The following is a 72,089-nucleotide window of genomic DNA, read 5'->3' as shown; positions in this document are numbered from 1 at the left end:
ATGAGGAGGATATAGGATATAGAGGCTCCGCTGGCTGATGAAGGATGTTCGCGTGTCTTTGACAAGCATCACATTTTCTTGAATATTGCACTGCATCCTTCTTCATTGTTGGCCAAAAGTATCCAGTTCCGAGTGTCCTGGAAAATAGTGCTCTTCCACCTGTGTGGTTGCCGCAATCTCCTTCGTGAAAGTCTTTAAGTACTTCCTGAATTTCAGGATCCTCGATGCACCTCAAGTATGGACCTGCAAGAGATTTTCTGTATAGCATATCATCTAATAAAATATATTGTGGTACCTTGAGTCTGAAGGATTTTGGATTCTCCGTAGCTGGGATCTCTCCAGTCTGAATGTACTTTTTGATCGGGAGGATCCAGGATCCTTGATTGTCCGAGGATAATGGATCCCAAAGTACAATCTGCTTATCACTTGTTATTTCCCCAACTTCTTGCTCTCCTATTGCTGGCGAGAGTATGTGAATAATTGAGATCTTCGTATTTTTTGGTATTTTTAGGGATGAGGCTAAATTTGCTAAGGCGTCTGCCCCAGCATTTTCCTCTCTTGGTACCTGTACTATACTAAACACTTCGAAGGATTTTGCTAATTCCTTTACAATTTCTAAATATTTGATCATATTTTCACCTTTTACGGTATAAGAACCGTTAAAGTGGTTAGTAATGAGTAAAGAATCCATATAAACTTGAAGATACCTGATCCTCATACTTTTGGCTAAAAGTAAACCTGCTATGAGTGCTTCGTATTCTACTTTATTGTTGGTAGCTTGGAATGCACATGCAATGGACTGGGGTATTTTGTCCCCCCTGTGACGATTTCAGTAGTATGCCCAATCTCGTTCCTCTTACGTTGGATGCTCCATCTGTGAAGAGGATCCAAGGATCCTTGGTCTTTTCCAGTTGTTGGACCTCCAAGTCAGCTTCTTTTTGTAGATCACTAGTGAAATCAGCCACAAAGTCCGCCAGTGCTTGAGACTTGATTGCTGTTCTCCGCCTCGTACTGGATATCATATGCACTTAACTTCACTGCCCATTTGGCCATTCTACCTGATAACTCTGGTTTTCTAAGAACATTCTTCACAGGATAATTAGTTCTCAAAATAATAGGATGAGTTTCAAAATAGTGTCTCAATTTAGTAGAAGCCATAATAAAAGCAAGAATTAATTTTTCAAGATGAGAGTACCTGGCTTCTGCATCTAACAGACTCTTACTTACATAATATACGAGATGCTGTTCACCTTCATGATCCTTTACCAAGACGGCACCTACTGCATTTCCTGATACAGCTAAATACAGGTATAAGGATTCTCCATCCACAGGCTTCATTAGAGCTGGAGCTGAGGATAAGTAATCCTTCAAGGCTGTAAGCGCGACCTCATGCTTTTCCGTCCATTCAAACTTTTTATTCTTCCTAAGGATGTCATAGAAGTCCTTGCACTTCTCGGAGGATCTTGAGATGAACCTATTGAGGGCAGCTATTCTTCCTGTGAGCCTTTGGACATCCTTTGTATTTGCAGGGGATTTCAAATTGAGGATGGCTTCAATCTGCTCGGGGCTTGCTTCAATTCCTCTCTTAGTCACCATATATCCCAGAAAGTTTCCAGCCTTAACACCAAAGTGGCATTTTGACGGATTCAATTTCATGTTATATTGGTCGAGGATGTTGAATGCTTCCTCGAGGTTTCTAAGGTGATCCTCAGCTTTCTTTGATTTCACCACCATATCATCTATGTAGACCTTCATAGTCTTACCCAACTGATCCTTGAACATCATGTTGACTAATCTTTGGTATGTTGCCCCTGCATTTCTTAGTCCAAACGACATAGCAGTATAACAGTATATGCCGGTAGGAGTCATGAATGTTGTATCCTCTTGATCAGATGGTTCCATCTGAATTTGTTGAAATCCAGAGGAAGCATCCATAAAGGTAAGCATTTCATGTCCTGCCGTTGCATCCACCATAGAGTCTATATGTGGTAACGGGAAAGAATCCTTGGGGCACGCCTTGTTTAAATCAGTAAAACCGACACACACCCTCCACTTTCTATTCTTTTTTGAAACAACGACCACATTAGCTAGCCATCAAGGATACTGAACCTCTCTGATCATACCGGCCTTAAGAAGTTTTTCAACTTCTTCTTGTATGATCTTGTTCTTCTCAGGAGCGAATTTCCTTCGCTTCTGATGGATGGGTTTAATAGATAAATCAAGGCCGAGTTTATGAGTGATTACCTCTTTTGAAATACCTATCATGTCCGAGTGCTTGAAGGCAAAAGTAGATCTTCTTTACCCTAAGAAGGATATTATATTCTCTTCAATATTACTAGGGATACTGGATCCTAAGAACACCTTTATTTCTGGATCTTCGGGGTCCAATGATACTTCTTTAAGGTCTTTCTCCCGAGCTTCCAGCACGTCCCTAGGATGTTGCTGTAATTGCTATGCTATGGTTGGCTTGGCTGTGGCTTCATTGATGATGAATAATAGTTCTTGGCCTCCGCTTGGTCACCTACTATCTTTACAACTCCCCAAGGAGTAGGCAGCTTGATGCACTGGTGATAAGTTGAGGCTACAGCCTTCATTCCATGGAGCCACGACCTACCTAAAATAACATTGCAGCAGGAAAGGTTAATCTATAACACAAAATTTTTGGTATGAATTTAACCCTTCGATATAAATTGGCAGGTTGATGTCCCCCAGTGTCTTCTTGGTTTCGCCACTGAAACCGACTAGCACCGAAGTTCTAGGAATGATTTCTGAATCCGGGATGTTCATCTTCTTAAGAACATCATGTTGGATAATGTTGACCGAGCTGCCACCGTCTACTACGATCCTGCGTACATAATGGTTAGAGATAAATAAATTAATAATCAAACCGTCGTGATGAGGATCCTGAATGTTCATTTTGTCTTCCTCATCGAAGAAGATTCTCTTGTCTGTTGTTAAGGTGGTTGACACTATTGGTTGATCTAACGAAAATCCTTGAGCCTGTTGGCTCATGGACCTCTGTTGAAAGATAGATGATCCTGGCTGGAATAGCGAGGATCCTTGAGTCTGTTGTCTCATGGACCCCTATTGAAGTATAGATGATCCTTATGAGAACTGTGCCATGGATTCCGGACTGGTGAAATCCAGCATCCTTGGCATCAGGGGGGTGAGATCCTCTAATGGCCTCTTGTTCTTCTTGAGATCCTCTATCTCACGGAGGATCCTCTGATTAGTCTTGTTCTGCTGCTCCATGTATGCCTTAACCTGCGAAAACATAGATGAAACATCACTGTTAGTATTAACCACCGGGGCAGCAGCATCGGTTTTTGAGCTCTGGAAGACTGGTAGTTGCGTCTTGCTCCCAGCAGCAGCAGGCCGTTGTGTTCCCGTGATTGGCGGAGGCATCGGTAGCAAAGTCCTTGATGAGGGAGGAACCGTAGCCGGCATAGTTGAGGAAGCAGAGGTTGATTGAGAGGCCATTGATAGTGATATGGGTATGAAAAAGTTGAGAATGATAAGAATAATATGGATTATAGCACCAATTGCCCCACGGTGGGCGCCAACTGTGGACAAAAATCTGCTACGGATCAAGTATCCAAATCTGTTATGTGAGGTAAGGTGCTAACTCGTTAATGACAAGTGCGTAATTGTAATATTGGTGAACACAAAGGTTTGATCACGAGGGAAAAAACCCTTAACCAAGATAGTCTTACTTCGGTCAAAACTTATCAAGGCAAACTTTGGTAAAATAACTTCGGTCAAGGATTAATAAGATAATCTTTGGTCGAATTACTTTAGTCAATGCTCGACAAGGTAACCTTTGGTCGACGAGTATATGATTATCGTGATCTCCGGCACAAAAAGCCCCCCGACGGTGAAAACTATCACCGTCGATTATATTGGCAAATAAAAGGTGGTTACAAATGTTGTGGAGTCAATGACCGAGATTACAAAGTATGCTAGTGTGTAGAGAGAATGCTAGTTTCTGCTCTTAATGTGTGTGATAGTACATGTGTTTTCCTACTCGATCATGGCTCGTTTTAAATACGAAAATATCACTAACTATATCTCCTATCTATCCGGAAATCTTCCACCTAGCCGCTCCACGACCTTTGACCACGTGCCAACAGCCATCCAGTAGCGAGATAAGCGGAAGAATGAGTCTCATAGCCGTTGTTGATATTTGCACGTTCATCTTCACATGAGTTCGTCCATTAACAGCTACATTGAAGTAGGATCCTGGATTTATGCTCCAGCTGGAGAATGCTTTGTGAGGATAATTGATGCAAGTACGTCTTAAAGTGTCACACCTGTCTAACACATCAACATACTAAACGCAATCATTAGTAAACAAGTAATACCGAGGATCATCGATCCTTTATATCCTGATATATATTTCAAGGATAAACTATCTATAAGACAGTCAAGGATAAAGGATCCTCAGTATAAAATTCATTGCCTAACAGTTACCATTCTATGAAGTAATCCCTTTATATTTTGGGTTTATAAAAGTTAGAAAATTATTACATTTTTTGTATCAAATTATATAGTAGAAGAAAAATAACATAGTTTAATCGAGATTAAAGTTACCCATCTCACTACCACCATGCTATTAAGTGAAGTGAATAAGTCATGGACAAATTTTAGCCTACTCACACATCATACATACATAATATATAGATATTTTTATTTGAAATGTCTCATCGAAAGCAAATATTTCAACAAGATAGAAAGAAAATAGTTGCATAGAACTCCTTGTTTATCACGCATCTTTCGACATCAAGATAGAAAGAATATTTCAATAATCCTTGTGGTTTATTTCTTTTAGCATGGTGACGATCAATGAGCTGCTGGGACGTGTGGGTTGGGTTTTCATTATTTATGTAAATTACATGAATAATCCTTATGGTTTATTGATCAAAAGTGTAAAAATGTTATCGGTGTAGTCGAGGTAAATGCACAAACATCATGATATAATTAACAATGTTAAAACTGTTTAGTGTTACATAAAGGTTTTCAGATTATGGAGCTTATATAGTATATTAGTGTGTAGGGTCAAGGGTGGTGAAAAACGAAAGAAACCACACTCACTCCATTGATGCTTGAGCTTGCTGTCTTGGTATCAAGAGACAGGTCAATGGCTGGTTCAGTTTCACACACGTGACACATGACACTATGACACACATTTTCATATATACATGTCAAAACATATGAATATATAATATAGCAGCATCCTCAGTCCAAAGCACCAACTCAAACTACTACATGTAACATGAGATCTGCAACTCTACTCTCTCTTCTTCTCTTCATCCTCATCTTATCTCGTCAGAATCTTGATGCCAAACAAGACGTTGGTTCGTTTAATTCAGTCCATGTGGTTAGATCATCATCATGATCATCATACATACATCATCCATATATATACATACATAGATGTGTAATACATTAACATGCTTTCTATATATTGTTTTTTTCTTTCCAGGGTCGGGGAAAGAAGACCAACGGTAAGCAAGACAATGAGAATGGGTTGGAAGAGAGCGGTTTTGAGGACCAGGATTACATCTATACTCAATCCATTCCTTAAGATTTAATTAAACGTGTGTATGTATAGTGACGAATTCAGTAAATTTTTGCTAGGGGGGCGAAAAATAAGTTGGGTTCTAAATGTTTTAATTACTCATGGTTATGCTCCTCCTTTTCAATATGTTTATTCTACGTGTTTTGACTCATGTTATAATTCATTTGGGATACTATATAGTTTTATGTGTTTGTATAGTTCATTTGTAATGTTTATCATTTTCTTATTTCAAGCTTTGTGATGCTTTGGCCGGATTTAGTTCTCTTGTACGTTCTACGGAAAAATTAGTGGAAGTGTCTTTACTGGTAGATTGAATCTGTAACTCAAGAACAAACAAATTGGATAACTACCAAATATGATCGGAACGTAGACCAATATTTATAGCAACTCTGACTACCCCTATTGTATCTTAAAAGTCACATATCACCAAATCAAAATTTGGACCCAACAAGAGAATCAGTTGGGCAGTAAATGAGGGCTGCAGAGTAAGGTGAGTACAATATGCACATTAAGTATTTTTAGGCTAAAATACATCGTTAGTGTGTGTGAGGGTGTGTGTGTGAGAGAGAGATTAATGTTAAATGTGCAATGAATAAGTTTTATGTGTGTAGTTAAAAGTTTAGTTAACGTGTGCATGGGCTATGATTCGGTAAGCTTTAAAGTTGGAAGGTAACATGGAGAATTTGTGTGATTTGTTACATAAGTTATAATGAGAGAAACCAATTATAAATGTGTATGGGTAATGTGACCAGGGCTTATGATATGCGATTTGGAGTTGAATCGCAAAGTTAATACCAAAACCCGTCCCAAGCCTAACTTATAATCATCCTACCCTCTCCTCTTTTCCTTCAAACATGTATTCATGTTTAATAGCATTCACAAACCAAACAAAACCTAAAAGTATGTTAATACTCCCCTCCTGTGACAGTATTAACAAGAAGTGCTGTATGCCAACTTCTTGTATTATCGTGATAGAATCTTTATATACGGTTTCTAATTAGGACTCAAATGTTACAACTGCTAGAAAACTTGTTTGTTCCACATAACCAAATGCAACAAGCATTATGGTGGGCATGGTGAAAACACATAGGTTGCCATATGGAACATATAATTATGTCAATCCTTCAACTTATGCATAGGTTTGCAAAATGCAAAGATACTCTGATTCAAGAATTATAACTTGACCAGCGATGTTTCTTAATGCAAAGACGATTGGCAGCCAATACAATACCGAATTACGAACAAAACAAAAACAAAGGTAAAAAAGGATAATTTGTCTGTCAGACAACCGTGTAACCATGCTAGGACCCAATACTTGAGCTAGCAACGATCCTCAACTGAGCCATGGCCTAAACCATAAGCTTTGTTAATCACGCTCTAGCTACACGGTCTAGGTTCATCAACCAGACATGGGTTTCTGTCTTCTTAGGAATCAAGAATACAAAGGTACGAACCTATAGAACAGATCCTGTTCAAGTAAGATCGTGCTTTAAAGCTTCCTTGTTCATCTTATAAACGTGCGTTCATTTACACTTTCTAGCGATGTGGGATGGAACAAAAGGAATTTGCACTTTGCACCTTAGAAGGAAAAAGGATTTTATAAATCATGTGCCAACATAAAGTATTAAAAAACTCATTTGTTCCATCATTTAATATAATCCATGTAGTCTCTTTGAATGCATATTTAGTGACGTTGAGGTGATTTATTTATATTTAGTGACGTTGAGGTGATTTATTTATACAAAGACTATTTAGGTTGTTTGCTGTTTATTCAATGATATATAAATTTGACTTTTAGGTCAACATAAAGAATACGTTCACCCATCTTTGAATGCATATTTTTTTTAAAATTATATTAATTATATTTATACTATATAAACAAACCAAACTTATTTTTTTAACACATTCCTTCCACTTCTATACCAATTTATATCTTTTACACAAATATTTATACCATCATGTTTCCGAATAACAACCAAAATATTCTCGGTTTCGGTCAATATGCCCATCAAGGCAACCAAAATCCACAACCGAACCAATCTACAGCCCCGACGCCAACCGTACCCGTCCCGCATATGTATGACCCGTAAATGGCCGCGTACATTGCATATCTACAAAACGCTATGCCAAATGTGTTGCCCGTTTTCCAAAAACCGACGGCAAACATTTTTGCCGTTTCGGGTTCCCAACCCGAGGTCGAGTTTGTGTCGTAGACACAACCTGTCCCGGAGAACGTAGGCGGTTCGAGCCAACGCAGACGTCCGAGAAAACACAGAAAGAAGTCCGCCGGCGAACCTCGGGTTAAAAAGACGGTGATACCGTGGAGTATCGACGAGTGCGTACTATGTGCTCGTGCTTGGTGCGCGATATTGGAAGATGCCAAATGCGGTAGGTTCTTAAAATACATATATATATTTTTAAATTTCTTATAACAAACATTAAACTTGTAATGTTTTTATTTTTTTAGCGAACTATCAAAAAATGGGGGTATTTTGGCACAAAATTATAGAGATGTTCCACGAGCTTGGCGGGGACTCACGTCGAGAAAAAGATTCGTTACTGTCGAAATGGGGCGACATAAACACCAAATGCTTGGCTTTCCATACGGTTTACTCTCGGCTGAATCGACATAGGAGTAGCGGTGTCTCGGACGCGAAAGTCATGAAAAACGCGTTGACAGAGTATCAACATAAGGTCGGGGGGCCTTCAACTACTTTGGCATTTGGAAAGAACAGTTGAGGTTTCACCCAAAATGGGGCATGGTGTTGGATGCCGAAGCCGAAGGTGGTCCGCGTAAAAAAAAGTCTAAAACATCGTCTTCGGTTGATTCAGACACGCCCCGTTCCGACGCTCGAAACTTCAACCTAAGCGATAATGACGCCGTGAATACTACCGAGATGGCTCGGCCGGGGGGTAAAAGAAGCAAGGCCAAGGGAAGGGGGAAACGGGGTCGCTTCGTCGTCGGCAACGGGTTCAAATCCCGAATGGGAAAGTCAATTCAAATAAATGAACTCTCGACTCCAAGCTTTACACGACCTTGGAACCCAACGACTTCAAGTAAATTTGGACGCCGTCGACCTACTTAGAAGGAATGAAATGGACAAAGACATCGAGGTTTTATCAAATGAGCTATCCGAAGACGACCCGATAGTCAAATCTCTAAAAGCCACTCGACGAGCAAAAATTTTAAAAAAATATAAATAAGTTTTAGTTTTATTAGTTATTATGTATTTTTTTTTAATTTGATGTATTTTTTTTAATTTAGTTTTTATTTAGAAGTTTAATGTATTTTTTAATTTTATGTTAATTTATTTAAATGATTTAGTATTAAAAAAACAAATAAAATTAATAATGACTGGGCGCCACGTAGCGCATAATGCCTGGGGGTGGAGAGTTATGACTACAGCCTGTTTTTGTAAAAAACAATAACTCTGACTGGGCGCCACGTGGCGCATAATGCCTGGTAGTGGAGCTTTATGACTACACATGATCTTACAAGCTTTGGCCTGATTTAGTTACCTTGTTTTGTGGACAAATTAGTGGAAGTGTCTTTAGTGACAGGTTGGATTTGTAACTCAAAAACAAACAAAATGGATAACTACCAATTACAAATACTATTAATCTAAAATTGGACCAACAATTTAGGGGTGGCAGTCTTGATTCAAACCCTTTCAAGTGAGTCAATTTAAGTTGTTTTAAAAGTTAAATGAGTTGGTTTGGGTAAAAGGTTTTAACTAAATGGGTCAAAATGAGTCATTTGAAATTCAATCCTTTTATTTTCGGGTCAAAGTGGGTCGATAAGTTCAAAGAAATGGGTCGATGTGGGTTAGTGTCCTAAGGAAATGTGGCAGGTTTCGGATCGAGACGGGTTTTCGTACAAGACAGGTTTCGGCACGAAACGGTTTCAGATTGGAACGGGTTCAGTTCAGGTTTCAAGCCAACACGAGTTTTCACCCGTGACGTGTTGGGTTTTGGTTTCTTTTGTTTCTTTCTGGTCGATTCCGGTCTCGTTTTTGTTCGTTTTTTCAGTTTTGTTTTTGTTCATTTTGAATTCTTTTAGTTTCGTTTTGATTGATTTTTTCGATTTCGATTGATGTGGTCCGGTTTTGGCTTTTCGTTTCTTTGTTTCATTTTCGCTGATTCTTTCGGTTTCGGTTCGACTCTATGTGGGTTTTTTTTATGGAACGACAACAACGCAGGAAACATTTTAGGTGTTTGTTTTTGAAGTCAAAAACTGTCTGCAATCTGATTTCATGTCTGCAACTGAAGATGTGGTCTGAAGGTCTACAATATGAAAATATAAGACTGTTTGTTTTATAAACTGAATATCGTTTGCATAAGCTGAAAATTATTTACCAATCATACTTAACACAATAGATAGAAGTCATTAACATTCAAGTTATACAAAAATACCATAGTAGCACCAAGTATTAATAACAAAAAAAAGTAAAATAAACTCAAAGTACGTTATTTTGCATTAATTCTTGTGCTATTTGATCTTGAAGTTGACTCATGAATTGACGGTCCGCTGAACTTCCATGTCGTGGTACTTCTTCTTCTTTAATTTCACCACCATGTTGTACATATTCATCTCCATCCTGAAGACCTACATTTGGGTGATCATATTCATCAAAAAGTTCATCGCTTAAACCCTCTTTCCGTATAAAATTGTGAAGCGCAAAACATACAATGGTAATATTTCGTTGTGTAACCAACGAAAAGGGAGCCATTTTCTTTAATATTGGAAAGTGTGCATTCAATACACCATAAGAACGTTCAATAACATTTCTGTAACACCACGTCTCAAACCCTATAAATTTAAGCCTAAAAATATTAACTTAGAAAGTATAGGGACCAAAATGCAAATTCCGAAAATCTTCTTCCACCGCGGTACGCGACGGGGTAACAATCAACCCAGCGCGTAGCGCGATGGGCTTGCTGAGTCAGTGGACACGTGTCCAACAACGTGTCAACACGTGGCACGATATGACAGGCCACGTGTCACCACCGCATAAGGCGGCGTAAAATTGCGGCGCCGCGGTACGCGACAGGTTCCAAAGAACCCATCGCGTACCGCGATGGGGTCCTGAATTCTCCTATTAAAGGGGGTGACAGGCATGAGCTCCATTCATCCCAAACACACCTCCATTTTCACACACTTAACCTCGAAAGGCGTGCCCCGTTGCCGTAACAAGCCGACATGCTGTTTTCTCGTATTTCGAGCAAGAAACGAAGTTATAATCAAGTAGCAATCACTTAAGCGAGTAGATCAAGATCCTGCCTTTTTCTTATTATCAATCTAAGTATCCGCGTTAAGGTAGAGATTACGTTTAAGTTATTTTAATTATAGCTTAGACTATCAATTAAGGCTATGACCTTTAACCTTGATCGTATTTTACAAACATTCATTCACAATCATGTTTTCATAAACGTTACTTCATGATGAAGTAATGTTAAACAAAAGAGATATTTTGACGGGCATGTAGTAACTGGAAGGGGGATATCACTAGTAGTAAGTTTCTTGCCTAAGGAAAAGTAATTCGCATAAATCCCAATCAACCGAGGGACCCGTTTACTTACCTGGAGAAACTTACCAACGTGTTGAACCTATTAGGCCAAAGCATGCTATATCAAACGTCACATAAAATAAGTATTTTCATTTACAATCAAAGATAAACGATTTCAAGGTTAAGCTTACAATCATAGCTTAACATCAGTCAAAACATTCATACGAACCTATTTATGTGTAGGTTAAAGTATCATTCACGATCAATCAATCAGGCAGTCAAGGTTTACAACACCGACGGTACAGGTGAATACGTTCAAACCTTTTATAACGTGAATACAACCTTTTCAATCAGTCAAACATATTTATACTCAATGAGACGAACGGGTGTTTGTCTTAACGAGTCAATCAATGTCTATATGAGATCATGCAATCTCTAAAACGTTATAATACAAAGTAGAGAATAAAATCAACTCAGACCGAATAGGCATGTGTCTGGATCCAAACATAACTGTTAAAGCCCAATCAATCAATCAAAGGCAATGAAGCCGCAGGCTGCAACGGTCATGACTAGTTCTCAGTTCAGGGCTGTTCGGCTCGGGGAATACCGTTATGTGTGTAGGGCAGTGGTACATATACCGGAAGTAGAAATGCTTCCGCTGAGGTTGTCAAGAAAACTATGTTTGTATTATAATCGTCATTCAAAATGTTTTATTGAGTCATACGTGTTCACCAGCATATAGCTGACGTATTTTTCCAACCCAATGCAGGTAAGTAAGCATAAGTAGCATTAACAAGGATTGTAGTCTTAATAAAGATAGAATCGCGTACAAGATGGCTCCGTTTTTGATAAAGAATCCTTGTAATATAAAAACAATCTTTTGTAAACCAATACTTGGGTATTTAATTCCCGAGTAAATTTTCAATGTAAATTAATATTATATTCAACCTAAAGTCTTGCGCTAAAATTAACCCATAAACTCTGATATATTTACAAAACAAGTACTAACTTGTGGTCACACGCCTAGGCCCTAAGTTGGGGTGTGACAGGTTGGTATCAGAGCCATCGGTTTCAGCGAATTAAGTATTAAACATTAGTACCTAGGCTTTAACCATTATTATCATTATCATTCGTAGGGATAAGATAGGATTGGTAAACCTCCTATTCCTAATCTAACTAAAGTGCAGATGTCTTATACTAACTACTTTGGTCGTAGACACCTAGTAGCCATTCGATCAAAACCAACAATCATTTACGAACCATCCAATATGGAAAGTAGCAATAGTTACTACACTAGCCTTTTCAATCGCGATCAACCAATCAATCCGGTGTTACCGTATGGGAGCCAACCTGTGTATCTCCCAGGCAGTCAACAATGTCCAATCGAAATCTCTGACAATACCGAGGACAACGTTCCCCAGTATTACCCCTCCGACCTCCCAACATACCATCCTTTCGAGGAACAGGAGGTGCAGAGTAAAATCAAGCAAGAAACTGAATCGGAATCATCAAGTTGGATGAATTGTCACTCTGTTCAAAGGAGATGGCAATTTGGATCACCACCACTGGGTTATCAATACTAGATTCCACCGACCATTGCTGAACCAAGTCGTAAGCCAAAGATGAGGATCATCTTACCATACAAAAAGAGATCAGTTCAATCACCAATCAAGAATCCTTATGAATCAGAGGAAGAACCTGAGGAAGAGGAAGATTCAGAGGAAGAGGAGAATGAGAATCTTTGTTTTCCTCCTTATAATGGACCGAGACCTTCAATCTCCCAACAAGCAAAAGAGATTCGAGAGGAAGCAAATCTCATCGAGGAGTTTTACACCAATAATATCCCCGATGAAGAAATGCATGCATACGTTGCTAACCCGCATCTCTATTCACAAGAGAACGCTTATCTCTTTCCAGCCGCATCCGCACCAACGGGATATCTGAACCCGCCAAATTCGGTGATGGACGAGCTGAGAAACGAGAAAGTGGATAAAAAGAGAATAGGGAGAAAGATTTTCAAGAAATGTGACAAGATGAAAAGTCTTGTTACAAAATGGATTAAGTATTAGAAATCGTAGCTATGTACTGATTATGATCTTTTTCTTGTAAGATAAATAATGTAATATAAAGTATGTCTTTTCTAAAATTTTGTTTTATTCATGTAACATGTCTAAAGCAAAAAGTAATCAAGAAACTCAACTAAATAATAAAGAAAAGACTATCGAGGAAATCATGCAAGAAAAAGCAACTGCGGAAAATATACAAGCCATACCACAAAATTATGTGCTTGGTATCCGCGATCTAATAAAAGAGGCTGTGAATCCAATCTATGAAATATTGAAAAATGATCAAAGTCATACCGCCTCGCATTCTAACAAAAGAACAAGTCGAAATAAAAGTGAATCTGCTACTTCGAAAAGAGAATCAAAGAAAGAATCTAAAAAGGAATCAGAGAAGAAAGAAAGTAAGAAAGAGAAAGAACCGAAAAAGAAAGAAACTAGTGACGAAAGCTCCACTGCTGAAAACAACCTCCATGAGAAAACGAAGAAATTAAAAATATACGAGGGTTGTGATTTCAAGGTGTTCAAAGTTTATAACCCCAAAGAATTTCACGGGGATAAAGGTGTGATAAATACCCTCCGATGGCTGGAGGAAATGGAATCAATTGTATTGATAAGAAAGTGTACGGAGAGCGAGAAGGTGCAATATACCTCCTAGATGTTCAAGGGGGAGGCATTAGAGTGGTGGAATACCCTGATTGGAATTAAGGGTAGAGAAAGTTTATATAATCTGGACTGGGCAACATTTAAAGCCTTGATAGTAAAGAAGTTTTGCCCAATTAACGAAATAGATCAGATTCAGAATAAACTTTGGAACCACAAAGTTGTGGGAACCAATATCAAGGAATATAACACCAAGTTTCTTGAGTATTGTAGAATCGTGCCTCATCTGGTCACTCCTGAAATTAACAAAGTGACGCGCTATATTTACGGGTTGCCAATAGAAATCCGTGACTTAGTTCACTCACATATGCCATCCACGACGGAATCTGCTATGGAGTTGGCCGGATATCTGATAGATGGGATGCTTAGGAACCATGATGAGAAAAATAAGGATGATGGAAGAACGAGTGTGGGTGGAAAGATGAAGAAACCGGAAAAGAAAAGAGAGGGGGGATTTGTGTATAGTTTCCCCATTTGCAAGTCATGTGGTAGGAGACATTTCGGTAGATGTCTTCGACCAACGAACACCATTGTATGTGGATTTTGCAAGAAACCGGGACATTCGGAAGCAGATTGTAGGAAAAAGATAGGAGTATGTTTTGAGTGTGGTGAGAAGGGACACTATAGTACTGAGTGCCCAAAGAAGAAGCCGATGACAGTGACGGCTAGTGCAAGTGGCAGCGGTGCCAAGACCGATGCCAAGAAAGGAAATGCTCGTGTCTTTATGTTGGACACCCAGAAGCAGCTGATATACTGGACGTGATCACTGGTACGTTTCCTATAAATAATGTTTATGCTAGAGTATTATTTGACTCGGGTGCAAACCAAAGTTTTATAGATTACAAATTTTGTAGTCTATTAAATGAGCCCTTAGTTAAATTAGATGAACATTATGATGTCGAGACAGCTGATGGCAATGTAAGAAGAATAATTGAGGCTTTAGATAATGCCACAATTTATTTAGCCAATCACGTCATACATGTACAACTCTTACCTATGACATTAACAGGTTTTGATGTAGTTTTAGGTATGGACTGGTTATCATTTAATCAAGCCCATATCCGATGTAACGATAGAGCCATCAATATTTGAACACCCAATAACAAAACCATTCGTATAACCGGAGATAAAGGAGGAAAAATGGGAATCATTTCCAAGATCAAAGCAAGTCATTTCATAGGTAAAGGATGCCTTGCATTCATGGCCTATGTAACTAAAGAACCTGAACCCAAGAAGATGGAGGAAGTACCAATCGTGTCCGAATTTCAAGATGTATTTCTTGATGAGTTACCAGGAGCCCCGCCTGATCGAGAAGTGGAATTCAAAATCGACCTCATGCCAGGAATTTCACCAATAGCAAAATAACCTTATCGTCTAGCACCAATGGAAATGAAGGAGCTGAAGAAACAGTTAGATGAACTTTTGGAGAAGGGATTTATACGACCGAGTTCCTCACCATGGGGAGCCCCAATTTTGTTCGTAAAGAAGAAGGACGGATCGATGAGGATGTGCATAGATTATAGAGAACTTAATAAGGTCACGGTCAAGAACAAGTATCCATTACCAAGAATCGACGACTTGTTCGATCAGCTTCAAGGAGCTTGTTGTTTTTCCAAGATTGACCTAAGATCGGGTTATCATAAATTGAAGGTGCAAGAAGAAGATATCCCTAAAAAGGCATTTAGAACCCGATATGGACATTATGAGTTCACCGTTATGCCTTTCGGACTCACTAATGCTCCAGCAGCATTCATGGATATAATGAATCGAATTTGCAAACCACATTTGGACAAGTTTGTTATTGTTTTCATCGATGACATTCTTGTTTATTCAAAATCCAAAGATGATCATCAAGTTCATCTCAAAATCATACTTGAAACTTTAAGAAACGAGAAATTGTACGCCAAATTCTCTAAGTGCGAATTTTTTTTATCCGAAGTTCAATTTCTTGGTCATGTTATAAATGAGAAAGGTATTCAAGTAGACCCAGCAAAAATTGAGGCTATAACCAAATTGGAGAAACCTAAGACACCGACTCAAGTCCGAAGTTTTCTTGGTTTAGCCGGATATTACCGAAGATTCATTCAAGATTTCTCTCAAATAGTTGTTCCATTAACTACACTTACAAGGAAAGCAATTAAGTTTGAATGGGGACCAAAGCAAGAGGAAGCATTTGAAACACTAAAACAAAAGTTGACCAATGCACCGATTCTGCCTTTGCCGGATGGGTTAGATAACTTTATCATTTACTGTGATGCTTCGCACACGGGAATGAGAAGTGTTTTGATGCAAGGAAAGAAAGTGATTGCTTATGCTTCGAGACAATTGAAAGTGCATGAAAAGAATTACACCACGCATGACCTTGAATTAGGTGCTATAATTTTCGCGTTGAAATTATGGCGACATTACTTGTATGGTGTAAGATTCATAGTATATACTGATCACCAAAGGTCTGAAGCATATATTCGATCAAAAGGAATTGAATATGAGACAAAGGCGTTGGATGGAAACGCTTAATGATTATGACTGTGAGATCATATATCATGAAGGAAAGGCGAATATTGTGGCAGACGCCTTAAGTAGAAAAGAACATGAGAAACCAAAGAGAGTTTGAGCTCTTAGATTGGAACTCAAAGTTGATTTAGCTAGTCAGATCAAAGAAGCTCAGAAGTTGGCACTGGAAGAAGGAAACATTAAAGCTGAAAAATAGAATGGTACAATCGACCAGTTAGTCAAAGGAAGTGATGAAATACTTAGACTCGGTACTAGAATTTGGGTACCAATAGTCGGAAGTCTAAGAGATAAGATTTTAGAAGAAGCACACAAGTCAAAGTATATGATGCATCCGGGAAGTGACAAGATGTATCACAATCTAAAAGATGATTGGATCGGGATGAAGAAAGATATTGCTTTGTATGTAGCTAAATGCCTGACGTGTTCTAAAGTGAAAGCTGAACATCAAAAGCCGTTAGGATTACTACAACAACCGGAAATCCCGATATGGAAATGGGATATGATAACTATGGATTTCATCATGAAGTTACCGAAAACTTCACGCCAAAATGATGCAATCTAGGTTATTGTAGATAGACTTACTAAGTCTGCTCATTTTATTCCAATACAAGAAACGTTTAGTATGGATAAGTTAGCACACTTATATGTCGAAAACATAGTATCCTTACATGGTGTGCCGCTATCCATCATTTCTTATAGAGATAGTCGTTTCACTTCGAATTTTTGGTCAAGTTTTCAAAAGGCTATGGGGACTCGATTAAACTTAAGTACCGCATACCATCCCCAAACTGATGGCCAAAGTGAACGTACAATTCAAACCTTAGAAGACATGCTTCATGCATGTGTTATCGATCTAGGAGGAAGTTGGGATACCCATCTTGCTTTAATGAAATTCTCGTACAACAACAGCTATCATACGAGTATCCAAGTAGCACCGTTTGAAGCATTGTATGGTCGTAAGTGTAGAACACCTATATGTTGGTCAGAAACAGGTGATAGTCAGTTGTCAGGACCTGAAATTGTTCAAAGGACTACTGACCAAGTAATACAAATTCGTGAACGATTGAAGGCAGCAAGAGATCGACAAAAGAGCTATGTGGACGTTCGTCGCAAGCCATTGGAGTTTAAAGAAGGCGATAGAGTTTTATTGAAAGTGTCGCCTTGGAAAGGTGTAGTAAGATTTGGAAAGAAAGGAAAATTGAGTCCACGATTCGTAGGACCATTCAAGATACTCGAAAGAATTGGACCAGTTGCTTATCGTCTAGAATTACCCGATGAAATGAAAGGTATTCACGATGTGTTTCACGTATCTAACCTTCGCAAGTGTTTAGCCGACGAAACTCTTGCTATGCCATTAAAAGATGTAAAGATCAACGAGAAGCTTAAGTTTGTGGAACAACCTATTCAAATAGAAGTTGGTATGATCAAGTTTCTCAAACACAAACGACTCAAGCTCGTGAAAGTCAAATAGGATTCAAGACGAGGACCCAAGTATGCGTGGGAACTCGAGTCAGAAATGAAGAAAAAGTATCCATATCTATTCCGATAAATCTCGAGAACGAGATTATTCAAAAGGTGGGGAGGATGTAACACCACGTCTCAAACCCTATAAATTTAAGCCTAAAAATACTAACTTAGAAAGTATAGGGACCAATATGCAAATTCTGAAAATCTTCTTCCACCGCGGTACGGGACGGGGTAACAATCAACCCATCGCGTAGCGCGATGGGCTTGCTGAGTCAGTGGACACGTGTCCAACAACGTGTCAACACGTGGAACGATATGACAGGCCACGTGTCACCACCGCATAAGGCGGCGTAAAATTGCGGCGCCGCGGTACGCGACAGGTTCCAAAGAACCCATCGCATACCGCGGTGGGGTCCTGAATTCGCCTATAAAAGGGGGTGACTGGCATGAGCTCCATTCATCCCAAACACACCTCCATTTTCACACACTTAACCTCGAAAGGCGTGCCCCGTTGCCGTAACAAGCCGACGTGCTGTTTTCTCGTATTTCGAGCAAGAAACGAAGTTATAATCAAGTAGCAATCACTTAAGCGAGTAGATCAAGATCCTGCCTTTTTCTTATTATCAATCTAAGTATCCGCGTTAAGGAAGGGATTACGTTTAAGTTATTTGAATTATAGCTTAGACTATCAATTAAGGCTATGACCTTTAACCTGGATCGTATTTTACAAACATTCATTCACAATCATGTTATCATAAACGTTACTTCATGATGAAGTAATGTTAAACAAAAGAGATATTTTGACGGGCATGTAGTAACTGGAAGGGGGATATCACTAGTAGTAAGTTTCTTGCCTAAGGAAAAGTAATTCGCATAAATCCCAATCAACCGAGGGACCCGTTTACTTACCCGGAAAAACTTACCAACGTGTTGAACCTATTAGGCCAAAGCATGCTATATCAAACGTCACATAAAATAAGTATTTTCATTCACAATCAAAGATAAACGATTTCAAGGTTAAGCTTACAATCATAGCTTAACATCAGTCAAAACATTCATACGAACCTATTTATGTGTAGGTTAAAGTATCATTCACGATCAATCAATCAGCCAGTCAAGGTTTACAACACCGACGGTACAGGTGAATACGTTCAAACCTTTTATAACGTGAATACAACCTTTTCAATCAGTCAAACATATTTATACTCAATGAGACGAACGGGTGTTTGTCTTAACGAGTCAATCAATGTCTATATGAGATCATGCAATCTCTAAAACGTTATAATACAAAGTAGAGAATAAAATCAACTCAGATCGAATAGGCATGTGTCTGGATCCAAACATAACTGTTAAAGCCCAATCAATCAATCAAAGGCAATGAAGCCGCAGGCTGCAACGGTCATGACTAGTTCTCAGTTCAGGGCCGTTCGGCTCGGGGAATACCGTTATGTGTGTAGGGCAGTGGTACATATACCGGAAGTAGAAATGTTTCCGCTGAGGTTGTCAAGAAAACTATGTTTGTATTATAATCGTCATTCAAAATGTTTTATTGAGTCATACGTGTTCACCAGCATATAGCTGACGTATTTTTCCAACCCAATGCAGGTAAGTAAGCATAAGTAGCATTAACAAGGATTGTAGTCTTAATAAAGATAGAAACGCGTACAAGATGGCTCCGTTTTTTATATAGAATCCTTGTAATATGAAAACAATCTTTTGTAAACCAATACTTGGGTATTTAATTCCCGAGTAAATTTTCAATGTAAATTAATATTATATTCAACCTAAAGTCTTGCGCTAAAATTAACCCATAAACTCTGATATATTTACAAAACAGGTATCAACTTGTGGTCACATGCCTAGGCCCTAAGTTGGGGTGTGACAATTTCTAAGCTTTGCATGTGCAAGGGAGCCATTATTTTCCATCTAGAATTAAATCACAAATAATTAGGGGTGTTTAAAGTCGGATATCCGTTTGGGCCTAGACAATTAAATCACAAATTAAATTGTAACGGGCCTAAACAATTTAATTTAATTGAATTTATTACACACGTAAACGAACTTCCGCCGAACGATTTACTGAAAATTTGGTTCGTTTACAAGCCTGTCCAAAACTTTTGGGCTTACCATTTCTTAGTTTTTTTATAAGTTACTTACAATTTAAGAAGAAATAGATTTACAATTCATAAATCAATAACAAAAGTCAGTTTTTTCTTCTGTACATGCTGAACTATTACAATTTAAGTACTGATAAGCCAGAACAAGACTTTCATATGCTGGCAAAACACTACAAAGATGCTATTACGTTTTCTTCTCAAAAATGAGTACAATATTAAAATATTAATATTAGTGGGGAGAAGGTGCTGCAAGTTGCTTATACATGATGACTTAAAGTCAAACCCAAAGTCAAACCCTTCTGCCACCGGTCTCCACACCAAATCCTCTAACCGGGCTTCCTTCAACCCCTAAACTAATTGCTTAACTTTAGGGTTATCATCGGGAATATGAGGTCCAATGATACATAAATGCATTAATCATCATCATCATCATCGTACTCGGTATATCCAACCAATAGCAAAGCTATGGTAGGGTCTGAGGAGGGTAAGATGTAGGCAGCCTTACCTCTACCCCATAGGGATAGAGAGGCTGTTTCCGGTGAGACCCCCGGCTCGAACATAAATGCATTAATATTAATATTAATATTTTTGTAGTTAAAATGAATTGGGAATTTAGCAGAGTACTTATGCGTGAATCAATATTAGTAATGAAGGCAGGCAGGTAGATCCACATAAGAAACAATGAAACCCTACCTAATGAAAGTTTATTATAAGCAAACTTAAAAGATAACACGGATAATCATATTTTACAGCCAGAAAAGTATGGTTTACCTTGAAGCTACAGGTGGTGATGCGCGGTGACGAATAGAGATCTGATGGACGGAAAGGTGGTGTCCGGTGACGCGGCGGCGCTGTCCGGTGACGTGACGGCGGCGTCCGGTGATGCAACGACGACGTACGGTGATGCGGCGGCTGTTGTAGTTTAGGGTTTGAACTCCATATCCAGAGAGAATGAGATGATACGATCTTTTTATGGTGTGAAGATGTGTGAAGCAATTTGATATTATATTATAACTTAAGACAATAAAAGCAATTTTAAGATCTTAAAAAAATAAAAAAAAATCGTCTGCAAGAGCTTATATCTACGCGCCCACAGACATATGCTTCTTGCAGATCTTATAAGCAAAAACAAATACCACCTTAGTGTTTTTACTTTTTTTGTTTATGATTTATATTTTGAGTTATAATATTTTATTATTATTTTTGAATATTTTTTGAGGGTTTTTGATCTTAATAGAAAACCCTTCAGAAAAATTCAAAAAAAAGATCAAAAAAATCATAACTTAAAATATAAATAAAAAACGAAAAATCTAAAAAAACTAAAATGTTTCCATCGTTATTCTCGCTCACAAAAAAGAAAAAAAAAAACTCAAAACCCGGTTCGACCCTAACCTATTTCGACCCAAACCAAGACAACTCTTTTTTTAATTGACCCGTTTTGACCGAAACTCATTCTGACTCATACTCGTTTTGACCCATGACTCATTTCAACTCATGACTCATTCGACCCAACCCAACCCAACCCATTTGCCACCTCTAACCAACAGCGAACCGGTTGCAAGTAAATGAGGGCTACCGTGTAAGGTGAGTACTACTATATATATGCCCATGAAGTATTTTAGGCTAAAATACATAGTTATTGTGTGTGTGTGCGTGTGTGGTTAATGTTAAACGTGCAATGAATAAGTTTTATGTCATTATGTCATCATCATCATCATCATCATCGTACTCAGTATATCCCACCAATAGCAAAGCTATAGTAGGGTCTGAGGAGGGTAAGATGTAGACAGCCTTACCTCTACCCCATAAGGATAGAGAGGCCGCTTCCGGTGAGACCCCCGGCTCGATAGTAGTTTTGCATCAAGCCTTGGACATAAGGCACATAACACTCAATCATCGGGACACCGGCTGATCGGTGCATGTACCCTTGTCTTTCGGCTATCAACGCCACTACATGATGCCTGATTAACCGTCCGTCACTTTTAACGTTATTTTCACGAGATTAGTAAAATAACGTCAAAATTAGTGCAATTTCACTTTTGCCCACCCGAGGGTTCACACATATATACATCATATGTGCGCACCGCAAGCAGGGCTATTTCACTTTTATGTCATGTGCGTAGTTAAAATGTAGTTAACTTGTGCATGGGGTATGATTCGGTAAGCTTGAAAGTTGAAAAGGTTAATATGGAGGGGAGAATATGTGTGATTTGTTACAAAAGTTATTATGGGGATGATTTATAATGAGATAAACCAATATTTATAAATGTGTATGGGTAATGTGACCAGGGCTTACGATGCTCAGATTCAATAATTATAACCTGACCAGAGGCATTGCTTCATCACAATTCGAATTCAGAACGCGATACAATACCGAATCACGAACAAAAAACAAAGGCACAAAAATGAGAATTGGTCACCGAATCACGAACAAAAATCAAAGGTACAAAAATGAGAATTTGTCTGTCAGACAACAGTGTAACCATGGTAGGACTCAATAGTTGAGCTAGCAACGATCTCCTAATGACCCATGGTCAGAACCATAAGCTCTGTTAATCACGGTCTCGGTTTCGGTTCATCAACCAAACATGGGTATAAAGAGATATGAGCATATAGAACAGATCCTGCTCAAGTAAAGTCATGCTTTCAAAGCTCCTTGTTCTTCTTATAAAAGTACGTTCATTTCCACTTTCCAGCGATGTGGGATGGAACAAACAGAAATTGCACTTTGCACCTTAAAAGGAAAAAGGATTTTATAAATCATTTGTGCCAACATAAAGTATTAAAAAACTCATTTGTTCCATCATTTTACAAAATAAAAACTTTAGTCAAATTTCTTTCGTTTAAACACTGTGAACAGTGAGTAAGTTCCATCATTTGTTCACGGTGTAGATTTTTTTGACCTTGCTTGAATTAGTTAAAAAGTATTTTTAGGTTCTTTAATGATTATTCATCGATATCTCAAGTAATTTACTTACTCAGTAAGCGAATGTATCTATGATCAAGTAGCAACACTTCTCCACACGAAAGTTAGGATGCTACGATTACGGGTTGAAAAATGACAATTTAAACGAAAGTCTATCCAAAGCTGTGATTTTGGTGATTTCAAATATAAAGGTTTGATTTAGAGGCATACATAACTAATTATATATCCCTTTTCTTACACATATACCCGTACTCGTACTTATACACGTACCAGTATATATACCATACATGTACCCAAACCTGATACATGTACCGATCGACTTAACAAAATCCTTTCCGCTAACAACTAGACCGGTTTTTCATTCATTACACCATATGTGATTCCATTTAATAAGTTGCACTATGATAATGTTGTGGCCATAAAAATTAGATGGACCTTAGACTACATCCATTTGCAAAGGAATTCATTGGATCCAAGGAATATAGGGTACCCCCACCGCCACAACTTTTACATCCACAGTCCTGAAAGTCAATATTCTATCAACGATGACAGATTTCATGAGATGTTAGTAACCATTTTGATATAAAAGTTGTCATAAAATTTAATATAATTCCTACATAACTTACAACCAATTACCAAGGGTATGCAAAGTCAGTTCGGTTTGCTTATCGAGATTAACCATAATCATAAACGAGCTTCGGTTATTGAAGATTGATTAACCATAACTACAACTGCATGGTCAATTAATTGTAGGTCGGTTGAATGTCGGTTTTGATTAATTTCGGTTAATTGTTCGATTTTTCTTTTTTCAGTATAATGCATTAGATACGAGTTATGATAATAACGCCATCTATAAAGTTAGTAATAATCAAATAATATGATATACGAATTTAAATACTATAATACCAAGGTATGCCATTTCCTTTTGAGACAACACATTTGCTAGCAATTTAATAGATCCATTGGATAAAACACAATTTATATTTAGTATATGATACAGTGGAACATGAGGACACAACAAATAATTAAATATGTACAAGTTTTAATGAATAAAGTACATTCATAGCAATATTTGTGGAGTAAACTTACAAGCACGACCAAGACATTACATGATACTGAAACAAAGCAAGAGACAAAATGAAACACACAGATACTTGCAAGGATCAAGTGCCTGACAGGTCATGACCCCCCATGTAGGGAATACTCATGTTTATTTGTAAAGTTTTATAATAATGTAAATCGCTTTATCTGTAAAAGGTGTAGCAAAAATTACCCATGTAATGCTTGAATTTTGAGGGAATAAAAACTAAAGCCAAAACCGTTTTATGTACAACAATGATAAATCTTTTTAATACCATATGATTGAAAAAACAATGGAAATAAATACTAACTAACTAACAAAATTATAATGCGTATTTTTTTCATCTAACATTGATTTTATTTTTTCATATATAAAACAATTATGTGTCTCACTTAGGAACAAGTGGATAACTTGGCCACGACAAATATAACTAATCGAGTGAATATGATAACTCTTGGTCGAAATTACGCATAATGTAGATGCAATGTGTAATTCTCGTTCAATGAGTCATCATAATATTCGTTTAAAAAGTTCATGTGCCGTGATCTAGCTCTAATAGACTTACATTTCATTTATTATGTCCTAATACGTGATCACGGACTAAACTCTTTAGCCAAGTTGACGAAAGAGGTTAAAGCCTTGGGGCCGGGGCACTAGTGTGGGTAAGAGTTATGGGTAGTTTACCACATGGCAAACCCACCTCTAACTATATGGATAGTTTGTCAAATTACAATTTGTGGCAAAGGTTTACCGTGTGTTTTTATATGATTGTTTGAAGACTTTTGAAGAAATTAAAATAATCATTAATAATCAATTTACATATGTTACAAAAAAAAGTTTTAAGGTGCTTATGGATAAGTGTTTCAAGTTATTTTCTGGTTTGTGGGTACTTGAGGGTAGAAATGATATAACGATGTATGATTGGCCGGTGAATGGGTAGTACCCATGAATGCTCATTCCCCTCTAAGACCATGTGTAGTCATAAAGCTTCACTACCAGGCATTATGCGCCACGTGGCGCCCAGTCAGAGTTATTGTTTTTTACAAAATCAGGCTGTAGTCATAACTCTCCACCCTCATGCATTATGCATCACGTGGCGCCCAATCATTATTAATTTTATTTGTTTTTTTAAATACTAAATCATTTAAATAAATTAACATAATACATTAAACTTCTAAATAAAAACTAAATTAAAAAAATACATCAAATTAAAAAAAAATACATAAATAACTAATAAAACTAAAACTTATATTTTTCTAAAATTTTCGCTAGTCGAGTGGCTTTTAGAGATTGGACTGTCGGGTCGTCTTTGGATAGCTCATTTGATAAAACCTCGATGTCTTTGTCCATATCATTCCTTCTAAGTAGGTCGACGGCGTCCAAATTTACTTTAAGTCGTTGGGTTCCAAGGTCGTGTAAAGCTTGGAGTCGAGAGTTCATTTCTTTGAATTGACTTTCCAATTCGGGATTTGAACTCGTTGCCGACGACGAAGCGACCCCTTTCCCCCTTCCCTTGGCCTTGCTTCTTCTACCCCCCGGCCGAGCCATCTCGGTAGTTTTCACGGCGTCGTTATTGTAACACCCCGACCAAAGGCGGATTATACATCGGGGCGCCACATTTTGTTTCATTACTCGTGACACTATTGGGTGTCAATATTTAATAAATACATTCATTCGCGCACGCGCAACGTAAACACAAGATATAAATAAACCAACATAAATTAATATATTATAAATCATAATATTCGAACAGCAATAACTTGTCTTGATACATTTTAATCTAGGTCCAAAAGTAAAAACGTCATACGTGTCCACAAGCTCCAAAAGTAGCTACAGCAAACCTGAACATGTGTTAAAATAAACGTCAAACACTTGCGTGTTGGTGAGAAATCAAGTTTAATACAATACATAGATAACAATAAATCTGCGCGCAACATGTGTATGTCTGGTTTTCAACAAGGGTGCAATCCGATCGGGACCAACTCTAAGATTCATAGACTGCCAGTGCTCACAATTGAGCTCACAAACAAGACAAACTGTGCATGTGTAAACAAAAGAGAAAATCATAAACGATAGTTCTCCCGTGTTCATCTAATGGTACCATGAGAACTGCGGAATAGACCGACAAGACGGTTAATGATCCACACATACAAATAAACAGCCAAGTCTACGTCCTCAACACATGGGATACTGCGCGACTAAAGTTCATAAACAAGTTTAAGACTCTAAGTTTGTATGAACACATGAACATCCCAAAACATTAAAAGCAAAAAGGGATTAGGTACGAGATTACTCACATGATAAACGATGCGGTGTAAGATAAAGCAAGAACCAACTTTAAACAAGCACAAGTTAACCTATAAATAAGATTATTGTTTTAATGATTTGTCTTGATTATAAGTTAGCATAAGTAAATTATTATATATAATATATATATTACCGGAAAAGCAGGACAGAATAGGGAGGAAGACGGAGGCAGAGAGGGAGGCGGCAGAGAGAGCAAGGAGAACAGGAGAGATTAAGTGCTTTGTGTGTGTAGTGTTAGGAAAAATAATACTATTATTTAAAGAGAAAACCTAAGGAACACAATCCCTAGAAAAAGGGGAAAAAGATCTCAAAAAGCAAAAGATTCCAAAAGCAAAAGATATCAAAAGATACGGCAGCAGGGAAAAAGAGAAAAAGTTGACAGGTTAACAGTAAAAAGGCATGGGCGGTTCAGAAAAAGGTACTGGTCAAGCATGGAAAAAGCAGATCTCAAAAGATAATGTCAGTCACTTTTTCTGCCAACCAATGGGGTTGGTGCGCATGCTGTGCCGAAAGTAACTTTTCAGACATAAAGCAGATTAGGTCAACAGCACAAAAGATAAGACAACACAAAAGCAAACGGCTAGATTAAACAGAAGAAAACTCAAAGGGTTCAGCGCGAGAAAGCTCGAGCGCGAAGGCAGACACAGAAGGTCAAGAGAGCGCGAGCGCGAAGGCAGACGGAACCAACCTTAACGCGTCGCGGAAAGAACTACATTTCTAAGCGCGCCGCGGGAAGAATCACATTTCTTAGCGCGCCGCGGGAGGAACTAAAATTCCTAGCGCGCCGCGGGAAGAACTATAATTCTTCGCGCGTCGAGGGATGAACTACGATTCTTAGCGTGCTGCGAGAAGAACTACAAATCCTTAGCGCGTCGTGGGAAGAACTACCGTTCTTAGCGCGCTGCGAGAAGAATTACAATTCTTAGCGCGCTGCGAGAAGAGTTCGTCTCGCGTATCGCTGAAACAGGTGGTCTTCACGCAGGATTCCTTGTAAGGGGTCTGGCGCGTGGAGCTGCGCAGACAACCTTAGGCGGGAAGGAACAAAGGACAAGCAAAGAGTTAGAAGAAAAAGAAGGAAACAAGGCGTAAGGGCGGGACGGCGACAAGAGGGAAAAGAAGGCGGAAAGAGAGGAGGAGAGGGACGGGACGGCGGAAAGAAAGAGAGAGAAAGAGGCGGGAAGGAAAATATATATTATTATTAAAAGTAAAATATAAGTATAAATAAATATTAAATCATAAAAGGAAGAGATCGGATCGGAGAAACGGGTACCTGGGTCGGGTCGGATCGGGTCAGATGTCACAGTCTCCCCTACTTTAGGAAATTTCGTCCCGAAATTTATCTCGAAGTAGGTTGCGCAGAGAACAGGTGCGGGTACTTGATCTTCATTTGATCTTCCCTTTCCCATGTAAACTCGGCTCCGCGCTTGGATTCCCAGCGAACTTTCACGATAGGGATACGACTGCGCTTGGTTTGCTTTACCTCGCGATCCATAATCTCAACAGGCTTCTCCACGAAATGCATAGATTCATCAACTTGAACTTCATCAAGTGGAATGTGAAGGTTCTCGTCAGCTAAACACTTCTTGAGATTGGATACATGGAACGTTGGATGCACGTTACTGAGCGCGGGCGGCAGGTCAAGTCTGTAGGCAACTTTTCCTACACGCGCGAGAATCTTGAATGGACCAACATAACGAGGAGCAAGCTTACCTTTCTTCCCAAAGCGGACAACACCCTTCCAGGGCGACACTTTGAGGAGAACAAGATCACCAACTTGAAATTCGAGAGGCTTCCGCCTACGATCTGCGTAACTCTTCTGTCGGCTTCTGGCAGTCAGCAGATGATCACGGATCTTGGAGATTTTATCGGTTGTCTCTTGAACAAGTTCGGGTCCTGTGATTTGAGCTTCTCCCACTTCGTCCCAACAAATCGGGGAGCGGCACTTACGACCGTAAAGTGCTTCAAATGGGGCCATACCGATACTGGAATGATAGCTGTTATTATAAGAGAACTCAATCAAAGGCAGGTGTGAATCCCAATTACCTCCAAAATCAAGAACACAAGATCGGAGCATATCCTCAAGAGTTTGAATAGTTCGCTCAGACTGACCGTCAGTCTGGGGATGATATGCCGTACTCATGTCCAAGCGAGTTCCTAGCGCAGATTGGAGAGATTTCCAAAAGCGAGATATAAAACGGCCATCGCGATCGGATATGATGCTCAAAGGAGTACCATGGCGGCAGACAATTTCCTTGACATAAAGCTGCGCGAGCTGCTCAACACGGTAGTTTTCACGAATGGGCAGAAAGTGAGCAGACTTAGTCAAACGATCCACTATTACCCAAATGCTATCATGTTTGCTTGCTGTCAAAGGTAACTTGGTAATGAAGTCCATCGCTACACATTCCCATTTCCACGTAGGAATTTCTGGTTGTTCGAGCAAACCAGATGGGCGTTGGTGTTCAGCTTTTACCTTAGAACAAGTCAGGCATTTAGCTACGAACACAGCAATATCCTTTTTCATACCGGGCCACCAATAAGTAATGCACAAATCCTTGTACATTTTATCGGCGCCAGGATGAACGGAATATCGAGATTTGTGCGCTTCACTCAGGATATCAGCGCGAAGATTCTCATCAAAGGGAATCCAGATGCGATTAAGATAGCAGAGAATTCCACTCAGATTAGGGACAAAGTGCGCTTCCGCGCCACACGCTAACTCGGCGCGAAGGTTACCATTACTGATGGATGCGCGCTGCGCGTCACGAATACGCGATTCAAGGTTGCTTTGAAATGGCGCAAAGTGAAGCTGGGTGCGCGGCAAGATACAGTTAAGCTGGCAGGGTTTTCGGCTGAGCGCATCGGCTACCACATTAGCCTTACCAGGATGATACCGGATCTCACAATCGTAATCGCTAATGAGTTCGTTCCATCGGCGTTGCCTCATGTTGAGTTCCTTTTGATCAAAGATATGCTGAAGGCTTTTATGGTCAGTGTAGAGGATACACTTAGTACCATAAAGGTAGTGTCTCCAGATCTTCAAGGCAAAAACAACTGCACCAAGTTCGAGGTCGTGAGTTGTATAATTCTTTTCATGAACCTTAAGTTGCCTTGATGCGTAAGCGATAACCTTGCCTCGTTGCATAAGAACACAACCGAGACCTTGGTTGGATGCATCGCAATACACTACAAAATCATCATTACCCTCAGGTAGCGCAAGAACAGGAGCTTCACACAACAATCGCTTGAGCGATAGAAAGGCTTCTTCTTGCTTCGAGCCCCAAATATACGGTTCACCTTTGTGCGTTAGAGCTGTTAAAGGCAATGCGATCTTTGAGAAGTTCGAAATGAAGCGCCGGTAATAACCAGCTAAGCCCAGAAAGGAACGGATCTCGGAAGGAGAGGATGGCATAATCCAGTTCTTGATTGCTTCAATCTTGGATGGGTCGACATGAATACCCATCTTGTTAACAACATGACCAAGAAACTGTACTTCATCAGACCAGAATTCACACTTGGAAAGCTTAGCATAGAGCTGCTCGGTTCGAAGCTTTTGCAACACCAACCGAAGATGTTGCTCATGCTCGGCCTTGGTCTTAGAATACACCAGAACATCATCGATAAACACGATCACGAATTTATCCAAGAAAGGCCTACACACCCGATTCATTAGATCCATGAAAACGGCGGGTGCGTTGGTTAAACCGAAGGACATGACCAAGAATTCAAAATGGCCATAACGAGTTCGAAAAGCAGTCTTCGGAACATCTTCATCGCGGATGCGCAACTGGTGATAGCCAGAGCGGAGATCAATCTTGGAGAAACAAGAGGCACCTTGGAGTTGATCAAAGAGGTCGTCAATACGCGGTAAGGGATACCGGTTCTTAATGGTGAGTTTGTTCAACTCGCGGTAATCGATACACATGCGAAACGAACCATCTTTCTTTTTAACGAACAACACCGGAGCACCCCAGGGCGAAGAGCTAGGGCGAATGAATCCTTTAGCAGTCAACTCTTGAAGTTGGCTTGCCAATTCTTGCATCTCAGCGGGCGCAAGACGGTAAGGAGATTTAGCTACGGGGGAAGCACCAGGGACAAGATCAATACGGAACTCGACTTCACGAGCGGGAGGGATACCAGGAAGATCATCAGGAAAAACTTCAGGAAAATCACGCACAACAGGGATATCGCGAAGCTTCTTCTTTCCTTCATCGGGTTTAACCACATGGGCTAAGAATGCAATACACCTTTTCCGCATGAGTCTTCGGGCTTCGGCGCAAGACATAAGTTTAAGACCGCGGGAGGGTTTTTCGCCGTAGATGTGAAGATCACCATTTTCTCGAGGTATGCGAATCAACTTCTTGGCGCAAATAACTTCGGCGCGATTATGCGTAAGCCAGTCCATACCAATGATAACATCAAAGCTTCCAAGAGGCATGGGGATGAGGTCGATCAGAAAATCGTTTCCGTTAAGGTTAAGCGTGCAATTTTTAATCACAGAGTTAATTAAAACAGTTTCGCCATTAGCCAATTCAACTGAAAAATCTTCTTTTAAGTTATCGCGCGGTCGCGCAAGCTTCTGCTCAAAGGCGCGAGAGATAAAACTTCGATCGGCGCCAGTATCAAAAAGTATAGAAGCATAAAATCCGTTAAGCAAAAATGTACCATTAACTACGTCATTATTCGCTTGCGCTTGGTGCGCGGTTATGTTAAAAGCTCGTCCGCACGTCACTTGGTTTGAAATCTGGTTCACCGGATTCGCTTGTGTGATTTGCACTTGTAGTCTCGGGCACGCGTTCCGGAAATGACTGGGATCACCGCAGTTAAAGCACGATCTGGGTCGTGGGTTTTGGTAGGTTGGTTGTGGGTTCTGCGGGTAGACTGGTGGTGTTGGCGCAATTGGATTGGCGGGAAGGACTCTACAGTTTTCTGCAAGGTGACCAGCGCGGCCACATCGGGTACAAAGTCGACACGGGGTTTGGGTTGGGTGGTGAAATCTACAGGTTGGGCAAAAGGGATGGTTTCCTGTGTAAGGTTTCTTAGTTGGCGGGGCAGGGAGTGCTGGATTGGTTAAGGCATAGTTGTGGACTACAGGAGGTGTTGGGTAGGCTGACAGAGGGTTAGGCGCATAAACTGGGTGTTGGTAGGTGGGTTGCTGGACAACGGGCGGGTTGGTAAGCGCATAGGCCTTGCGCCTGCGCTTGAGGTTGTTACGGTTCGAGGGTTCAGGTTTGGTTTCTGTTGGTTCAGGGGCAGTCTTGGTGGGTTTGGTCTTTTCTGTTCCCCGCAGGAACAGGGTTCCTGCTCTGACATGGTTGTCGCTGAGCACAGCGGCCAACTCGATGGCGTCAGAGAGGGTTACTGGGTTTCTGGCCCATACAGAATCTTGAATTTCCATGGGGAGACCCTCAAGGAATTTCTCTATGGCTCGGCGGGAAGGGGTAACAAGGTGAGGGACAAGCAGGCTTAGTTCATGGAAACGCGTCGCGTACTCGCGCGCTTCACCGCTGTACTGCTTAAGATTCCAAAATTCTTCCTCCAGGCGCTTAACTTCGTTGGGAGGGCAGAATTCTCGCGCCAGAATTTCTTTGAATTCCTCCCAGGGCATGCTAGAAGCAGTTTCTGCGCCACGCGCATGAGCTACTCCATTCCACCATGTAAGCGCTCTAGATTCCAGGACACTGGAAGCATACAGGGTTCGTCTGTCTGAGGGGCATTGGGTGTGGAGGAAAGTGTTTTCTATTTTCTCAAGCCACTGGAGCATCACGGTGGCTCCTTCAAGACCTGTGAACTTTGGAGGGTTACCCGCGTTAAAGGATTTAATGTTGTAACCAGAGGTGTTGGTATTGTTTTGGCTCAAAGCTTGGGCTATTGCGGCGGCCATTTCCTGGGAACGTTGCTGCGAGCGTCTGCGCGCGGCTTCTTTCTTCTTGAGATGGCGAGCTGATAGCGGAGGCATTCTATAAAAGTTTTAATTTTAGTTAATATCTTGGTTATAGCGCAAAGTATAACCTCGAAAAGCTTGGTTTCGCGGAGTTAGGTACAAAAATGAGAATTTGTCTGTCAGACAACAGTGTAACCATGGTAGGACTCAATAGTTGAGCTAGCAACGATCTCCTAATGAGCCATGGTCAGAACCATAAGCTCTGTTAATCACTCTCTCGGTTTCGGTTCATCAAACAAACATGGATATAAAGAGATATGAGCCTATAGAACAGATCCTGCTCAAGTAAAGTCATGCTTTCAAAGCTCCTTGTTCTTCTTATAAAAGTACGTTCATTTCCACTTTCCAGCGATGTGGGATGGAACAAACAGAAATTGCACTTTGCACCTTAAAAGGAAAAAGGATTTTATAAATCATTTGTGCCAACATAAAGTATTAAAAAACTCATTTGTTCCATCATTTTACAAAATAAAAACTTTAGTCAAATTTCTTTCGTTTAAACACTGTGAACAGTGAGTAAGTTCCATCATTTGTTAACGGTGTAGATTTTTTTGACCTTGCTTGAATTAGTTAAAAAGTATTTTTAGGTTCTTTAATGATTATTCATCGATATCTCAAGTAATTTACTTACTCAGTAAGCGAATGTATCTATGATCAAGTAGCAACACTTCTCCACACGAAAGTTAGGATGCTACGATTACGGGTTGAAAAATGACAATTTAAACGAAAGTCTATCCAAAGCTGTGATTTTGGTGATTTCAAATATAAAGGTTTGATTTAGAGGCATACATAACTAATTATATATCCCTTTTCTTACACATATACCCGTACTCGTACTTACACACGTACCAGTATATATACCATACATGTACCCAAACCTGATACATGTACCGATCGACTTAACAAAATCCTTTCCGCTAACAACTAGACCGGTTTTTCATTCATTACACCATATGTGATTCCATTTAATAAGTTGCACTATGATAATGTTGTGGCCATAAAAATTAGATGGACCTTAGACTACATCCATTTGCAAAGGAATTCATTGGATCCAAGGAATATAGGGTACCCCCACCGCCACAACTTTTACATCCACAGTCCTGAAAGTCAATATTCTATCAACGATGACAGATTTCATGAGATGTTAGTAAACATTTTGATATAAAAGTTGTCATAAAATTTAATATAATTCCTACATAACTTACAACCAATTACCAAGGGTATGCATAGTCAGTTCGGTTTGCTTATCGAGATTAACCATAATCATAAACGAGCTTCGGTTATTGAAGATTGATTAACCATAACTACAACTGCATGGTCAATTAATTGTAGGTCGGTTGAATGTCGGTTTTGATTAATTACGGTTAATTGTTCGATTTTTCTTTTTTCAGTATAATGCATTAGATACGAGTTATGATAATAACGCCATCTATAAAGTTAGTAATAATCAAATAATATGATATACGAATTTAAATACTATAATACCAAGGTATGCCATTTCCTTTTGAGACAACACATTTGCTAGCAATTTAATAGATCCATTGGATAAAACACAATTTATATTTAGTATATGATACAGTGGAACATGAGGACACAACAAATAATTAAATATGTACAAGTTTTAATGAATAAAGTACATTCATAGCAATATTTGTGGAGTAAACTTACAAGCACGACCAAGACATTACATGATACTGAAACAAAGCAAGAGACAAAATGAAACACACAGATACTTGCAAGGATCAAGTGCCTGACAGGTCATGACCCCCCATGTAGGGAATACTCATGTTTATTTGTAAAGTTTTATAATAATGTAAATCTAATGTAAATCGCTTTATCTGTAAAAGGTGTAGCAAAAATTACCCATGTAATGCTTGAATTTTGAGGGAATAAAAACTAAAGCCAAAACCGTTTTATGTACAACAATGATAAATCTTTTTAATACCATATGATTGAAAAAACAATGGAAATAAATACTAACTAACTAACAAAATTATAATGCGTATTTTTTTCATCTAACATTGATTTTATTTTTTCATATATAAAACAATTATGTGTCTCACTTAGGAACAAGTGGATAACTTGGCCACGACAAATATAACTAATCGAGTGAATATGATAACTCTTGGTCGAAATTACGCATAATGTAGATGCAATGTGTAATTCTCGTTCAATGAGTCATCATAATATTCGTTTAAAAAGTTCATGTGTCGTGATCTAGCTCTAATAGACTTACATTTCATTTATTATGTCCTAATACGTGATCACGGACTAAACTCTTTAGCCAAGTTGACGAAAGAGGTTAAAGCCTTGGGGCCGGGGCACTAGTGTGGGTAAGAGTTATGGGTAGTTTACCACATGGCAAACCCACCTCTAACTATATGGATAGTTTGTCAAATTACAATTTGTGGTAAAGGTTTACCGTGTGTTTTTATGTGATTGTTTGAAGACTTTTGAAGAAATTAAAATAATCATTAATAATCAATTTACATATGTTACAAAAAAAGTTTTAAGGTACTTATGGATAAGTGTTTCAAGTTATTTTCTGGTTTGTGGGTACTTGAGGGTAGAAATGATATAACGATGTATGATTGGCCGGTGAATGGGTAGTACCCATGAATGCTCATTCCCCTCTAAGACCATGTGTAGTCATAAAGCTTCACTACCAGGCATTATGCGCCACGTGGCGCCCAGTCAGAGTTATTGTTTTTTACAAAATCAGGCTGTAGTCATAACTCTCCACCCTCATGCATTATGCATCACGTGGCGCCCAATCATTATTAATTTTATTTGTTTTTTTAAATACTAAATCATTTAAATAAATTAACATAATACATTAAACTTCTAAATAAAAACTAAATTAAAAAAATACATCAAATTAAAAAAAATACATAAATAACTAATAAAACTAAAACTTATATTTTTCTAAAATTTTCGCTCGTCGAGTGGCTTTTAGAGATTGGACTATCGGGTCGTCTTTGGATAGCTCATTTGATAAAACCTCGATGTCTTTGTCCATATCATTCCTTCTAAGTAGGTCGACGGCGTCCAAATTTACTTTAAGTCGTTGGGTTCCAAGGTCGTGTAAAGCTTGGAGTCAAGAGTTCATTTCTTTGAATTGACTTTCCAATTCGGGATTTGAACTCGTTGCCGACGACGAAGCGACCCCTTTCCCCCTTCCCTTGGCCTTGCTTCTTCTACCCCCCGGCCGAGCCATCTCGGTAGTTTTCACGGCGTCGTTATCGCTTAGGTTGAAGTTTCGAGCGTCGGAACGGGGCGTGTCTGGATCAACCGAAGACGATGTTTGAGATTTTTTTTTACGCGGACCATCTTCGGCTTCGGTTTCGGCATCCAACACCATGCCCCATTTTGGGTGAAACCTCAACTGTTCTTTCCAAATGCCAAAGTAGTTGAAGGGTCCCCCGACCTTATGTTGATACTCTGTCAACGCGTTTTACATGACTTCCGCGTCCGAGACACCGCTACTCCTATGTCGATTCAGCCGAGAGTAAACCGTATGAAAAGCCAAGCATTTGGTGTTTATGTCGCCCAATTTCGACAGTAATGAATCTTTTTCTCGACATGAGTCCCCGCCAAGCGCGTGGAACAACTCTATAACTTTGTGCCAAAATACCCCATTTTTTGATAGTTCGCTAAAAAAAATAAAAACATTACAAGTTTAATGTTTGTTATAAGAAATTTAAAAAATATATATGTATTTTAAAAACCTACCGCATTTGGCATCTTCCGATATCGCGCACCAAGCACGAGCACATAGTACGCACTCGTCGATACTCCACTGGATCACCGTCTTTTTAACCCGAGGTTCGCCGGCGGCCTTCTTTCCGTGTTTTCTCGGACGTCCGCGTTGGCTCGAACCGCCTACGGTCTCCGGGACGGGTTGTGTCTCCGGCGCGAACTCAACCTCGGGTTGGGTCTCCGGGACGGGTTGGGAACCCGAACCGGCAAAAATGTTTGTCGTTGGGTTTTGGAAATCGGGCACCGCATTTGGCATAGAGTTTTGTAGAAATGCAAAGTACGCGGCTATTTGCGGGTCATACATATGCGGGACGGGTACGGTTGGCGTCGGGGCGGTAGATTGGTTCGGTTGTGGATTTTGGTTGCCTTGACGGGCATATTGACCGAAACCGATAATATTTTGGTTGTTTGGAAACATGATGGTAGAAATATTTGAGTATAAGATATAATTGGTATAGAAGTGGAAGAAATGTGTTAAAAAATGAGTTTGGTTTGTTTATATAGTATAAATATAATTAATATAATTTTTTTTTTTAAAAACCCAACGGCTCCAATGTCCCCAACGGCTCTTTTTTTTATTTGTGTGCCATTTCTAGCGTTTTAGCCATAACGTTCCAAAAAAAACGCAAAACGCAGGGGGGCGGTGTACCCCGCGTTATCCTCCAAAACGCAATCCACAACGCACCACTACGGGTGGTCTAATCTGACGGGTTTCGTTCTTTAAGGTGAAAAGATTGACTTAAATTGTATGATCTAGTTAGACATGTTCGTGTTTTTGTTTTCGTTGGATGGTGTTGTATTTCACATGTTTATTTTAATTTTTTTTTTTAAATAAAACAATAACTATAAGATACATACGAATTTAAGATGCATAGACGTTTATAACTTAAAAAAAACATATAGTTATATTTTATTCATTAAATGGTGTACCCGTATAAAACATTCAACTCCCTAGCTTTATCTCTCTATCCTATCTATCATCTTTGGTTTTCGTGACTCGTAATTATGGACAAAAGCAACACCCACCGGAAACATTTGGACCACCACCAGAGTCTACCGGAAACCACCATCCTTGTGGTGACAGCTCTCGTTGTCATCATCATTTTACTCATTGCAATTACTATAATCGTAGCATTGCTCCGTCGTGTAAAGTCTTCTAATCCAAATGGAAACAATAACAGCGGCAAAAGCTGCATGTTCGTTGCTCATAGATTCATAACAATGAATGGTGCCTCAGGTAAACTAAACTAATAGAATAGAGCCATTACGAGCTTGCTCGGATGGCCAGGGTTTTCTGTAAGGTTTCCTAGAGGCCCCGGGTTTGATTCTAAAAAAAACACTGTAAAAGGATTCGAACTCGGGTAACTTGGGGCACATGCCAGCCAGACTAACGTCATTAAAGAAAAAAATACTCAACTAATAGAATAACTAGCTGTTGGAAGTAATTTCAGACTCTAAGTCACAAGTCGGTAAACTTGAGAGACCAATGTTGACAAGCTGGTCATAGTTGGTCATGTTTCATAATTATAGCATGTTTCCTAATTGTATTGTAATTATAATAGGTAATGTCTTTGATAACAAGTTAGGTTAGTCCTATATAAACATGTCACGGTTCGACATTATAGATTGGGTGATGTGTGAGGTGTAACCGAGTTAGGGTTTGAGGGTTTGTAATCAGTCTTTTGAGTGATGTTTTCTGATTAATATAAACGAGGGTTATTCGTTTAGTTCGTGTTTGATTATCGATACGGGACTTGACTAGCTAGAGAGAATTAAAATAATATCACTATTTTAAATCTTTATAACATTAATAAATGGTTCCAAAAAATCAGAACATTTTAGAGAATTTTCTTTTGTTTTTTTAAAGAATTTACTTAATGTGACATTTAAGAATGTTTTTATACAAAATAATTATAAATGTAAAATATATAAATATAATAATGAATCTCTTTAACATAAACTACAATTAACTAGCTGAATCTTTATATACAATTATTATGTAATTAATATTTTTATTTAATTTGTTGTAGGGAGGTTAGATATGAAGAGTGGATGTATTAATGGAGGAAGCCCATGCAACATGCCATCAGCAACATCTAAAGGGGTACAAGTATTCACATATAAAGAGTTGCAATTAGCTACCGACGACTTCAACGAAGCTAACCTTGCGGGCAAGGGCGGTTTCGGGAATGTCTATCGTGGTACGCTGCGTGATGGCACCCTTTCCGCTATTAAAATGCTTCGTAAGGAAGGCAAGCAAGGAGAGCGAGCATTTCGGTCCGAGGTATTTACTATACATAATTATTTTTATATAAAGAAAAGATGACGGTAAAACATTATAAGATATTAATTTTGTTTTAGCTGTGATAAATAAGACGGTTATATATGTAGGTGGATTTATTAAGTCGTTTGCATTGTCCGTACTTGGTGGATCTTCTTGGATATTGTGCTGATAATCAACACAGGCTGCTTGTATTTGAGTACATGCCAAATGGTACACTTCATGACCATTTGCACCTTCATGACGGTCAATCACAGGTGTTGAATTGGGGAATCCGATTGAGAATCGCGCTTGATTGTGCACGGGCCCTTGAGTTTCTCCATGAGCTGACTGTCCCATCGGTTATATACCGAGATTTTAAATCTAGCAATATTTTGTTGGACGAAAACTTACGTGGAAAAGTGTCGGATTTTGGGTTGGCCAAGATTGGATCGGACAAGCCAAATGGCATGATTTCGACTCGTGTTTTGGGAACTACCGGATATTTGGCACCCGAGTGAGTTATTCATCTCTTTATTTACATATGTCCAGTTGGTTTGACTTGAAACACTTTACGGTGACAAAATAGGCTTAGCGGGAAGGGGTCAAAATGGAATGGAATAAAGTAGTAAATCATATATGATTAGTATAACTATATTTTTTTAATAATCTAACTTTTGAAATATAGTCATAAGAGGTTTTATACATTATTACAAATACAATTTAGCCTTAGATTTTTTTGTTACGATCCAATTACCTCATTTGAAGTAACCAATAATCATATCATTCTTGCCCAATATCAGGTACGCTTCGACTGGAAAACTTACAACCAAGTCAGATGTCTATAGCTACGGTGTTGTTTTGCTAGAGCTTTTAACAGGGCGTGTGCCTATTGACACTAACCGCCCACCTGGAGAGCATGTCCTTGTCTCATGGGTAAGTATGCTCATTTGTTTGTGTATGCAGGTGCACAGACAACGCCGTAGTGAGTTATGACAATATTGTGTATGTATAGAGGTGGGGTCCAACAATCGAAAAGAGGTGGATCCACCTCTGAACAATAACGAATGTGTAAATATCTTAAAAAGCATAAAATTGTGCATGGTTGGTTTATTTCACTTTATGTGGTTTAGCTAAGCTTGTTTGATCCTACTTAACTCCTTAGGCTCTTCCGAGATTAACAAATAGAGCCGCAGTTGAGGAGATGGTTGATCCAAATCTACTTGGTCAGTTTTGGAGAAAGGATCTAATCCAGGTTAGTTTGGTTTGAGATGTGTATAATTATGACTATTAGCGATGACCACACCGGGGGGTCAATAATTTTTTGGTTACATATCAAAACGAGTAATTTTTAACATTGATCACATCGGGTCTAATTGTCATCTGTATTAATCAAATAACACTTTGGGTGACTATACTTAACTGCCTCCATTAACTAGTTTATGTTTCAACCAAGTTTTCAAATCCTATAAAATTGAGGTATTTATATGCAGATAGCGGCTATTGCAGCCATGTGTGTGCAAACGGAAGCTGATTATCGGCCTTTGATGACGGATGTAGTGCAGTCGCTGATTCCTATAGTGCACAACCTGTCTTCTGGGAGCTCCACTAGTACTTTTAGGTTCAATAAACGAGTCAGTCCAAGATAGAGGTTGTATGTATGTTGATCTGTATGGTAACTCATATACCAAGTTCACCCATACCATTCCTATAGAGCATTAATATATTAGGGTATTTATAGTACCAATATCAACTCATGTTTTGCACACCAAGTCTTTCTACACAAAAGAGCACAGTCAAGAACTATGTTAAGTTTGTTATAGAATCGCATAACGATAAAAGTCGAATTTGTACAAAATAAAATCAGGTTGTTCAGTACTCGATTCTAATAACACCAAGTCACCAACGTCAAAAACAACAACACGAAGCTGACCAACACAATTCTAAACCTGGATTACAACAAGCAATAAAAATTTTGAAATTAAAAACAAAGTTGTTACATCCTTTTATGTGATGAGAAGGTACCAATTTGATTTAAAATAAAATGACCTCTAAAAGCAAAGACCGTCTCAACGAGTCAGGAACATGTTCTTTACACATACTGTTGATAAGAAATATATCAGAATCCAACAAACGAAAACCGTAAACCAATGTTTATGGGGACGATTTTTAAGATGAAGTGTTCTTCCTTGTTGCATAAACACGGTATGCAGCTAGTCCAACAATTGCAACTGCAGCGCCCACTGCAAACACATAAACCAACAAATTCAGTATATCATCATTTTAAGGGTATTTATCTATAAATTCAGCTAAAATAAGTGATGATAAATACCTGAAACAACCATTAGGGAACGGTTAAGAACCCTATGGTACTGTTTTCGACTTTTTCCAGCTTCGGTTTCAGGTATGCTCAAATGAGGGTGCTCTGCTGCTCTCACAATTCTTCTAAATACATTATTAAAGTCTCCCAATTTTGTGCTTATAGGTATTGGAGCCTCTATCCCCATATCTTGGCTCACCTGCACAAACAAATAACTAGCTCATTAAATAATTTATTAATTTGATATGAAATCACAAAAATATACCCTTGTAGAATCTTGTATTGCAGTTGGATAAGGTTCAAGGTCATCTTTAGCTGCAACAATAAGACAAGGAACCTCATATCCAGTAGACTCCCCGTGACTAGCAACTTGAACAAGTAACTCTGTTGCTCTTGTCCATGAAGACGCGTTTGAGCTACAAATTTAAGATAATAAATAAATATATAAACCTCAAAAGACTCAAACTACCATATTTAAAGGATAGTGACAACAGTTAGTTACCTGTCATGGACAAAAACTGCAATGTCACAGGTTGCCAAAGCATCCTTATTGACAAGCAATTTTCCAATAGCATCTTCGGGTATCTCCCTCAAAATCAAAGTTTTCTTTGTTCCCTGACACCAAGTTAATGAGAAATAAAGTCCAATTAAAGCACAAAATAACAAACAAAAAATGTAAAAGTGGCAAAACGAATTGATTTTTACTAATAATGTAGGATAGCAGGTCAAAACAGTTTGTTTAATCATATTTATCCAAAATTATCAAAATTTTACAAAAAGCTAATACAAAATATGATTAAACAAGCATTAATTTAAATACATAAGAAAAATGGCAGAAACAAAGTTGGAAATATGTACTTACATCAGGCTGATCAACAGTATTAACTGCATATCGTTCCTCAGTTGGTGTATAAACCTCAGAAAACTGCCTGATGTCAAACCATAAAAAAAGAATGTCAAGAAATTATTAGCAGACAGATACTAAAAATGTCAAAACACCTATTACTTACAAACGGGCCAAAAGTCAAAAAGATAGCTTAAAATGAAAAAGGTCGAAACTCAAAAGTCACCCAAATTGTAATTTCAATGCATAAAACCTCTTGAATCATTTTATTTGTTTTGACCCGTTTTCTAAAACAAGTATGTAGTTTAGACAAAATACCTTCCAATAAAAGAATGCAACAGTGAAGATTTTCCGGCCTCTTTTGGCCCAAAAACGAAACACTGAAAGACATTTCGGTCGGAGCTTTGCTTCTTGCGGTCAACACGTCTTTATCGGGTAACTCTTACTGCAGATGAAGGATCACCAGCATACCCGATGTATATGAGGTTCTCAACACTCAGTACTGGATCTAAAAGTGTCATAAAAGCCCACTGCATCCCACCAAAACAATTAATAAATATGAAAAAACAGATTAGTATTAGTTAAGTAGAGATATTAGCATGCCTCTGACAAAAATCCATCAAGCGATAATCCTCCCAATGCGTTTTTTTCTGCAGCATTTGCATATGGAGCTTCACTCCAAGGACTGTAACGTAACCACAAAAATAATAAGTACAACAACAATAATGAAAGAATCATGTTGTTTTTTAAGAAACTACAATACCTTTCTGGTGCAGTAGAAAAAAGGTCCTCAAGCTCATGCGCATTTAGAGCCCCATCCTGGTTATCAAAAATAGATATATTTTCAATCTACTTAATTGATTTAATGAGTCGATTTCATGCATATCCTTTTAAAAGCTAAAAACTTCATATATACCCTTAAATCTCATAATATCATATTTACCCTTTCAAAAACAAGCAAAACGTACTTACACACTCCATAGTGTAATAAATAATATCAGTTGTACTATTTGATTATTTAGTGAACAGGCTATTATAAATAACTAATTTTCTCTTAATACAGAATGGTTTGAGTACAATATTTTATATTATAATATTTAGAAGGATAACACAGAATTTTAATTTATGAGAAGGGTATATAAAAAATTAATTCTAAAATCATATCTGAAACTGAATTCTGATATAACTTACACCATCGCTGTCAAACAAGGCAAAAACTCCTCTCAGAAATTCCACAGCTTCGCTCGTCAGCTCCACACTCTACAAAAGTAGAAAAAAACATTATATCATTTGCCAAAATAAATATAAAACTATAATCATTTACCTGATCAGGAATTCTTTTAATTGGAGCCAGCAACTGATCATCACCAAGTCTTATATCATTATTGTAACCGTATCTTCGTAAAACAGTCCATGTTGTCTCTAAACGTCCTTTTTCAATAAACAGTGCGTGAAGAAAAAGAAATCCCGTCAATGTTAGACCATTTTCATTGACTCCTTCAGGCAGTTTCTCTTGCACAACTCTTTTCACACCCACGATTTCTGAAGGTTGCAATGGAGCATTAAAGCATTTGACCTGTTTAGAATCACACAATAATATGAATATTTCTTCACTAATCATTTAAAAAATAAAAATTCAGAAATAGAAACCTGGAAGTCATTCAACTCAGCATCACTTAAGGCACCATCTCTATCATGATCGCAGAGAATAAATATCCTCTTTAAAGCCCTCACGCATCTAGGTTTTAAAGTTTGTGCCTCTTGGTCAAATAGCGGGGCGGTTGGATGAAGTACGGCTTTTTGAGCATAGTAAAATACCTCAGGGATCTAAAATTATAACAAAATATTATAAGACTCGGAAGTGAACATGACAATAGTAAACTACAAAGAAAAGCTCAGAACTTAAAAGATTAAGTATTACCTGAATATGTTTGTATGCTGAGCATTCAATACAAGTTTCAATCTCCCTGAACTGTTGCATTATGGGTGACATCACCAGCTCCAAACTAACTGCTTGTTGCTCGTCCCTTAAATCCAACTTACACCCCGCCACTATAACAGGGACCTTTACCTGTACAGGTGTATATATATCATTTTAGTACAAAGCTCAAACACGAAACATAAAAAGAACTAATAATATTAAATAAAGATTATTTCAAGCAATTGCTGAGATATTAAGAGTAAGGCTCTCACAGAAATCAATAATGTGATAACTATACTAAACAACTGATAAGGAATACCTCTAATCGTCTGAGTTCAGGAAGCCAGAAAGTACTCAACCGGTCAAGTGTAGAAGGCTCATCACACGCATAGGTAAGAACAACCGCATCCGCTCTCTTCAATTCATCAGCAAGCTTTCCTCTGTTCTCCAAACTGTAATAAAACAACACATCATTCAAACTTTACAAATTTCCACATAAAACCAACATAAATAACAAGTCTTTTTACATCCACCATTCCAAACAAGTATATTTTAACTTCAAAAACTAAAAAAATGGTCGCTTTCATTTTGGATCTTTGACAAGAAAACTACTATAACCTCATAAAAAGTGGCGAGTACTCAATTTGGATACGCATTTTGAAAGTAATTATGACATTATGTGCCAGTAAGTTTCTATTCTTTGGTTAACCTGCTTCCATGGTTGTAAAAATCCCGACTAGGCACTGATTAATCCCAATCGCTAGTCGCTACCCCAACCGACTTGTAACCGGTTAATCCCTATTTGTACATAATTGATATATGTATAGTTGAAAATTTACATATAAAATCCAATCCAGATTCCGCCGCCCGACTAGCGCCTAGCGAGTTCTACAAAACTGCATGCTTCCGCTCATGAATATCATTTATCTAAGCCATAATAATCAATTATCTTTACTCAATTCAATACTAGTTACAACAGATACACCATTAATTTCATCTGATTAACATTATCAATCAAACTTTACAAATTTCCACATAAAAATCAAGTCTTTCTACATCCACCATTCCAAACAAGTATATCTTAACTTCAAAAGATTAAAAAAAATGGTTGCTTACAAATTTAAAGTTAGACTATTGGACATCACTTATCTAAAGGTTACTAATTAATTATCTATAATCAATTTAATAATACTTACTGGGTACAACAAATACACCATTAATTACACCTAATAATAAAAAACCAAACTTTATCAATAACCAATAACCTAATACCATTCACTTGAACAGCATAATAATAATAATAATAATAATAATAATAATAATACCTAGAAGAAGTATCAATGACAGTAACGGGAACATGTTCCGGGAACATATCTTCGGGCAATCTGGTAGGCGGCAGGACAGGAGGAACATTGGTGGGAAAAGACTCGGCGGCGGCGGTGATAATCAAGCTGGATTTGCCGGTGCCACGGTCACCGGCCACAACGATCCGAACGCCACCGGTGCTGGAGCTAGAAGATTTGGCAGCACCTCCAGCCATTGATTGAATGTTTCGGCTAGTGAACGAAGGATGGATATGATGATTTCTTATTGCACAGGCTGTAAGAAACTATATATTAAGAAAGGGTTTTGTTGATAGAAGAATGTTCAAGATTGTCTTGTTATGCTTATGCTTCCCTTTGCTTTATTAGGGTTTATCTTTCAACCATGTTTTTTATTTTTTTTAATTTATTTCATTCCATGAATACCATTTACCAAACTCTATGGATAAATTAATTTAATACTATCATTTACCTCATTTAAAAATAAATAAATTAATGAGTTCTTGGATCCAAAATTGTTTAGCTCAATATATGAGATTTTATTTACAACGACATTAGTAAAGTTAAAGTATGGGTAAACTTAAACTAGGTAAGATTTGTGAGATCTGTGAGACGTAGAGATGAGTAAATTTAGTATCGGTACCACAGTTTTGAGTTTCGGTATCAGTACGAAGAATTTGCGATTTTCGAGATCAGGATTTTCGGGATCGATGTCGATCGTACCGATCTCATCCTTATTGAGACGCGTGAGACCTGACATGGATCAGACTTGGTTATTTACAACATTGTCGGTTCTTGGGTCCTAAGAATATCATTAAACGAGTCCAGATCGGGCCTCGAGGATCTAACCATTTTCTCTTTACATAAACCAGGTAAGAACCGCTAGACCAGAGACCCGATTATTTACGATAGGGGTCTAACCATTTGCACACCCCTATGATATAGAATGGTGAAAATTAAGTTTTTTTTAAATAGTTTTTATAAATTTTATTTACCAAAAAAACGATATCTCTTTTCGGATTTACATGCACGTATATTCGTATAGCACTTGAAACACCCCTTAACGAATAATCTAATAACTTTTAAATCAAGTTGTAACTTATAAACTACATGGATTTTTTTTCTTCATGAATATGAACGTATTGTCATATAAGAATGTGTTGAGACCATACTAAGATACATGGTCAGTGAATTACACAGATGTTACGCATGTTTTACACAACAAAGAAAATTAAGAAAAAAAAAACAAACCATGTGTTACGGAGTGTTATCCATGTTTTATACAAATATGCAGTTGTTACATACCTTTTCACTTTTTACATGTTTATTAGTATTTTTTATAACGATTCCAAAAGATGTGGTTAATGGTTTTGTAATCGTATCTCCAAATAGAACAAAAACATGGTGCCCAATTGTCGTTTATGATACCAAACCTGTTTTAGGAAGTATCTTCAACAACACTTAACAAGTTGTTAGATCATACGATAAGTATGCTAGTGGCGAATCCATAAATTTTTTTCAGGTGTTGCACTACTTTAAGATGCTTCAAATTCATGGAATCAGATATAAATATATTGGGTCGGTTTGATGGTTTAGGTCGGTTCATTACATGATAAAAATACAATAGAATACTAAAAAAGACACCATTATTCGAAACTAAAAAAAAACACATAATATAAATACAATGGTCTTTTAGTTATTCCTTAGGGGGGCCGGGGCACTACGTGATGAAGGCCATCACGCGTGATGGCATCACTCAACACCGCCGCCGGTGGTGTATCATGTGCGTGATGGCATGGTTGAGTGATGGTGGGTTTCGAAGGCAAAAAGTGACCGTTGAGGGGAAGTAGCCGTTGGGAGGGGGGGTTAAATAAAAAAAAACAATATAAAACCAAAACCAAAACATAAACCAAATCCAACTCAAAACCAAATCCAACTCAAAAACACTCTCAAACTTCTCCTTCATTCACAACAAAAAAATATGGCATTTCCGAATTACTTGCTTCCCTTAGACACCGATAGCTCTTCGTCTCCGGACGATGTCATTCTCGAATGGTTCCGGTTGCTATATAACGAACTTGAAGGCCCGAGCCGTCCAAAGAAAAAAGTGGTGGAGCGTGATCGTATACATGCCCACGACGTGCTAATGAACGACTATTTTGTGGAGGAGCCGAAATACAATGACGAGACGTTTAGGGAACGCTTTCGTTTGCCGAAATCTTTATTTTTAAATATTGTAGCCGACGTCGAAGCAAACGAAGAATGGTTTCAAGAATCTTAAGACGCGAGGGGCAAACGAAGTTTTACAGCGCTTCAAAAATGCACATCCGCTATTCGTCAACTAGCGACAGGTAACCCACCCGACCAATTCGATGAATACTTACAAATGTCTGAGAGAACTTCACGTGAATGTCTACAATTCTTTTGTAACTCGATTATAAAATTGTATGGCAAAGAGTTTCTACGAAAACCAACAAGACACGACATTACACGTCTTTACGCCGTGCACGAGGCTAGATGGCATTTTCCAGGGATGTTCGGTAGCATCGACTGTACACATATCGAATGGAGGAATTGTCAACGGGAGTTGCGAGGGGCGTATGTTAGGGGTGATATCAAACGACCGACCATCTCACTAGAAGCGGTTGCGTCAAATGATTTATGGATTTGGCATTCTTATTTTGGTGTTCCCGGCTCAAACAACGGCATCACTGTTCTGTACACATCACCGTTGTTTCAGAGTGTAACAGATGGCACCGCACCTTTCTGTCCGTATTTTGTCAACGGGAGATATTACAGACGTGGCTACTATCTTGTCGATGGTATCTACCCGCAATGGTCTATTTTTGTGAAAGCCTTTTCATTTCCTTTCGAGACCAATGAAAAGGCGTTCAAGAAGTTGCAAGAATCGGCAAGAAAAGATGTCGATAGAGCTTTCGGTGTTTTAAAAGGTAGATGGTGCATACTTAATCGACCGGTTCGTGCAATGAAAAAATCCACGATCTCTAGCTACGTGTATGCATGCATCATATTACACAATATGTTAATAAAAGAAGATGAAAATGCAATTTCTCCAGATTGGGTACTGGATCCTCCGACTCAAGTTCCCGTTCCCGATTATGTCCAATTAGACTTGCGGGATGAAGATATTCATCATCGGTTGAGATGGGATCTAGTTGAGCTTATAGGTTCTTTAGGTTTGGAATTTTCAGATTCAAACGAGGAGTAGACGTTTATTGTAACTTTTATTTTTTATTTCTATTTTTTAAGTTCAATTATGTTCTAGTAAACTATTGTTTTTATTTTTTAAGTTTTAGTAAAATATTGTTTTATTTTTTTAAATTGCAAAAAAAAAACAGAAACAAAAAAAATCCATCACACACCACTACCCCTAGTAAAAAACCATCACATGTGATGGATTTGGGGTTGGTGATGTGACACCATTTGATTGGATGGGGGTGTGTGATGAGAAATTTCATCACATCCATCACCCCTCCCCCCAAGAGTCTTTCAACTTTTGAAATCATTACATAATATAAATATAATTTTTTGGCCGGATGCCCGGACTACCACGGGAAGGAGGTGTGGCGCCTGCGTAATCATGGTGGAGAGGGGAGAGAGGCAAAGAGCGGCGTTTGTAATCGTATCATTTTTTAAAACTTTTGGTTTATGAAACCCTAAGAAGTTGCACGGGAAAAATTTTAACAAAGTTAGTGTAAGATGGATTTAAACTCTAAAACGATGCATTGAAAAAGAAATTAAAAAAAGTAGCGTAAAATAGATTTAACTTGTGACCTTCAACCTTCAAGTAAGTAACCAACTTAAAGACTTATCCACCATACCAACAACTTATATCCTAATTAGGATTGTTCCTTTCTAATTTAAAAGTGGTACACTCTATTTTTTCTTTATACCAATACATTATTATTTCGAAACTCGCGTGGTTCCTGGGAACCACCCATTTTGTAGTTGGATCCGCCTGTATGCATACATAATCGATTTCTCTGTTCTCAACGCCCATGCAAAGATATGGAAAGATATTACACACAAAAATCTCTGTTTTAACAAACCTGGTAAACCACAAGTAAACGAAAACTCGACACTATGTATGAAAGTTTAATGCACGCTCTTCAAAGTTTTTTTTACTGTTTGTGACTACAAAGCGCACTTGACTGTTAAAGGTTGTAAGGTTACATCAAAGTTGTTGGTGCTAGGGTGGGAAAAATCACAATCATTCTCTTAGCAAACTTTATAATCGTGATTTCACCACGATTTGAAGAAGGGAATTTTTTTAAGTGGTAGGTTTATTAAGAAAAATGTTGGTTTCTAGATCCTTAACAAGGGACTAAATGGATAAGGTGTCCAGTCATCTGAGATGGCAGGACTGAGTTTATCTCTCACATCCCATTCCATGTAAGCGACGATGTGTACATATGTAGTGACTGGATTCGCCATCTTAAATTGTTGGATCCAAGCTTATTCCCTTACTTTGTTTGGCCACACGGCAACGTAAGATGAACCTCGCCATTTGAGATAGCCGGATTGAATTCTATACTTTCAGCTATTACAAACTCACAGGTGTACTCCTTTGAAGATGCAAAGATAATTTAAAAGTCATTCAGTGTAAATTGATGGTATGTAACGTCTTTTGAACAATGTATTTAAAATTTTCATGCAGAGCATGTCATGAGAGTTTATCCTTTATATGTTCCATTCACAAGTTTTCGATCTTTCTTAAATTACTACCTCACATTTGTTCTCATCTAATTTTCCATAAACTTTTTAACACACTCCTTCATTCTCACTTAAAAATGTATCACTTAAACAACGCCCCGCTCATTGATGATCTTTTATAGTTACATCAGTTACATATTTACATTGGGCAAATAGGGTTGTTTCAAAATGCCAAATGTGGTGGCGACATGGCTGATATTAAAAGGGGTGATTAAAAATTTTGGTCATATTTAAATAACCACGGCATGCATGATCAAGTTCCATCTCTTGTTCCATGTGGAAGATCTTAATGACACTATAAGATGGAATCTTCCATCTCAATATCCACACCACAGGGAGATATTATTATTTCAACAAAAGACAGCTGGATATCATTATTTCAAGTTTCAACAAAAGACAGCTGTTGTAAAGTTTGATAGAAGACATAAAACTGGAAGCTCAATAAGATAAAGCCTTTTGATTTTGATATGCAATGACCTAGTGACAACATTTGAATATGTAACTTCTTTCTTCAAGTAATGTAATTTATTGCATGATCAAGTTCCATCTCTTGTACAGTTGACTGGTTTTGATACAATAATAGATTGTAATTACCACCTTAGTCATGAGTTAATTACAACCCTGGTAGAAAGATGGCGTTCTAAAACCACACGGAGGAAATTGATATCCATTTGCACAAAACAAAGAAAAAAATATCTGTGAATCTTTTTCTTTTTTTTAAGATTTATAACGTGTTGATTATCTGATTTTCTTAAAGTTAGTGCGCACATACGACATACCTTGTACCACACATGTCCCTATGTTATTCTTGCCAATAGGATTCACATATGCATAACAAGAATATCTCGGCCCTTGGATTGCTTTAATCTACAAATCTTGAATAAGACAGCGGACTATGATTGAAAGGACGGAAAGGTCTAGCTTTATGTAATTATTAATTAAGAGAATAAGAGATCAGAATTTCAATTTGTAATTAGAGAAATCTAGACTATGAATCCAGTACTGTCTTCAACAACTAATTTGGTCATGTATTCTATGCCAACAAAAATCAAGTGTCCAACTGAACATATATTAACCAAAACATTCATCCCGACCTTAAGTGTTATAGACCAATACGACATATCGGGTTTTTCTTAATGAGGCCGAGGTCCACCTGCCAAAAACAAATAGTTTTTGAAGTGTTTTGGCATGATTTAGAAGTTAGAACGTATTAATGCAATCGTGTACATACCTTGTGACCAAAGAGATCTCTGATGTTATTGTAGCCATAAAGTATCATAGTTGGCCTGGTGGATACCAAATGGATATATACAAAATCTCAGATTGTTATAGTAATAATAAAGTGCTTGTGATAGTTAAACCATAAAATATTGTTTCCTTGCACGTACCGTTCAAGGGAAAGACCCCAAGCAATAACGGAAACATCCTCGGGCAGTCCCATAGGAAGTAACATTTCAGGTCTAAACATGCCAGAATTTCCTACCTCGACCCATTTCTTTAAGCCTTCGTGATAACTGCCACATCAGATTTAAACATTACATTTATTTGTATACATATTACGGTTGTTAATTAAAATAATGAAATTGCACCCGAATATTTCCATGCTCGGCTCAGTGTACGGATTGTAAGCGGGCTTGAAACGCAAATTGGACATTCCTGGAACAAAATATGGCATTAGACAAATATACTTGTTGTAGCTTTTATTTAGATTACTTGTAGCAAAATTACAGTGTCGTCCTTAACAAAAGAAGGTTAATACTTACCCAAACGAGAAAAGAAATCATGCAGCACGCCTTGCAAGTTCCCAAGACTTAATCCACGATCACAAATTAACCCTGAACTCATAAATAGAATAAAAAATAAATGTGTTTACATGTATTAACAAAAAATTATGGTTTTTTTCATTAGTAGCAAATATATAAAAAACCAAAACAAAGATACCCTCTATTTGATGAAATTCAGCCAGGTGGGTCCGGTCAACAGCCTCATTTCTGAAAACCCGATCAATACTATAGTACTTTTTGGCTTCAAAAGGTTTCTGCAAATTTTAGCAGATTAGTATTTGATTTGATTAACATTATAAAAACACATGAAAGGTTAATGGATAATAAAACCTTTGCAAGTGCATATAGCATTCTTGAAGAAACCGCAGTTGTATGAGTTCTTAATAAGTTTTTATTTGCTTCCTCTCCTTTCCAGTCATATCCATACCTAAGAAGTAAATGTTGTATAATTGTTACAAAACATGTAAAACGTGAAGGTATAATATTAAAACATTGTTATGACGGCATACCCTCTTGACCCGTGACCTCCAGACTCATGAATCTGCTTCACCCTCTCAACATAATCTTCCGGAAGCATCCTTGTAGTAGAAGGTTCTACATATGATATTGTTACCATTTTACCCATTATTGTAAATTTGTAAAACAAAAGGTTCAAATTTGGGTTTACCTCTTAAAAAAAATGTGTCGTGTGAATCACGGGCAGGGTGCTGTTGCGGTTGGAAAAGCGCATCGAAATTCCAAAAGCTGTATTAAAAATATAAATATACTTTAGCAAAGAAAAACAAATTAGTTGTAAATGAAACAATAACTATTAAAAATTATATATAATAACAGTTACCTGCTTTCAACATAATTATTTGTAGGCATCTCCTCAAATCTACAATGGAACAAACAGGTATTACATTATACAAGCTATCACCCATTAAACATTTAAACAGATACCATATAAAATGTTTTAGTTGACAATTTGACATTACCCCATCTGAAGAAAAATCATTTGCATTTGTCGCCTAACCTGAAATAATGTAATAACATCATCGATGCAATCTTTTTGAAAGACAACATATCTTAATCATAGTGTTAAATATGCATTAGATTAATAGCATTAGGTTTAATTGTGTTCTTGCCTTAAGTAACGGATGGAGATAACCGCCTTCAGTGGGAAAACCTTTCGCAGAAAAATTATACCCTTTAAACTCCAATTCCTTCCACTCGCCACTTAATTATCAAAATAAAAAAATGCAGATATAAGTTTTCAAGCATAATGATAAGAGCATCCAGTAATATCAGACATATTAATACCTTTGCAGATTTTCTCGGGTTAAATCAGTTGCAGGCTTCTTTCTTGTCGGGGCATATTTGGGACCCTTTTTAACAGAGTAGCCTGTCCATACTCTGTAAAACGTATATAAGCATAAAATCATGAACAAGAAGCATATAAAATAAAAACCATGTACAATTGTACAAAACTTATCTACATTGTATAACCAAAAGCATAAAAAAAGATGTCAAGAAGAGATATTACTGAGAAGAAATAAGTTTTCTTCGCTTCAAAGCATTAATATCCTCTTGGTTGAGAGCCTGAAATAATTTATCACAATGGTCAAGCATATGCAAGTATAATAATGAGTCAAAAATCAAAATAAAGTGAAGAGCTTGATAAATTCATCACCTCTCCATTATTTATCTTTACAAGCAAATCTTTCACATTGTCACTAACATGTGGAACCTACATCAAATCATAAATAAGAAAAAAATTGTTTGAATGATATTAATGAGAAAAATAAACTTCAAATGTTGAAAATCATACTCCACTTTACCTTTCTAGAGACTTGTGACTTCCCCATCTCCACCCATTTACTTTTTATCGCTTGCTGGCAACCTATTTTAAAAACCGAGTCTCCCAGCTTTTTCTGCATTTGAAAGATCACATAAATTACAGTTATGAAAATAAACTGAGTTACAATAATCCATCTTGTGTTTACAAGATTGGGTTTTTATCTACCTGCAGTGCTTCCCGTGAGATACCCTCTGGTGGGACCGCCATGAATAATTGGAATTCTGGTGATCCATTAGCAGCATAAGTTTTGCCTTCATCAGTTAGTTGCCATCTCTCCTTTTTAATATCCTATATGCAGAACACAAACAAAAATTGAAAGTTGAAACGGTTGCAAATGTTTTCCATATAGAAAACTACAAACATTCCTACAATCTAAACCTATCCAATATTTTAGTACTACTGGGGCAAAAAGAAAATATCACATGTTTTTACAATATTTTCATCTAACAGTATTATTATCGACAACAATCTTGTATTTACATAATCATTATAGTTAGTCAGGTATATCGTTTTTCTCCCATATTAATCAAAATACTTTATATTTATCATCATATTAAGTTCTCATTATTATCTGTTACACCTCATTTTACTGCAATCTAGTTTTTCCTTGTGCTTAATTTGTGGAAGGAAACCTACGCAAATCTTAGCTATAGAAATGAAACTTTTAACTGGTGGAAAAGAAACCTACACAAATCTAGGCTATAATTTGAGATTTTTATGCTATATAACAACACATTAAGAAACATTAGACAAAGCTTGTTTGATTCCTGCATCTTCTTTTTTGGAAAATATAAATTGTTATTGGATCCTTAATACATAGTAAACTGTTATACTAGACCAAGTAGAATACCATTAATTTATAGTAACCATTGTTAGTTATGCTTCAAAGACCAAAGCATAACAATGGCTGGCTGGTATAAGTTAATGATACAGCAATTTATTCATTTATCCAATAGCAAATTCTATTGACAAAATGCTCCAAAAAGAATACGCATTAATAAAACAAGCTTCTAAAATGTCATCAAATGTAGCATAAGAAATTCATTTCTATAGCTAAGGATATGTATAAACTTAATAATAATAATAATAATAATGGTGTTAATAACCTGGGCAACAACAAATTCAAAGGCATTGAGGCTCTTAATGACATTGAATATCTCATCGTGACCGAAACCTTTCTCCGCGGCGAACTCGCCTGAGTCTTTTATCTCATCATTCGTCTGCAGGAACCCTAACACTGCTTCCTCCGCCATGACTGTAAATTAAAAACAGCTACAAGTAGATTAGTAAGTAACCTAGCTAGGGTTAAAACGAGTTTAAGTTTGAATATATGAACAGAATATGAAATTAAATAAGCTAGGTTTCAATTTAGTTTTATTGATGAGCTTAGTCAGAGAATGAGTTAGCCTGGCTAAGTTATGTAAGTCAATACTAGCGTTTAAGAGCTGACCTGATTGATCGATCGGCGGCGATTAATGTAGGCAAAGGGGTATTTTGGTGAAATCGTTGAAGATTTGATTGAATGTTAAAACAAAATATATATATATATATTTTTGAAAAAAACTAATATTTGTATCAAACTTTGGAAGATTCATGGCCGGATTGATGTTATTGACAGTCGTACTTGTACAACTTATTAAATCGTGCATTCTGTCTGCGAGTCAAGGTGAATTCGATTGGTGTCGGGTTAAGAAACCAATATTAAACCCCAAAAAAAAACTTTGTTAACGCAAAAATACAACAAATTAACATAACAAACACGTGTTGTGGTTACGAACCGATGACACTTCGGTTGGTATCTGGTTACGGCGCCAAAAATAAAGCAACCCATAAATTCATCCACACCCAAATACAACAACTTAACATTTTTAAAATATAAAAAAATGTGATTGAACAAAAAAAACACGTATGTTGCAGTTGCGAACTGATATGAATTCATTGATTATGGAATCGAGGGACAGAAAAGTGATAAAAAACTCGCGCGTTGCTTTTGAAAACTAACGTGAATTCATTCGGAATCGACATTGTCGGGATTAAATCGTACATAGAAAACCATGTGTAGTGGTGGTGAACCGACACGAGTTCGGTTGGTATCAGGTTACGACTCCGAAATTAAAAACACGTTTTTGTATTTACATATTTGAAAGAGATGGACGAAAACTCTATAGATCCATGAAGGTTGAATGAATACGTGAGATAAAATTGCAATTTATTCATAATTTTCTTTTGTTTTTATCTTCTTAGACCTATAAATATCATTCATTAATTTTACCACATTCATATCATACACCGAAAAGTGTTTATAAATTGATTTAATAAAAAAATAGAGATATGATTTCATTAAAAATATAAACAAAAATATATACCCACATATTTTTAATTTCTATAATTTAGGTAATTAGTTATATGATAAAATGGTTGATTGATATGTTTTGATTAAACTAACATAAATAAGTTTACATTAAAAATAGGAAAATAGTTTGAGCGAGAAATTTTGACTATGAATAAATATTCAAATGACACGTGTTCTTTACTTTATTAAAATATAAGTAGAAGCAAATAATGTAAAACTATAGAATTAAATCTAGAACTTCAAAAATTAAATTCCTAATTCTAATTCACTACATCATCACACTTATTTAGAAGCATTCATATTTTAATTTATTAACTTTAAAATATATATTCTCAAGATCTTTGGAACAAGAAAGAATCTCCTAATTCTTTAGAAAATCTTAGAAAATCGTGTAATAAACGGATCATTTTAATAGGGTACCAATTTGGTTGGCTCAAATGGATCATATAGAAAGGGGATATTGGTTTTTAATACTTCTAACTTTCTCTCATTGGTAGATAACACTCTTAACTTTCGATTTGTGACCCACCACTCCTAACTTTCACCATATTTTCCTATATCACTCACCGTCTAAATAAACACTAACCTCGTTAATGTTTTGGACTAAAAATGTCATTCAAATTAGTTGATGGGGTGAAAAAGAAAATTAAATTGTTTAACATATACCAAATTTGCCTTCAACCAGCCCTAGATCAAGCATCACCACTCCATCATCATCTATTACCACCACCACACCTCTGGTTCAACACGAACCCATCTACAACATATCGATTTGAAATAATCCTTTACTAGCCGGAAAACGAGTTGCAGGTTTCCGGCGAACACCATATTCATTATTTCACCGCCCACCGCCCTAAAACTGCAACCCCCGCCCCCTCCACCACCAGTGTCTCACCCAGCCACCTTCCGGGATCGCCTGCATGCCGGAAAAACGAGTTGCAGGTTTCCGGCGAGCACCATCTTCATCATATCTCCATCGGTGCACAATCTTTATGATCTCCATCACCTTTTTACACCTCTGAACCATCTCCATTTTCTGAAAGACGGGATAGACGGAAAACTCAAATTCGCCGGAAAAAACGAGGTCGCCGGAAAAATGAGGTCCCTGGAAATGAATGTTTTTGAGGTTGTACAATTACTACCGTCCCCGTCTTGTCGTTGTATTGGGAGTTCGTCGAAGAACAGGGAAGCCAGACCAGATCGTCACCGGAAAACATGGCAGACCATATATCTCCCTCTCATCGACTTTCTCTTTTGTTTGACAATCTCTTTCTTTCTCTTGTAGCTTGCGTATGTTAAATATAAAAATTATGTTTTACCCCCTCAAGTAATTTTAATGACATTTTTAGTCCAAAACATCAACGAGGTTAGTGTACATTTAGACGGGGAGTGGTATAAGAAAATATGGTGAAAGTTGGGAATAGGCGACAAATCGTATGAGTGTTATCTACCAATGAGAGAAAGTTAGAAGTATTAAAAACCAAGATCCCTATAAAAAGGTATCGATTTAGTTTGGGTTTTAATGGGTCTTTTTAAAACCGTATCTATTTGGTTTGGCTTAAACCATGTGAGTTTTAGAAGGTATCTATTTGGTTTGGCTTAAACCATGTCAGTTTTAGAAGGTATCGATCTAGTTCGGGTCAAAACGAGTCATTTCAAAACATATCAATTTGGTTTGGGTCAAAACATATCATTTTAAAAAGGTTTCCATTTGGTTTGGGTTTTTAAATCTGGTTCGAACATGCTTTGGGTTTTTAGGCCTTTAGGGTGCATGACTTATCCCATAATATGGTTTCGAGTTCACTTTTGCAAGTCAAATGGAAAAAGTCCACACGTTCCATGGCAACAATTTTGGTAGTAACCGGAGTTTGTTATATTGTTGTATAAATGTTTATGTCATCAACTGTGTTTCCGGGCCAAAACCCAAACGGGTTGGGTGAGATTATTGTGTCATAATCAAAATCAAAGGTGTACACGCTTCTATCTTTTCAGTTTAAAGATAATTCTGGTGATTTACGAGAATAGTCATCAAAAGCCTACATCAAGAAATATGAAGAACCCATTTCAAAAATTGAAGAATTGGGTTTAGGTTCCGATACTAGTGAACCTAAGGAATCATGCTTTATCTTTCCGCGTCTTGATAATGTTGCAGACGTTAGAAAGGTTCATTTTGCAGAATATTATGAATACATACAGAGACATTATCCAGTTACAAATACAAGAATTAAATGTATAATTTAGCATCAGATATGAGCGTGAACATATATTCTTTGCAAGTGTTTTTATTGTCAATTGGTATATAATAAATTTATGGGATATTGGTTTTTAATACTCTCGACTTTAATTATTTGGTAGGGAACACTTTCAACTTTAGATTTGCTACCCACCGCTCCCAATTTTCACCTTATTTTCATCTATCACCCCTAACTAACGATGCACTAACTTTGTTAGTTTTTCGCTGACGTGTCATTTTTTAAAATAAAATAATAATAAAAAATATGGACCCCAAACACCACATCATCTCTTCTTCTTCTTACAAAAACCCTAACTCCATTACTACCTCCACCCGGCCCACCACCACCATCCACCTCTCCTTCCACCTAAAACAACCATCTTTTTTCATACTAATATCCACCCTCAATTGTAATAAAGCCGACGACGGTTGTCGTATATGTGCAGCCACCAGCCGCTGATGATGCTCCGACAAAGGAGTCGGTGGCGGCTCGGAAGTTCAAACGACTCTTGGTCTCCAGCGGTTACTACAGAAGCATTGAGTCAGTAGGAAGCATCCCGGTGTTTTGAAATGCAACTTCGGTAGTCTGTTAAGCTTTCCAGTGAACCTTGCTATTCCGGCGAAGGGTTCCGACGAGCTCCCAACCACATTTTTGTTCTTCGGGAAGCGATAATAGTGAGGTGCTATGATGGATTGGGTTCCGTTGGTCGTGTTTCAAGCTTTTTCAGCAAACCTCGCTATTCCGGCGAGGGGTTCCGACAAGCTTCCACGTGCATTCTTGTTCTTCGGGAAGCGTTAATGGTGAGGTGCAATGACGGCTAGGGTTCCGTTGGTCGGGTTTCAAGCTTTTCCAACGAGTTGACTCTATATTTGGTAGGGATGGAGTTGTTGGTATATGTAATTGGGGTTTTTTTAAGGTAAAAAAATAATAGCCATTTTCCACCTAAGCATGCCACACATGTAAAAAATAGTCCACGTTAGCAAAAAAACTAACGGAGTTAGTGCTCTGTTAGTTAAAGAGTGATAAAAGAAAATAAGGTGAAAGTTAGACTACTCTCATTGGCAATCTCATAATGAGATTGGTGGACCCAAAGTTAAAAAAAAATTGAAAAAGAAAATAAAGCAATCTAGATTGGCAATCTGGGTTGGTAGAGCAAACCCAGATTGCAATCCAAACTAACCCCAATAACTTAATTATTAAATTAACTTTTAATATTCGAACTAAAAATATAATTAAATACACAATATTTCTTAAAAAAAATTATGAACATTCCGACATAAATTTTATTTAAAACGGACTTCGTTAAAAAAATACTTTTTTTAAGTTGGGATGGGTTGTGAATGTGTGTAAAAGATTGGGGTGAATTAAATTATGTAGATTGAGGAGAGATAAATTAATTTTATAATATGAGATTGAGATTGTTAGATTGTGAATGGGTATAGCCTAAGGTAGCAAATCAAAGGTTGGGAGTGTTCCTATCAAATGATTAAAGTTGGGAGTATTGAAAACCAATATCCCTAAATTTATTAGTAAATGTGTTTGAAAATTGCATACCCGCTAACAAATAACAAATACGTCAAAGTCAACTCTCTCATAATACCCCGATGCGAAGCGCGGGCTCTTCCGCCAATATATAATAATGTATATTTAGTTTGTTGCGGGGCAATTATAAGAAAATCTATTTGACATTACCAAACACATCAAATAATCGGTTGGAGATGGTCTCAACTTATTAAAAATTTATCTATAATAATAATTTCAGTAGGGACGATTTTAAGGAAAATCTCAAAATCTATTGACATTACCAAAACACATCATAAAAAGAGTGGTTGCCAAACGAAAACAACGTCACCGAGAATAAAATGTTCCACGTTATCATCTTTCGACCCACACATCTCAACTTCTTTCCCATCAAAGACGTGGACTCTAGCTTAACCTATGAGCTTATCTTTAAATATACACGTTAAGCCCTCCATCTTACCAGTTTTGCTCGAATAGCCCTTGCATTTTAAATACTATAAAAGTATCAAACATGTATGTACATCTTTGATTCTTTTCCTTTATAAAACCAAAAGTGTCGATTCCAATGAGTTCATATAAAGTAGACTAAATTGTACGTATGTTTTGTTTAATTATAGATATAATTTAATTTATTATTCTATTTTTATTTTATGTTTTCATTTTTTATAAACTTTAAAAATAAAATTAGATGTTACTATATGAAGTGAAACACTAAACTATCCGACATAAAAATAAAATCGTTATGAGGTGTCATGCTTAACATAGATACAATAACCATGTCGTTTTGGGTTAGCATGTTAAACTAAACGAGTCATGTTTGAGTTGGCGTGTTTACCATGTTTATTTAAACAAGTCAACCAATTTAAGCTGGTAATTGAGTACCTGTTTAAGACATAATAAGACATGTTAATAAAAAAAAGTGCGATGTGTGTTTTTTTATTTTCCTAAATAATTGAACTTAGTATGCCAAACTTCATCATTTCTCTTATTGATATATGAAACTTAGTCTGTCTTATGGTCATGATATATATATAAAGTAGTTAAACGAGTCATACTTATGTTTGGTACTTGTGTTAAGTGCGTCGTTTCTGACCCGATTAACTCACTTACATCTTTTTAAATCGGTTTACAAACATACAAGCTTATTTAAATTGTTTAAGATAAATGAGTTATTTAATTTTCTCGTTTACCTGATAGTTCACTATAATCGTTTGGATAATTCTTATTGACATGTGAACTGCGAGTTGTATTTAAAAAAAATAAGAAAATATTCCAGATTAAGAAATAAAATTATGTTACTTAAACTATATATATTAAGAAAAAAGCTCCATTGATTGTTAGAAGATTTTCAAGTCACAAGGTGTGAAAAATACGTAGCTATCATCATGTCTATATGTAACCTATATTTGAAAAAGACACAAACTTTTAATATCCATAAAAAGAAGGGTCAAAACTGAAAATATAAACATATTATTAGATTATTAGTACTAGTAGTAGTATATTTGTCCTCACATAGTCACATTTCTACGTTCAATGGCTTTGGCTGCTCGGCCAATTGTTAGCCATCTCAAGTCCGACAAACCAGTGGTTCAAAAAGATGAGCTTTCGGCTGGACAGATCCCGGTTCAAAAGGCGAGGCTCACAAACACGGCTGCTATAAGTACTGCTGAGAGTGGGAAGATCATGTTGCAACCAAGGGTGTGCACACTTAGATCCTATGGTTCAGATCGTTTTGGAGTGATGAAGATGCGGGACATAGATGGTGATGATGATAACGAAGTGTCGCGATTCTTCGAGATGCTTTCGGAGTACATAGAGAGTTCAAAAAGGAGCCAAGACTTTGAAATCATATCGGGTCGTCTAGCTATGGTATTATTCATTTAGACTGTTAATAATAAAGTTTTTGTGGCATGTTTATTGACTTGAATTCCGATAAACTCGAGTTTGACTTATGAGTAGTGTTTGAGCTTGAGCTAGTGAATAATATTTAAGTTTAAGCTTGGTTTGTGATTAAATTTAATTTCAAACTTGAGCTCCAACTTAGTTATTATATAAATATATTACATATATACTTGCAATTAATTTGTATATGTTTATTACAGTTTTATGTATCCATATAACAGGGTATATATTATTTAATTATTTTTATCAATAATTTTTTATATAAATAATTATAAGCTCGTTTAAACTTGTAGACGACTTAATTTTGCTATTAAAAAAAGAACTAGCGGCGCAACTTGTTGCCCAATTGCATTTTGTATCGATATGTAAACACTAGTTTTGAATAAAATATAAAATTTCATTAATAAAAAACCTGTAAAACATTAATCCTAATATGTGATATGTTTTGTGTGGTTTATATCAACGAGTTTTTTTCTTGTATTTAAAGAAAATTTAATTATGACATTTTTTAAACGGCTAACTCACAAACGCATTTATTATACTTTTATAAATGCATGTTTGTTCATCATGAAACTAGAATCATCAGCCACTTGGAAAGTAGCACCACTGTATAAACAAATCGGTACTTTTAGGCTACAAACCTAATGGTGTGTAATGATCACATTTATGAATAGATCATACAATATATGACCTCCTAGTAGTAACATATCCATGATGCAACTTAAAACTAACTTCTCTAAGTGCATAAAAGGGGTAATTAGAAAAAGTATATATATATTGATAATTGATAAGAGACTATATTCATTACATATAGTGCAATGAGCCCAATTAAGATTTATAGCATTCCTAACTATGATTTATTGCCATAGATTGTATTTGCAGGGACAGTGACAATGGAAATTGTGACCGGCAACTCACTATTTCGAAAGACGGATTTACAAGGAATTGAGGAGGGTGCAGGGGCATGTTTGGCTGCCATAGGTTTTGCTGCAGCTTTTGCGTGGTTCTCAAGTGCTCGTACTAGAGTCGGGGGAGTCTTTTCGGTTCGTTGCAATACCTTTATTGATTCTCTTATTGACCAAGTCGTTGATGGGATGTTTTATGAAACCGAAATCAGCGATTGGATCGATGATATATGAAAAGTCAAAAACCGTCAAATGTAAAATAATGAAGACGGGTAATTGGTATCATCACCAAATGTTGGTGATTACGAGTATATGACAAAATGTATAGGTCATGAGTACGGTTTATTGGGGAGAATGATAGACCGGTATACGTAGACAAGAAAATACAAGGTGGTGTATAAAAAATTGGCATGGTTTTTAGCCTTTACAATACTATAGTACTTTGTGTACTATTTATCTTTGTGATGATGTTATAGGCATGTAAGAATTTATAACTCATATTCGGTCTATTTCAAAAGTTTGTATGCATATCATGTCTTTAAAAACTTGTATACATGCAAGATTAATTATTTGTCATAGTTTTATAATGACAAAAATATGTTAGTACCTTTGTAATTTGTATTTTAGTTCATTTAGTAAGGTGATTTTTTCAATACTCCAAATATTATCGCCATCGCTATCGCCTTCTAATTACTGTTTGTTATTAAAATATTTTTAGACATAAAAAAGATGACCCCTCAAAGTTATTTCTCAATGAAATGACACTTGTAGAGGTTCATACAAAACAAAATTTGACGTTTTTTTTTTCTTCTTTTCATTAATGTTTATTTTTATGAAATAAATATAATGGGAGGGTTGTACAAAACAATCTTAATATAATAAAATATTAATATATTATAACTGAGAGCGCTTGAAACAATATCAACTACAATATCAATCTATATAATCAATGTTTTATAATAACAAAGTAAAAAAAAACTAATAATAACAATAAAAGAATCAGAGTCAACAACAAAATAATAGCAACAACTACTTATAATAACAAAAGAAAAAAAACATAACAATAACAACAAAATATAAATCAATAAATACTTATAACTCCTCAATCAGCAAATACAAACAAAAATAACAGCAAACATTTATAAAATAACAAACCTAATAATACCAGAAAATTGGCTCCTATTGTTTTCATGTTAAAAAATATTTGTATTTGATCCTGAAACACAAAAACAATCCCATAGTGATTTCTCGTTGATTCAAACATGAAAAAATAATAGCAGCTTGCAAATGTTAGTTTGTGAGTTCCAATTAAGGGCATGTGCGGCGTGGTACGAGCAGTTAAAACGAAACGAAAGCCAAATTTGTGGGTTTTTGACTTTTTTTTAAGGTTTTTTTTTTGGGTTTTCGGTTTATGATTTTCGTGTTCAATTTTGTTTTGGATTCGGTTTTTCTTTCTTTTTTTTGAACGACCAACAAAATAAATTATAATAAGCTAGCAAGATTGTAAGGCCTCGAACCCGGTAGCCCTACTTTAGCGTCGGATTTACTCATAAACACCGTTCTTACAATCATAGTTTATTAAAACTTTCGCGGAAACGTTAACTTAAATCATTCGTTACAAAACATTAAATCTCTTCTTTGATACCATAACACAAAACATTATATTTAAAACATCATTTCTCCCATCTTCAAATGCCAGCCGTTCAATCCATGCCATGTGCCATCCTCATGCTAGCTCTTTAATCTGCTCACCTGCGTGCATACTAAAAGTCAGCTACGCTGAGTGAGTTCTAGTTAATCAAGCAACTTACCATACAACCATTACATGCATTATATACGTATCCGAAGACGCATAGTCCACTGTTTAACCTGTTCACCTTACCACTTAACTACCACCTAACCACTTTGCCACTTGTTTACGTAAGCACATAGAGGCTTGCCCTCCCACGCACTCACGTTATGCCACTTTAATAACGAAGGCACGTATAGGCTTACCCTACCACGCACCTATGTTATTCCACTTTAATAACGAAGGCACGTATAGGCTTACCCTACCACGTACTATCGTCATGCCACTAACACCCTTACTAGACTCTTGCCACTTCTAACACACTCTACCTCTACTTGTCTATAACACACTTTATATCATTACATCATTTACATAATAACCAAGTTACATCATAACATTTACACACACTAGTAACCACTTGGAGGTCATTCCCATTGGCGGTACGCGAAATATCCGAAGATCGTTCGCACACCGACTAACGTTACCTTCCCTGTCTAAACGTGCAATATCCGAAGATCGTTCACGCGTCGACAGGCGCCCATTCATAACATCTATATATATTATATCAATCATTATGGCATACACTTACCACTTAAGGTAAGTGTATTCACACTTCACATCGAGTATGCACACAGCCCCGAAAACATAACAAGGAAATGGGGCTAGAAACTCACCTGAATGCGGTTACGCTCACCGTTTATGGTTATTCCTTTCTTGAGCTGTGCACGACTAACTGTATAACAATCACACGTATCAATTTAACTATCACTACCCATATCGCGTTTTTAGTTTAATTATTACCCTCAACGAACGGGGGTCCGGGGGCAGCGCCCCTGGCAGCGGGGTCTAGGGGCGGCAGCCCCTAGCAGGGTCCAAGGAGCAGAGCCCCTGGCTGGGGTCGAGCTGAACATAGCCTGATTCGTGGTCTAGTTCCATTAACCGTCTTAACACATTTTTCATTAGGATTTTAAATTATTATTTTATTCTCTAACTCATTCTTCATAACGAATTAAGCCTAATTCGTTATATGAACATAGCCTGATTCGTGGTCTAGTTCGTTATCCAAACTTAGCGAATTGGTGAGTAACGAATCACCTGATTCGTTATCTGATTCGTCATCTTACATGATCTGCTTCGTTAGATTAGTTCGTTAACTAATTCGTATCTTAACATAACGAACTGGGTGAGTAACGAACCACTTAACGAATGGCTTAACGAACTGCTTAACGAACTGCTTCTAGTTCGTTATCTCTTCTTAACGAATGGGCATAACGAATTGCTTGCTAATTCGTTATGTCTCCGCCAACGAACTAGGGTTAGGGTTCTGACATTCTTTCAACCTCGTACACGCTTTTCCGGCGCCGTCATCGCCGGAAAACCGAATCTCGCCGGAAAAACGAGATCTCAGTTATTTTCCACCATTCTTCACCGTTTTTCGTCCCAATCGATCCAGATATGAGCTAGGGTGATCCCTAAGCTCATTTTTTGGTCGGTTTATACCCGATTCCATCCGGATCTCATAACTTTAACGGTTTAAGGTGTCGGATCGTCGTTTCACGGCTATATCTAACGGGTTTGGATCTCTACAATATCATACTATCATTACCTCGGGTTGATGCTCGGTTTCTTCTTGCTATTTCGGCTAGAGAGAGATAGTAGGATGAGAGAGAGCTACGTGTGTGTGTTGGGTGTTGTATGGAATGGAATGGAAATGGATTAAGGCATAATTAAAGTATTTATATTATGGGTCATGGGCTTAAGCACATGGTCTTTTCTTTAATAACTCAAGTCCATCACCCATATTACTTAATCCAACACAAGCCCATCTCATAACATCAAATATTATTATATATTAGCCGAACGAAAATTCGGGATGTTACAAAGATGCTAGAAGTAAATATACACCAACACCAACACCAACACAAGCAAGACCTCAACTACCAGACGAAACAAACAATTATTACACATTAAAATGACACCAAATTTTCCAAGTGAGGTCTCTTATTGCCTCTTATTTTTAATCCAAAGAAATCCCATAATCTTTATTTCCTCAACTAGACGAGGGATGGTTATCAGCACCCCTTGTGAACAAGAGCATTCCTTTTTTTTTCCACAAACACCAAGCTGCAATACGACAAATCGCTTGAAATACTTTGGCCTTGCCTCTTGACGACGACAAAAATTCATGAACCCCCAACAAGTCCCCGCCGTGTAGCTCAGTTGGTTAAGGAGGCGTAAGACTTGGAACAATAACCTAGAGGTCGTGGGTTCGAAACCGATCCTAAGCGCCAATCACCTTGCTGATGAGTGAAGCTGATTTACCTCTCACGTGATGGGCCGGGATGGTCTGACGTGGGCCGGTTTGCGTGTCCGGAAAAACACGTTTTGGAACAATAAAAAAGAGGGCACCTTACACAATTGAGAAATCACGTTCCCCAAAGATTGTGCTAGGCCACATGAGATAAAAATATGCTTCACTAATTCCTTAATATCGCCACAAAACGGACACATTTTTGAATTGACTGGAATATTTCTTTTCTCCAAGGCATCAAAAATTGGTAATCGAGCTAGAGCCGTTTGCCACGCCACAAATCCAACCTTTTTGGGAATCAAGCGGTTCCACTCAAACACGAAAGTAGGGGGCGGTGTAAGTATTAGCAAAAACCAAATTCTTAATATTTAGAACCGAGAAACCATCCTCGAGCAAAAAAAGTTGACCAAGATATTGATATTGGTCGTAATGTTTTTTAAAAATTAATAGAATATTGAACGGTAGGGCCTAGTATATTAAGCATTAATAATAGGTACTTACATTAAAATTTTAAAAATAAAAAGTCATAAATTTAATAACATTTAGCCATTAGTATGTTCGGTTTAACGGTTAACTTTCGGTTATTACGGTTTTCTTGTTTTTTTTTTTTTTTTTTTTTGTAATTTTAGTTATCCACGAAACCAAACCAAAACCAACATTTCGGTATTTTACTTAAGTCCAAAACCGAACGATTGTTTCTAATTCAGTTTGGATTTTTCGATTTCAGTTTTTTTTGGGGTTACGTGCATACCCTTAGACCCAACGCTATTTCTTGGGTTTTTTTGAGCGACGTGGGCGCGGAACACCGCCTTGGGGCGCGGTCCAACCAAGGGCGCGGAGGGTTGGGTGGTTCCAACGGCCGACACGGTTTTGAAAATTTGGTGGGTCCCCCCTCCAACGTTCATAAACAGCTAGTTAAAAAAAAACTAATTATTTTATTTATAAATACTAACCCATTTTATCATTTTTTACTCAAACAAAAACCAAATTTTAATCAAATTTCACTAAAAAAATCTCTCAACTCTATACCATGGATTCTTTCTCACATTTCACAAGCTCGAGCTCAAACCCGAACCCAAACCCGAACACGAGCTCGAGCTCGAGCTCAAACCCAAACCAAAACGCGAACACCAACCCAAACCCGTGGGATCCGGCTCAAAGGCGGTGAGCTAGTATGCTCGCAAACAACAATGACCCTACCAACCTTCTCTATGTCAACCAGCATCTACCCGCCATGCCTCCAAACGTACAACCGTTTCCCAACGATATGTTTTATCGAATGCCAATGTCGTTTATGCCTCCGCCACCCCAAACCCAAACACCCCAATACTCGAAACCGAAGTTCTCGAAACCCAAGGTCCCCAAACCCAAGTTCCCGAAACCCAAGTTCGTCGCAAACGAAGCCATAAAAAGAAAGCTGTTGCCGATCAAACACCAACCGAAATGCACGACAGGAAATAATGGGAAGATGATGAGGAAGCGGCGTTGGCGCAAGCGTGGATCAACTCATTCGAAGACTCAGTTTAGGTGACGATAAATGCAGCGCGTTATTTTTGGCAGAAATACGTGGAAAGTTCTTTGAGATAATGGGTCGAGGTCACTACTGCGGGGATGATTCCGTCCCCAGCAAATGGAAGGCAATGGTTTTAAAAATGAACCACTTCTTCACAATTCACAATCGCCTTAAGAACAACTTAGGAAGCGGCAAGAACGACGCCGACCTTCTTAAGGCTATGTTGAAACAATACAAGGGCCTTCATGGTCACCACTTCGGCATGGGGATGTTTTGAAATTTGGAAGAAATGCATGAGCTCGCCAAAGTGGCATACGATCCCGACATCTTCACCGCGACCATCCAAACGGTAAAAAACAACGTCTACTTCGGCCGATCAATCTCCGTCTCAAGCCGGGTCGGATGCTCGTTCTCAATTTAACTTAAACGAGATTGATCCCGATTTTGTTTTTGATGAACCGGATGAGTTGCCACGTCCGGTAGGAAGAGAAAGCACCAAGGCGGCGGCTAGAGGTGGGGGATCTTTGTCTAGAACAACATCCACGATGAGTTCCGACGTGAGCGCACGGTTTAACAATTTGGAGCTTGCTCTTAAAGAGTTTCGCGAGGACAAAAAACACTCGAAAGAGGAACTCAAGATAATACACGAAGAAAGAAAAGCGATGCATGCGGAATACAAAGCCATGCATGAAGAAAGAGGCTAAATCGGAGCGGCAATAAGAGAAGGACTTCAAGCTCCTCGCAAAGGATCTCTCGCATCTAGATCCGGCCACGCGGACATTTTTGGAGAAAAAAAAAGCAAGGATAGTGGCAAAATACGCAAACGAGGACTCGGACGCCGAATAGTAATTCTATTTTTTTTCTATTTGTATGTTTTTTAGTTTAATTAAGTTTGATTTTTATTATATTTTAAGTTTAATAAAGTTGTTGGTTTTTTAGTTTTATATAAAAAAATTAAAAAAAATAAAGGGGCTTCGAAGCCCCCTCACCATAGAGGGGCATCTTTGGGGTGGGACTTTGAAGCCCCTAGTGCCCACGTGACGCTGACATGGCACTGGGGAGGGGCTTTGAACCCCTCACCATAGAGGATGCTCTTAGGTCAGTGAAAGGTAAAGTTAAATTTTTTTGTTAAAAGAAATTGATACTTAGCTTCCACATAATAATAATAATAACTAGTAGATGCCCGGCGCGTTGCGCCGGAATTGTCCACGCGTGTATCACCGAGGTAGTCTAATGTATGTATAAATTACAATTGTATGCAACTTATACAAATCTCAAATTTGCTTGAATCTTAGCTTTACAGATTGAACTTTGTCATTCTTGGTATAGAGCCTTTTTTGACCCTGCATTTAAATAACTCCTCCATTATGTAACACAGACTAAGAATTAACACTACAAAACATTGAACAGAAACTAAGAAAACCAATTAGGAAATCACAAACTATAATACAAAACAAAAAATTAAAAAAGATTTAGGTAATAAAAAGACTACCCAAGAAACAATTTTTTTATTGATGTAAGTCAGAGGCAACAACTTTAAAATATTCTCATCTTTTTTCAACATTATATATTGCGTGGATATCGTGTAATTAAAATACCACACACCGAACTTACATGTTTTGAGTCCAAAAGCTCTGATGGGCAGCCCAAAAATGCAAAAGCAATAACAGGTGGTTAAGAAGGATGATCAAATGTTCAGTAACTTCAAGCCTTCCAATCATAATGCAATGAATGCCCCACCGAGCAATTCCTATATATATTGACGGTGTCATTAACGTTTGTATACTTTTGCATGTCTTGTATGAGTTAAACGGGTCGAATTCACGACGTGAATGTTTCACACATACAAAGCCGCTTTATTTTATTAAGAGGGTGTTTGGGATTACTTCTTAAAAATGTTTTTTGCTTTTTGGAGAGGCAAAATGTCCAAAATGTCCATTCAAAAGCACCTAAAAGCACCAATTTGATGCTTTTAGGTGCTTTGGAAGGGATCAAAATGTCCAAAATGTCCATTCAAAAGCACCTAAAAGCACCAATTTGATGCTTTTAGGTGCTTTTGAAGGGATATTTTGGACATTTTACCTCTTCAAAAAGCAAAAAACATTTTTAAGAAGCAATCCCAAACATACTCTAAATATATATAATGTTATTGTAATTATACAAATTTTATAATCACATTTGAAAAGTAAGTATCATTATGACCTGTTGTATGTAGGCCACACTGGTAACTGGTCTTTATCTGCAATCAAATAAGGTGTTACGGTTAACCCAGCTCTGCAGCTAAAATTACACATTTTTACCTGAATCAGTTTGACCCGAGCCCCTTTTGATAACTCCCACAAAGCACAAAGGCAATGTGAACAGCCAAAAGCCATGGCAATCCCCAAAAAGCACCGGGGCATCAGGACACTGAAATATGAGGCTCCCAAACAAGAATTTTGGTTTTCGGGTCAGGACGGGCCGCTTGGTGGGCCCGGTGGGTCCGTAAGGCCTTTGGTCCCAATTTGAGTAAGCTGCAACTTTTTGAACTCTTTACCCGACCCGACTAAGCCGCAACTCTTACTACACATTTTAACTTGAATCTATTTGGACTCTTTACCCAACATATTACTACATATATTAATCCGAGCCCATTTTAACTCTTTACCCAACATATTACTACACATTTTAACCCGAACCTACTTAAATTCTTTATCCAGTCCGACTAAGCTGTGACTATTACTGCCGAAGTTATACATCATGTGATCTACTACCATAAAATCTTGAAGATAACTCTTTTTTTTTTGAACGGCGACTTACGACAACCTACAACCGGCCAAGATGTGTTGTCTGAACCGGGCCCACAACTTGAACTCCGTGTGGTGACGAAGCCACACCCCCAACCGGAGAAACCGGTCTCCTTAGCCGGCCAAAATGGCACCACAGCCTAGACAGTCGATAAAACCGGGTCGGAATCAAGAATCGAACCTGGGACACCCAGGTCTTCTATCCTCTTCCTACTTGAAGATAACTAAGAGAGGTATTTATCAGAAAATTAGAAATCATAGACTTGTAATTTGTGCAATCAGATTATAGTAGAAATCATATATGAACTTACAGGCGTTTGAGTACAGCCTGTCGGAAGTAGCGACATCCAACAACATCATCTAATCAATCATCAATTCCAAGTCTTCAGGCAGCTTCGATTGAAGGGGGAGATGAGGAATTCGCGATAAAATTTGATCGGAGTTCAATATGCAAGTGTGAATTGTCCACAAAAACAAGGAAATTACAAATATACCCTTGATACTTATTTATTTCTCTACAACCCTCTTCTTCATATCAGTGTGTTTGTTTAACTATACAAACAAAACACTTGAAATCAATCAATCAATCAACAACAGCTGCTGCTGCTGCTGCTGCTGCTATCTCTATCTCTGTGGTTGAAGAATGGCGACCGTTATGCAGAAAATCAAAGACATCGAAGATGAGGTACTATTCATAAATACTTCTCGCCAACTCTAGAAACAAACTTAATTTGAAATCAAAGTTAATTTGATGTGATCTGAGTTGAGTGTAGGCATCTGAGATTACGGCTATGCTTAGATACACCACTTATGCTAAAAACCTACAAATTTTATATTCTTATATATATACTCTGGTGTTTTGCTTGTTGAACCTCATTTTGGATGATTTGTTTTGAGAAAAGGGAGTCTTTGTTTGTAAATTAAATATTCTATAAGAGGGTTTACACTTGAGGGCTAAAAGGTTTAATCTCAAGGACATAATAATAAGGGTATAAAGGGAAGAGTTATGTTTGTTTTGATTTTTGATGGTGCATCAGCTAGTTTTAGTAGTTACTAAATTAATATGATTTTCAACATTTGTGGGAAATTATTGTTATATTACTGTATAGAATTTTATGATCTCTGTTACAAATTTAATAAAAACGGGCTTTTTTTTAAAGAAAATCAATATCATAGTTGCATTTGAAGTGTGCACATGTTCTGTAAGAACTACTGCCATAGGTATGAAGCTGTTAGCTAGTTGCAGAATCTGCAGATTGTCTCTTGTGTATGTGTTAGGACCATTGTTAGGAACTTTTGACTATTTGTGGTGTCAGAGCATTCTTAGTTCTCAGCTATATCGATAACATACTAATTGGGTTTATAGTTTTTCTTTAATTTAGCATTTGCGTGTCTTTCATTGGTGATAGAAATCGACATATTATAATCTGCAGACGCACCCATTCTTGTTAGATGATTCTTTTAGCCTGGGCCGTACAATAGGTTTCAAGTTGCTCGTTTCCTAATTCGGGAACTTGATTTACTGTTTCTTGGTGAAACATTGAGGTGAGAATATTGGAATTATATCTTCATGGAAATCAGTAGAATTGAAAACACACAAAAGATAGATGTGTTAAAGGAAGATACTAATCAGGCATCTATGTAAAAATGGATCACATTCAAAGATGTCACTGAAGGAGCAGTTAGAGACAGTTTTCTCTTACTGCCTTAAAAGTTTATTTCATCTTTAGATTTGTCATCTATCTTGGTGGCTAGCGTGCTTAGCTTTCAACCTTTGGTGGCAATATGTATGTGTTCGTGATACTCAAGATCAACTGAACTGATTAA

The 72,089-nt window shown here is 37.5% G+C and overlaps 4 protein-coding genes, 1 non-coding gene and 1 pseudogene across 7 annotated transcripts in view; 3 read left to right on the top strand and 3 right to left on the bottom strand.

The window, feature by feature from the left end:
• Positions 1–6,852: 6,852 nt before the first annotated feature.
• Positions 6,853–7,064, bottom strand: LOC143543857 (small nucleolar RNA U3). Its single transcript, XR_013137154.1, has one exon. It is a non-coding gene; the product is annotated as a small nucleolar RNA U3 (small nucleolar RNA).
• A 29,864-nt stretch (positions 7,065–36,928) lies between these two features.
• LOC143543851 (putative serine/threonine-protein kinase PBL7) lies at positions 36,929–39,926 on the top strand. The gene is made up of 6 exons (XM_077036082.1): positions 36,929–37,160; positions 37,954–38,207; positions 38,315–38,700; positions 38,987–39,119; positions 39,349–39,438; positions 39,677–39,926. The coding sequence occupies exons 1-6, from the start codon at positions 36,929–36,931 to the stop codon at positions 39,830–39,832; spliced, it is 1,251 nt and encodes a 416-aa protein (XP_076892197.1). The 3' UTR covers positions 39,833–39,926.
• Positions 39,927–40,137: 211 nt separating this feature from the next.
• Positions 40,138–44,812, bottom strand: LOC143543854 (mitochondrial Rho GTPase 1-like; annotated as a pseudogene). The gene is made up of 14 exons (XR_013137153.1): positions 44,594–44,812; positions 43,588–43,720; positions 43,269–43,418; positions 42,998–43,174; positions 42,672–42,923; positions 42,539–42,607; positions 42,111–42,166; positions 41,951–42,032; positions 41,666–41,877; positions 41,366–41,432; positions 41,006–41,118; positions 40,769–40,919; positions 40,516–40,702; positions 40,138–40,426 (listed from the first exon to the last, which is right to left on the bottom strand). The product of XR_013137153.1 is annotated as a mitochondrial Rho GTPase 1-like (transcript).
• Positions 44,813–50,321: 5,509 nt separating this feature from the next.
• On the bottom strand, positions 50,322–54,208 carry LOC143543848 (phenylalanine--tRNA ligase alpha subunit, cytoplasmic-like). The gene is made up of 18 exons (XM_077036077.1): positions 54,055–54,208; positions 53,114–53,236; positions 52,929–53,021; positions 52,781–52,837; positions 52,634–52,689; positions 52,411–52,503; positions 52,236–52,326; positions 52,086–52,123; positions 51,947–51,985; positions 51,776–51,852; positions 51,618–51,702; positions 51,439–51,535; positions 51,266–51,362; positions 51,088–51,159; positions 50,914–50,980; positions 50,713–50,838; positions 50,556–50,610; positions 50,322–50,477 (listed from the first exon to the last, which is right to left on the bottom strand). The coding sequence occupies exons 1-18, from the start codon at positions 54,199–54,201 to the stop codon at positions 50,427–50,429; spliced, it is 1,464 nt and encodes a 487-aa protein (XP_076892192.1). The 5' UTR covers positions 54,202–54,208; the 3' UTR covers positions 50,322–50,426.
• Positions 54,209–60,519: 6,311 nt separating this feature from the next.
• On the top strand, positions 60,520–62,373 carry LOC143543847 (stress enhanced protein 2, chloroplastic-like). The gene is made up of 2 exons (XM_077036076.1): positions 60,520–60,925; positions 61,828–62,373. The coding sequence occupies exons 1-2, from the start codon at positions 60,590–60,592 to the stop codon at positions 62,095–62,097; spliced, it is 606 nt and encodes a 201-aa protein (XP_076892191.1). The 5' UTR covers positions 60,520–60,589; the 3' UTR covers positions 62,098–62,373.
• Positions 62,374–70,808: 8,435 nt separating this feature from the next.
• The window catches only part of LOC143543845 (developmentally-regulated G-protein 3-like), a 5,431-nt gene continuing 4,150 nt past the window's right edge, over positions 70,809–72,089 (top strand). For both annotated transcript variants that reach the window (XM_077036074.1, XM_077036075.1), the window contains exon 1: positions 70,809–70,947. In XM_077036074.1, coding sequence (XP_076892189.1) covers positions 70,906–70,947 — 42 coding nt within the window. In that variant the 5' untranslated portion in view covers positions 70,809–70,905. The remainder of the gene's footprint in view (positions 70,948–72,089) is intronic.

This window comes from Bidens hawaiensis, unplaced genomic scaffold (assembly GCF_021521415.1).
Source record: "Bidens hawaiensis isolate Kalapana, Puna unplaced genomic scaffold, B.hawaiensis_p1.1 tig00013327_1, whole genome shotgun sequence".
NCBI lineage: Eukaryota > Viridiplantae > Streptophyta > Magnoliopsida > Asterales > Asteraceae > Bidens > Bidens hawaiensis.
The sequence above is the reverse complement of the archived record's forward strand: the minus strand, read 5'-3'. Positions and strand labels throughout refer to the sequence as shown.

What these genes read in the sequence shown, in the direction of transcription:
- LOC143543851 (XM_077036082.1), top strand. Translation starts at nt 36,929, where the DNA reads ATGGACAAAAGCAACACCCACCGGAAACATTTGGACCACCACCAGAGT. An exon ending in ACCGGATATTTGGCACCCGA is followed by an intron (nt 38,701 to 38,986) that starts GTGAGTTATTCA and finishes GCCCAATATCAG; the next exon opens with GTACGCTTCGACTGGAAAAC. An exon ending in AGCATGTCCTTGTCTCATGG is followed by an intron (nt 39,120 to 39,348) that starts GTAAGTATGCTC and finishes TTAACTCCTTAG; the next exon opens with GCTCTTCCGAGATTAACAAA.
- LOC143543848 (XM_077036077.1), bottom strand. Translation starts at nt 54,201, where the DNA reads ATGGCGGAGGAAGCAGTGTTAGGGTTCCTGCAGACGAATGATGAGATA. An exon ending in TAAAGATAAATAATGGAGAG is followed by an intron (nt 52,690 to 52,780) that starts GTGATGAATTTA and finishes AAATTATTTCAG; the next exon opens with GCTCTCAACCAAGAGGATAT. An exon ending in GGAGGTCACGGGTCAAGAGG is followed by an intron (nt 51,536 to 51,617) that starts GTATGCCGTCAT and finishes TTTACTTCTTAG; the next exon opens with GTATGGATATGACTGGAAAG.
- LOC143543847 (XM_077036076.1), top strand. Translation starts at nt 60,590, where the DNA reads ATGGCTTTGGCTGCTCGGCCAATTGTTAGCCATCTCAAGTCCGACAAA. An exon ending in TATCGGGTCGTCTAGCTATG is followed by an intron (nt 60,926 to 61,827) that starts GTATTATTCATT and finishes TTATTGCCATAG; the next exon opens with ATTGTATTTGCAGGGACAGT.